The 71,285-nt window shown below is 43.8% G+C and overlaps 1 protein-coding gene, 1 long non-coding RNA gene and 1 other non-coding gene across 8 annotated transcripts in view; all 3 read left to right on the forward strand.

Moving 5' to 3' along the window:
• LOC116482278 (uncharacterized) overlaps positions 1–7,077 on the forward strand; it is a 7,544-nt gene extending 467 nt beyond the window's left edge. Inside the window, exons 2-6 of the long non-coding RNA XR_009209697.1 lie at positions 974–1,017; positions 4,397–4,447; positions 4,711–4,815; positions 6,587–6,645; positions 7,002–7,077. This is a non-coding gene — a long non-coding RNA (uncharacterized LOC116482278). The remainder of the gene's footprint in view (positions 1–973; positions 1,018–4,396; positions 4,448–4,710; positions 4,816–6,586; positions 6,646–7,001) is intronic.
• Positions 7,078–15,703: 8,626 nt separating this feature from the next.
• Positions 15,704–40,327, forward strand: LOC116482277 (uncharacterized). 5 transcript variants are annotated; one of them, XR_009209696.1, is made up of 6 exons: positions 15,704–15,814; positions 22,236–23,012; positions 25,293–25,372; positions 25,688–25,866; positions 29,331–29,592; positions 30,185–30,616. It is a non-coding gene; the product is annotated as an uncharacterized LOC116482277 (transcript). The 5 variants fall into 5 exon arrangements; XR_009209695.1 differs by lacking the exon at positions 15,704–15,814 and adding an exon at positions 28,987–29,185 and having other exon boundaries at positions 16,174–23,012; XR_009209693.1 differs by lacking the exons at positions 15,704–15,814; positions 30,185–30,616 and adding an exon at positions 39,689–40,327 and having other exon boundaries at positions 16,181–23,012.
• A 5,810-nt stretch (positions 40,328–46,137) lies between these two features.
• C2CD4B (C2 calcium dependent domain containing 4B) lies at positions 46,138–50,983 on the forward strand. 2 transcript variants are annotated; one of them, XM_058427790.1, is made up of 2 exons: positions 46,138–46,270; positions 49,487–50,894. In XM_058427790.1, exon 2 carries the CDS (start codon positions 49,527–49,529, stop codon positions 50,619–50,621), a length of 1,095 nt encoding a protein of 364 aa, XP_058283773.1. In that variant the 5' UTR covers positions 46,138–46,270; positions 49,487–49,526; the 3' UTR covers positions 50,622–50,894. The 2 variants fall into 2 exon arrangements, with proteins under 2 accessions (XP_058283773.1, XP_032030401.1); XM_032174510.2 differs by lacking the exon at positions 46,138–46,270 and adding an exon at positions 49,143–49,322 and having other exon boundaries at positions 49,487–50,983.
• The last annotated feature ends 20,302 nt before the right edge of the window (positions 50,984–71,285 follow it).

Here is a 71,285-nt window from a genome sequence, read left to right on the forward strand (position 1 = left end):
TAAGACTTAAAATTATCTTCAGCTCTGCCAGCCTCTACAGCACTTGCTCTAAGGAGGGAAGCAGATTTGGGTTTTCAGAGGCCAGGACCGAAGGTTCCAGTGAGCAGGCAGTCCTTTCCCTGGAGCGAGGTGTAGCCACTTCCTCCAAACCCAGCTTCCCTGTCCAGGTCCTGGCTCCCTGGTGTTTTTCTCTTGTCAAGCTTAGCTGGTCAGCGAGCTTTTTCCACTGTCTGCCCACCTGGCCTGTTGGATATTAGAAGATCTCTAGAGCCAGATGCTTGGGCCAAGAGTAAGGCCAGAGCCTGGAGACAGGCCGGGTGGGGCTCTGGTCAAGCAAGTAGGTCCAGTTCGGGGCAAGGGAGAGGCTCCAAATGACTCCAAGTCCCGAATCCTAGGATGGTCCCCAGCTGCTGTTCCCAGGAAAGAAGTCCCACAATTTCTAATTCGCCAAGAGCCATAGGGCAGATGTCTTATGTCTGTTTTTTTGGGTGGTTTCTTAGTTGGGTAGATGTTTCTGGATGTAAAAGGACAGGGTGGGGGTGGTGACCATGGTTTATTCTCTTTTTACCTCCAGAGAGTGGGGAGAGGCTTCTAGTTGGGCAACTTTTTTTCCCTGAAAAGGCCTGAATCAGAAACACAGTTAATAGGCCAGGTGCAGTGGCTTATACCTATAATCCCAACACTTTGGGAGGCCAAGGTGGGAGGATCACTTGAGCCCAGGAGTCTGAGACCAGCCTGGGCAACATGGTGAGAACTTAGAGAGACAGGGTCTTGCTGTCTCACAGATAGCTTGTTCTCTAGGACCAAGTGGCCTTCCTGGGAACTGGGCTGGGGGAAGGCTGAGACTGGCCCTTTCCTTGAGGTCTAGGGAGATGCAAGATTGTTGGAATGAGCTTGGGAGCTTGGCTCACCCCACCCTGGGTGATTGTTACCAGAAATTGAATGACCCTCTTGTATGTTTCTTCCCACACAGAAACATGATGCTGACAATGGCCCTAATCTTACAGGTGAAACCAAGTGAGTGTCTCCTATTGGGGCAGCAGTCTCTAGGCCAAGGGAGTCAGGAAGGCCACTGCCCATGACCTTCTTTCCCATCAAGCCACCTGCACCTGTGACCCATGTCTCCACCCCTAGGACTTTCTCATCGACCAAGAGCCTGCAGTAACTCTACCAACAGCTCAATGGTGTTGCCTCTGAGATATCTCAGAAACTGAAGCCCAGAGTGGGGTGCAGGGGCAAGGAAAGTATGATAGAAAGAAACCGAGGCAGGGTTTCACAAGAGAGGGCAGATCCTGGGAGCAGCTGATTTGCTGCTGGGCAATGTTGAGGAAGTCACCTTTTCCCTGACCCTTCTCCCTTGAAGCTGTTCACATGAAGGAGCTGGACCACATGACTGGTTGCATCACTTTTTGCTGCAGAAGCACCAGATGAGAGCTGCTCTGAAGGGAGGGATGGTGGGAAGATAAGAACTGTGAGGGAATTTGGTACAAAAGAGTTATGGAATGAAGGGTTCCAGATAGGCAGAAAAGAAAATATTGCCAGTTGCTGGGGAAGAAAGGAAGTCAAAGGGCTTAGACACTGAGGGGCAGAACATTTCCACGCGCACTCTCATCTCTTGTAGTCAGCAACAGGTATCCACTAGGAGGGCCCTGCATCATCTTGTTAAGAATAAAAAGTTCCTCTTCAAAGTTTCCCTTTTTAAAAACAGTAAGTGTTAAGAAGAAGAATAGTTCCTTTTAAAAACTTCTCTCAAGTTTTCTTTTCTTTTTATGCTACAAACTAATAAATCTTTTAGTTTACTAATGACTCTTTGTTATGCCCTGGGTAGCTGTTAAATATAGTAGAGAAATAAGTGTACTCTATGTTTCTATGTCCTTATATATTAAACAAAGCCTAAGTTGTTTATTCTAGTTTCTAGTCTGCCTAGATATGCTCGGACATGCCCAGGCATGTCCCAGCTTGTAGCCTATGCCTTTTCCTTATTTGGAAATGTTATTATTATCCTAGTTTCCTGTACGTAACCCCCTCCCTTTCTTTGTTCTCCATTGTGCCATTACCTATTTAGGAAAGTTTTAAGATTTTAGCCAGTCAGAATCAGTTTAGATTGTGAGTTCCAGCTCCAGCCAATGGAGATAGGACACAGCAGTGGGGTCCTGATGCGTCAGGGATAAAAACTCCTGCTTTCCTTTGTTTGGTGTGCTCTCATGGCAATCTGGCTTGCAAACAGGATCCTTCTGCAGAAGTAAAATTGCCTTGCTGAGAAATCTTTTGTTTGTGTGTTCATGTTCCTTGTGACTCTGAATTTTCATTTCTAACAATCTGCTACCCTGAAGAATCTGGAGGTAAGAGGGCCTGGGCCAAGGTGCAGTGACCCTCTGGGCTAGCCCTCAAACCTCCTCCCACAGTGGGGGTTGGATGACCCTCTGCCCGCTGAAACAGCCCAACAGCTCCCAGCCCTAATGATTGCCCTTTCTAACTCTGCCTGCAGTCCTCCTCCAGCTCCTCCTCTCTGCATGCATTTCAGAGCTGATACCAAGAGGTAACAGTACCCTGGACTCCCGCTATCTAACAAACAATCAACTCAACAGAATGATTGAGAAATAGTTAAGAGTCCAGTAGGGTCCCCTGGTTCCACTCTGCCAATCTGGGCTCCAGTTTCCTCTTGGGGCCCTGAAGAAAGGGGCTAGAAGCACCCAGTGCCAAGGGCAAATAGCGAGCTGGGGGGCCCAGGTCTCAGCTGGAGGGACCTCAGAGCATGGAGCATGCATCATGGCTCTTCTGTTGCTGCCCTCTTTGCCTACTGTCTCTTCTCCAGACACGCCTGCTCCAGTCTTTGCCAGACACGCCTTGGGATTGTTGCCTCTTGGGGAAGTGCTAGTCTGACTGGTTGTCAGGAACTCTGTATTTCTGCCCTGACTCAGTCATTAATTTGCTCTTTGATTCTGGACAAGTCACCTCTCCTCCTTGGGCTTGCGTTTCTCCAGGAGGTAGAGAGTACCAAAGTCTCTGCTAGCTCTGAGAGTCCAAGATTTAAAGGTCCACTAGAATGTAAACCTCAGGGCCAAGGGATCCTGTCTGTTCTTTTCCATCCTATATCCCTGCTATGAAGAATTGTACCTGGCCCATATATGTTTAGTCAATGTTGAATGAATGCACTTTCTAAATCACAAGATGGCAGAATGGTGGGTTTTTCTCAGACTCCATCTATAGATGTCACTGGTAGAAGGTCATGACTACAAGTTGTCCAGGTTCTTGGAATTTTGAACAAAGAATTGGACAAAACGCCTAGCAAAGCCAAGAAAGAATGAAGCAACAAAAGAACCAAAGCAGGGATTTATTGAAAACAAAAGTACACTCCGCAGTGTGGGAGTGGGCCTGAGCAGCAGCTCAGGGGCCTGGATACAGAATCTTCCTGGGTCCAAATACCCCCCAGAAGTTTCCCATTGGCCACTTCATGCTCACCTCATGTAACTGAAGTGGTAGCCGCAATCAGTCTGATTGGTTGCAGAAAGCAGCCAACCAGAGGCTGAAGTGAAGTTACAAAAGTCACACTCCTGTGCAAACAATCTGATGGGTTGCAAAAAGCAACCAATCAGAGGCTAGGATGAAGTTACAAAGTTATACTTCTTTGCAAATGAAGACTTGACCAGCAATCAGTCTTACTTGTTGCAGACAGCCAATTTCCCATCTGCCTCACAGAAAAGGTCAAAGGTAGTAGCCTCCGTTTCTTTTGTTACTTAGACATGGAAAGTTAGGGTTTTCTTTTCATTTTGGTTCTAGGAAGTCAGCGTGAAACAGCCTTAGGTTCCCTGCCTCCAGACCTTATTTTCCTGCCTCACAGAGGTTTATGTTATTGTCCTTTTGAGAGAATCCAGATTCAGACTTTCAGTTCTGTGGCTGTGGGCCAAAACCAACAATGACCCAAATCCTCTGTCCTTGGGAGCTTGAGGAGAGTTTACCACTTCATGGTCCTAGTGGGTCTGAGAACTTGGCCTTTAAAATCCACTCCTGGCCTCTGCCTACTGCTTCATGGCCTGGGGAATAGAGTGGAGGGGGCCACCCTTGGTCACCTTCCTTTGACTCTCACAAGGAAACAGCACATCCAAGAAATTGTGGATCAACTAGAATCACACTAGTAATGTAATTTCTTTGCTCACTGCATGACTGCTGGGTTTGGAGGGCACTCAGATGTAGAGGTGCCAGTCTCGTCTTGCCGACACCCAGCCTGGGGAAGAAGGCTCACCCCCCAGATTCCACCTCATCCCCACAGGGTCCCTGATAACCTGGTCCCATGGGTGGGCCTGTCCTGGGGCATTGGTGGCATTCTGGAGGCATGTCCTTTGCTGTGCCATCTCTGCCTCCCCCTAGTAAGAGCTCTGTCTTCCTCTTCCTATAGGAAAAGCAAGAAAGCCAGCAAAACCAGGGAACCCTAAAGAGGCAGTTAGAGGTGAGTGGAGGATGTGAAGTTCCCTCTTGTTGCTTTCCTTCTCTTTCAGCACTTGCTTGGCTTTTCTCCCAAATGTTCAAATTCAGAGAACCAACATACTGATGTCTGAGAAAAGAAAATTAAATACTGAACTGTATCATATGCAACGTGCTGCCAGGCAGTTTGAAGGTGGGAATCTGGGCACCCATCATCCTTCAACCTGGTGCTTTGATAGGCCTTTAGGGGGAGTCCTTTGGGCTCCATCTCAACCTCTTTCATTTCAGGAGAGTCCATGGATCTGGCCAGCGGCCTGCAGTATTCCCAGCAGTGTGTGGGAGAGTTGGATTGGACTCTTTGCTGTCTCCATGCAGCAGAAGAACACGGACAGTGTGAGTCCTACCACCTGCCCCATCCCTTGGCAGCCCAGCTTCCCAGATGGAGGAGTGAGGGACCTTTAGGTCCCTTCTGCAGGATGGAGTGTCCTGCCCAGAAAGCAGCATGGGCCATTTCTCATTGCTTTTGTGTGTGGTTGCTAGAGGCAGCCTGGGGCTGAGTTGGCTGCTGTGGATGAGTTGGGGGAGCAAGCAGAGCTTGGACGTGGAGCACTGGACGCAGAGCTTAGAGGCCAAGTGCCTACCCTGCCCTTACTTGGCTGTGGCCTTTGCCAAGTCCTAGGTGTGGGATATGGTACTTCCACTGTGAAAGTACAGAAGAGTATCTTTAGTATGTTACCATTTGTGTAGAGAGAAGGAGCACGTGTATGTGTGTGTGTGTTGTGTGTAAGTACTATGATAATATACATAAAATGTGCTTGAAAGTGGTCTCAGAGCCAGACTGGGTCTGGCTGCATTTTATTGAGGCTCAAAAATAAGAAGCAAACTAGGAAAGAAGGGAATATATTGCTGTAACCAGATATAGAGAGAAGGCTGGAGATAATTCCACCAGACCAACTCGAAGTGTTACGATATTCTTAGTGTTTACATAGGTTGGGGTTACGTGTCTACGTACAGTATAGCATTCGCCTAAGTCTATTGATAACTAATTTTGTTTCAACTAGAAGGTCAGAGGCAAAAAATGCTTTCTAAGTCTTATTAAGCTGTGAAGTCCCTGGTACCTTCAAGACCTGCCTACTGTGGTACTGGAATGATTATTTCTATCTTATCTCCCTTATAGCTTGGTCCGGAGACTGCCTTAGACTCTCCGATGAATCTATTCAAACAGCTGCCACTGTTCCTTGACTCGTCTCAGATTCTGTCGATCCGAGACTAGGAATATAAGACTGTCCCTATTATTTTGACTTGCTCCAGGTTAGGGAGAAGCCTATGCAAGGGTCCTACTGACCATATGTTTCATTTTTAGCTTTGATACCTGGGCACGGATTTCCCTAGGTTTAACTATTTGCTCAATGTTAAGGCAGCTCTGTGGAAATTTGTTTGTATAACTGGAGTGCTGTGCAGGGCTGTCTGTGTGACTGTCATGAAGGCCTGTCTGTGTGACTATCAGGGAGAATTGGCCACAAAAGGATTCATACAAAACTCAGGAGAGAGAAACAGGGTGGCTGGGAGATGTTTCCCTTCTGTACCTTCTGAGTTTTGGACTATGTGAATTTATCATCCTTTCAAAAAGTGAACAAAAAATTTCCTCCTTCCTTTCTGTGTCCCAACCCCCAGTGAAAAAAAGGGCTTAGAGAATCAGATATACCTGGGTGTTCAAATCCCAGCTCTGTCTGAGTGATCTTAGGCAAGCAATTAACCTCTAATACCCCATGTTTTTTTATCTACACAATAGAGGTAATAATAGTAACTGTCTCATATGGTGGTTGTGAGAATTAAATGGGATTGCTAGCATGCTGCCTGGTGAAGCACTCAAAGGTTCAAACAGTGGTAGTAATAATGGTAATAACAATAGCAATATTCTCTGATCTCTCTGGGCCTCTGGTAGCCAGCTACAAATTCGATCTCTTTCCCTGTCCCTTCCACCCTTATTGAGTTCTTTGAGAAACAAATGAGACTATAGGCTTGGAAATGCCATGAAAACATGTCAGCTGTGATTGAGAGTAAGGAAGTGTTAACTGGGGAATAGTTATTATAGCTACTGTTACTGGCCAGCCAGCTGCTCCTCTGCCTGTTATATCCTGACTTAACCTTTCTGTATTTGCAGTATAACAAGGAGGTAACCAAAGACAGCGATGCCCTCAGGCTGGAGTTATACAAGAACAGGTAGGATGGGGGAGGGTGGGATGGGAGATGTGGGGCCCTTAGCATTGGTGATGTGCTGGGAGGTGGGAGGGGTGCAGGTGAGCATGGTGAGGTTGTCATACAAGTTTGCATGTGTGCACAGGCTAAGCTCTAGTGCGGGCTGTGCCCCTGACTCATGGTTTGGCCTCGGGGAATTCATATCTTCTCTCTGGACTGCCACCTGTGACTTTTGATTCCTGAGGTCCCTTCCAATGCCGCGGTTCTGTGGTTGTGGGACGAGGTGAGGATAGAGGAGCAGTCCTTTCTGCTCTTCATTGATTTCACAGTAGTCCTTTCTGTTCTTCCTTCATTCCTTTCTCTACTGCCTCTGGCCATAGCCAAAACAATGAGGACCGGAAGCAGAAGAACTCAGAACTAGAAGAGAAGCTTCAAGTCCTAGTGACCGAAGATTTAGACTCAATCTGAAGCAACTGCAAAGGAAGCTGGAGAGGGCTAAGATCCTCTTTCAGGCAAGAGGCTGCAGCCCCAGGGGCGGTGGGAGCCCCATCCATCTGGGGACATGGTCTAGGGATCATGCAGGTTATGGGGAGGCTCCAGCCAAGAGCTGGAAAATTTGGGTCCTTGTTCTGGTCCTGCCATAGAATCCTCTAGAGACTGCTAAAAATCTACAAACTGGGGCCCTGCCATAGACCTGGGGAATCAGAATCTCAGGGTTAGGGCTTAAATTTGTTTTAAATGCATCATGGATGAAAACCATTATTATATAGATTACACTTATATGGCTAGCTCATGAGTCTGTTTCCTTCTGAGGTTCAAGCCAACACTTTGACTATTCCACGGTAATAATAGACAGTAGAGTTTTTTGTTTGTTTGTTTTTTATTTTGGGATGGGACCTCCCTCTATCACCAGGGCTGGAGTGCAGTGGCATGATCTCGGCTCACTGCAACCTCCACCTCCCAGGCTCAAGCGATCCTCCTGCCTCAGCCTCTCAAGTAGCTGGGACTACAGGTGCATGCCACCACGCCTGGGTAATTTTTGTATTTGTACAGATGGGGCTTTGCCATGTTGCCCAGGCTGGTCTTGAACTCCTGACTTCAAGTAATCCACCCACCTCAGCCTCCCAAAGTGTTATTATAGGCATGAGCTACCATCCTTGGCCTGAGATCTTTTTAAAAATTATTTAATACTTTATTTCTAAAGCAAAGCAACTTCACAATAGAGATATTTATTGACCAAGTTGTACATTGAGCCCAGCTCTAGACCTTTTAAAGGGCACTGTGTGGAATGGCCCAGGATCCCCAGATCTGAACTTCCCACTCTTTACCACTCAGTTTGATTCTAGGAAGTCAGCGCGAAACAGCCTTAGGTTCCCTGCCTCCAGACCTTATTTTCCTGCCTCACAGAGCTTTATGTTACTGTCCTTTTGAGAGAATCCAGACTCAGACTTTCAGTTCTGTGGCTGTGGGCCAAAACCAACAAAGACCCAAATCCTCTGTCCTTGGGAGCTTGAGGAGAGTTTACCAGTTCATGGTCCTAGTGGGTCTGAGAACTTGGCCTTTAAAATCCACTCCTGGCCCCTGCCTACCGCTTCATGGCCTGGGGAATAGAGTCAAGGGGGCCACCCTTGGTCACCTTCCTTTGACTTTCCCCAAGAAACAGCACAACCAAAAAATTGTGGATCAACTGGAAGTAGTAACGTGATTTCTTTGCTCACGGCATGACTGCTTGGTTTGGGGGCACTCAGATGTAGAGGTGCCAGTCTCATCTTGCCGATCCCCAGCCTGGGGAAAAAGGCTCACCCCCCAGATTCCACCTCATCCCCACAGGGTCCCTGATAACCTGGTCCCATGGGTGGGCCTGTCCTGGGGCATTGGTGGCATTCTGGGGGCATGTCCCTTGCTGTGCCATCTCTGCTTCCCCCTAGTAAGAGCTCTGTCTTCCTCTTCCTATAGGAAAAGCAAGAAAGCCAGCAAAACCAGGGAGAGCCCTAAAGAGGCAGTTAGAGGTGAGTGGAGGGTGTGAAGTTCCCTCCTGTCCTCTGGAGAATGTTGCTTTCCTTCTCTTTCAGCATTTGCTTGGCTTTTCTCCTAAAGGTTCAATTCAGATAATTAGAATCTTGATGTTTGAGAAAGCAGAATTGAAGACAGCACTGTATCACACTGAATATGCTGCCAGGCAATTTGAAGGTGGGAATCTGGGCACCCGTCATCCTTCAACCTGGTGCTTTGACAGGCTTTTGGGCTCCATCTCAACCTCTCTCATTTCAGGGGAGTCCAGAGATCTGGCCAGCTGCCTGCAGTATTCCCAGCAGTTTACGGGAGAATTGGAACGAACTCTCTTTGCTCTCTCCATGCAGCAGAAGAACATGGACAGGGTGAGTCCTACAGCCTGCCTCATCCCTTGGCAGCCCAGCTTCCCAGATGGAGGCGTTGAAGCTGGTTATGAAGCCCTTAATGCTAACCAGCAGTTACAGCAGGCCATGGAGTAGCGGGCACAGCTGGAAGCACACCTGGGGCAGGTGAGGCTTTGCAGAGGGAGGGATGTGTAAGGAAGATGACCCCAGGTGGCCAGGAGCGGGTGAGGACCAGTGACAGCCCTTCCTAACTTCTGTGCCCGTTCTTGCAGGTGATGGAGTCACTGAAACAACTACAGATGGAGAAAGATCAGCATGCTGAGAATCTGAAAGGAGAGAGCGCCATGTGGTGGCAGAGGATGCGGGAGATGTCAGAGCAGGTGAGACCTGACCCTTCAGTCCCCACCATAGATAGGTCACTTGATCGTTCCAGGCATCTGTGAAATGGGAGGAGCACAGCCAGAGGTGGTCATGGGTCTGGGCTTTGTGGAGATAGAGATAGAGGGAGATGGTAGCCTGTCCAGCCGCCAGCCCCTCTCTCCAGGGCCCTTTCCCCGTGTGCTCTGGGCAGATGCACACGTTGAGGGAGGAGACGGCGCATAGCATGAGTCGAGTACAGGAACTGGAGATGAGCTTGGCTGAACTAAAGAGCCAGATGGGTAAGCTGGGGCTGGGGTGACCTGGGAGCAGGACTGGCATCAGAGGGCTGTGGGGATGGCTTAGAATGTCAGGGAGGTGGGTGCATGGAAAGGCTTTGAGGCAGAGGGAAAGAGGTCTGTGCCAGGAGTCAGCAAGTCTTGTAATCGTCATGAGCCTCAGCTGTCCCCATCAGCAAAGAGGAAAAAGTGCCTGTTGTCAGCCACCCACAGTTGCCTCTATCTGATAGTGGCTTGGAAGATTGACTACCATCAGAGTTCGAGGAATCTTTAGCAGGGAGGCCAAGTTTTGGGAGCCCGAGGGGAGCAGTGAATCAAGAGGAGGGATTTTTTTTGAGAATGCAGAGGGTTTTTTTGAGAATCATTAGCAGGGAGGCCAAGTCTGGGGAGCCCAAGAGGAGCTGTGTATCCAGAGGAGGGTTTTTTTGAGAATACAGAGGCCCTTATTGTCTGCTTCCTTTCTCAGCTGAATCCCCACCCCTGGAGCCCCCAGCAGGGGGCACAGCCCTGATGTGTATCGGCACTTCTGAGGGGACCTGTGAGCCAGAGCCCTGCTTTGATGGCTGTGGATGAGAGGGGATGATTTTTCTAATCTGCCTCCATCCTTCCCAGTGCCATGGGAGGCAGACACTAAGTTCTGGGGTCTCCAGCTGCAGCAGCAGCTACAAGCAGAGGCTGAGCACCTGTGGAAGGAGCTGGAGAGTCTAGCAGGACAGCTCCAGTGGGCCCACATGCAAGACAATGAGGGCTTGAAACGTCTGAACTGGGAGCAGGAGGAGAGGCTGCTGGAGCTGGGGCGGGTGGCTGAGCTCTGAGGGGAGCAGGCAGAGATACGCAGGCAAACCCTGGGGACCATGCAAAATGACCTCACCACCATCAGCCCCACACTCTCCCAGAATCCTGAGCTCAAGGAGCAGCTGCAGAGAGCAGCTTTGTAAAACTGGTTCATCCCACCTGGGGAGACTGCCCTCCTCCCTCACCCTCTAGGCCTTTGTTTCCCCACCTGTTAAGTGGGGCAGTGTAGCCCTTATGTGAAGTGGCAATTCCAAAGGGACCTGTGAGCCAGAGCCCTGCTTTGATGGCTGTAGGGGAGAGGGGATCATTTTTCTAATCTGCCTCCATCCTTCCCAGCGCCATGGGAGGCAGACACCAAGTTCTGGGGTCTCCAGCTGCAGTGGGTGGCGTGATTGCTTCTCTGTCCAGAACAGTGAGAACATGGAGATCACCAGTGCACTTTAGTCTGAGCAGCATGTCGAGGAGGAGCTGCAGGAGAAGCTGGGCGAGCTGTAGGAGATGGTAGCCCCTGCTGATTATGCCACTGCAAGGGAGAAGGGAAGGGAGAAGAGAGAGGCAGACAGCTACATTGTACATTGCCCAGATTACTACTTCCTCATCACTGTCCTCTGCCCAGGAGGGGCCCAGTTAGGGTCACTCTGTGGCACAGACTGGCCTTCTGGAGGAACAGTGCCTTTCTCCTCCCTCACGTTGGTACACCTTCCTTTAGCCTGCTGTGGCTGCCACAGGTCAGAACCTGCTGCTGTCTTTTGCTGAGCTCCAGGGGGAGCGAGGTCCTCATGTGTTCATGAAGGAGGCCGTGCAGCCCCTGCTTTGAGCTTTGGCCATTCAAAATGCTGCCTAGCAGCCCAAGGCCTGGGCAAACCATATCCACACCCCCGAGTGGCTCCAAGCATGCGTGACTGTCACTGTCATTGTGCGAGCGTCTGTCATACCTGTTGCATACTCTTGTGTCCATGGCACTGAGGCACCTTCTCTCCTGCATGGCCCCCTAACGCCCTGCTTTGTTCTGTGACAGACGCCAAAGACGATGCTGCGTCTGTCTAGCCACCTGCCAATGACACCGTGTTACCTGGTGGTGTCCCTTGCCCTGGTGCCAGTCTTGCTAGCATAGCGGCACCTCAGGTTCATGCCTCCTCCTCCTCCTCTGCCCACTGCCCTTCTGTACCTACTATGGATTCTCTTCTCTTTTCACAAGTAGTTTGTTCCCTAGGGCCAAGTGCCCTTCCTGGGGACTGGGCTGGGGGAAGGCTGAGACTGGGCTTTTCCTTGAGGTTTGGGGAGATAGAATGTTGTTGGAATGAGCTTGGGAACTTGGCTCACCTGTCCTCAGTGATTCCTACAGAAATTGAATGACCATCACATATGTTTCTTCCCACACAGAATCATCATGCTAGCCCCAATCTCATGAATGAAAGCAAGTGAGTGTCTCTTATCAGGGCAGCAGTCTCTAGGCTGAGGGAGTCAGGGAGGCCACTGTCTAACACCTTCTTTCCCATTGAGCCACCTGCACCCCTGACGCCTGTGTCTCTGCCCTTAGGACCTTCTCATCAATTGAGAGCCTGCAACAACTCTCCCAACAGCTCAGTGGCGTTGTTTCTGAGGAACTTCAGAAATCAAGGGGAGTGTGGGGGAAAGGAAAGTATGATAGAAAGAAATTGAGGCAGGGATCACCAGAGAGAGGAAAGATCCTGGGACTGGCCGATTTACTGGACCATGTTGAGGAAGTTGCCTCTTCCCTGAGGCTTCTTCCTTGAAGCTATTCACATGAAGGAGTTGGACCCCGTGGCTGGTTACATCATTTTGTCCTACTGTAGAAACACCAGATGAGAGCTGCTTGGGAGGGAGGGATGGTGGGGAGATAAAAACCATGAGAGAAGTTGGCACAAAGAAGTTACGGGATGAAGGGTCCAAGTTAGGCAGAAAAGAAAATGTTGCCAGTTGCTGGGGAAGAAAGGAAGTCAGAGGGCTTAGACACTGAGGGGACAGAAGATCTCCATGCGCACTCTCATCTCTTGTAGTCAGCAACAGGTATCCATGTGGAGGGCTCTGCACCATCTGCTACCCTGAAGGATCTGGAGGTAAGAGGCCCTGGGCCATGACCCAGTGACCCTGCAGGCCAGCCCTCCAACCTCCTCCCACAGCAGGGGCTGGGTGCCCCTCTGCCAGCTGAGACAGCTCACATATCCCCCAAACCTGATGATTGCTCTCTCTACCTCTCCCCTTAGTCCTCCTCCGACTCCTCCTCTCTTCACGTGCCTCAGAGCAGATACCAAGAGGTAACAGTCACCCTGGACTCGAGTTACGTAACAATCAGTCAACTGAATAAAACCACTGAGTCATTGGTAAGAGCTCAATGTGGTCCCCTGATTCCACGCTGCAAGTCCTGGGCTCCAGTTTCCCCTTGGGGCCCTGAAGAAAGGGCTGGAGGTCCCCGATGCCAAGGGCAAATGGGGAGCAGGGGGGCCGAGGCCTCAGCTGGAGGGACCCCAGAGCACGGAGCATGCATCATGGCTCTTCTGTTGCTGCCCTCTTTGCCTACTGTCTCTTCTCCAGACACCCCTGCTCCAGCCCTTGCCACACATGCCCTGGGGTTGTGGCTTCTCAGGGAAGCACTGGCCTGATTGGTTGTCAGGAGCCCTGTATTTCCATTCTGACTCAGGCCCTAATTTGCTCTTTGATTCTGGACAAGCCATCTCTCCTCCTTGGGCTTGTGTTTCCTGAGGAGGTAGAGTTAGAGAGCATCAAAAGTCTCTGTTAGCTCTGAGAGTCCATGATCTAAAGGTCCAGTAGAATGTAAACCTCAGGGCCAAGGGATCCTGTCTGTCCTTTTCTGTCCTATATCTCTGCTATGAAGAACCATACTTGGCCTGTATGTGCTCAATCAATGTTTGTTGAGTGAATGCACCTTTCTAAATCACAAGCTGGTAGAAGGGTGAGCTTTTCTCAGACTCCATCTCTAAAGGTTTATGTTACTGTCCTTTCGGGAGAATCCAGATTCAGACTTTCAGTTCTGTGGCTGTGGGCCAAAACCAACAAAGACCCAAATCCTCTGTCCTTGGGAGCTTGAGGAGAGTTTACCAGATCATGGTCCTAGTGGGTCTGAGAACTTTGCCTTTAAAATCCGTTTCTGGCCCCTGTCTACCGCTTCCTGGTCTGGGGAATAGAGTTGAGGGGGCCACACTTGGTCACCTTCTTTTGACTCTCCCCACAGAAACAGCACAACCAAAAACTTGTCGAGTAACTAGAAGAAGTAATGTGATTTGCTTGCTCATGACATGACTGCTGGGTTTGGGGGGCACTCAGATGTAGAGGCCCCAGTCTCTCTTGCCGACACCCAGCCTGGGGAAGAAGATTCACCCCCCAGATTCCACCTCATCCCCACAGGGTCCTTGATAACCTGGTCCCATGGGTGGGCCTGTCCTGGGGCATTGGTGGCATTCTGGGGGCATGTCCCTTGCTGTGCCACCTCTGCCTCCCCCTAGTAAGAGCTCTGTCTTCCTCTTCCTATAGGAAAAGCAAGAAAGCCAGCAAAACTGGGGAGCCCTAAAGAGGCAATTACAGGTGAGTGGAGGGTGTGAAGTTCCCTCCTGTCCTCTGGAGAATGTTGCTTTCCTTCTCTTTCAGCATTTGCTTGGCTTTTCTCCTAAAGGTTCAATTCAGATAATTAGAATCTTGATGTTTGCGAAAGCAGAACTGAAGACAGCACTGTGTCACACTGAATGTGCTGCCAGGCAATTTGAAGGTGGGAATCTGAGCACCCATCATCCTTCAACCTGGTGCTTTGACAGGCCTTTAGGGGTAGTCCTTTGGGCCCCATCTCAACCTCTCTCATTCTAGAAGAGGCCAAGGATCTGGCCAGCCATCTGCTGTATTCCTGGCGGCATGTGGGAGAGTTGGAGCAGGAGCAGAGGAAGGCAGATAGGGTGAGTCCAACCACCTGCCCCATACCCTGGCAGCCCGGCTTTCCAGATGGAGGAGTGAGGGACCTATAGGTCCCTTCTGCAGGATGGAGTGTCCTGCCCAGAAAGCAGCATGGGCCATTTCTCACTGCTTTTGTGCGTGGTTGTTAGAGTCAGACTTAATTAGATTGTGTTTCCAAGATCTCTTCATGTCTCTGCCCATCTTAAAATGTAAAATACATTTAAAAATCTGGGCTTGGCGCAGTGGCTCACGCCTGTCATCCCAGCATTTTGGGAGGCCGAGGCTGGCGGATCACTTGAGGTCAGGGGTTCAAGACCAGTCTGGCTAACAGGGCAAAACCCCATCTCTACTAAAAATACGAAAATTAGCCAGGTGTGGTGGTGGGCGCCTGTAATCCTAGCTACTCGGGAGGCTGAGGCCGGAGAATTGCTTGAACCTGGGAGGCAGAGGTTGCAGTGAGCCGAGATCACACCACTGCACTCCAGCCTGGGCGACAGAGCAAGACTTAGTCTCAAAAAAAAAAAAAAAAAAAAAAAAAAACCTACCAAAAAAATAAAACCCTACTATGTGAAAAATACAAATAAAAGGACAATGCAAAACACTCATACCATCTATCACAAATAAATTGTCACCATTTGGTCATATCTCTCCCTCTGCCCTGCTAAAGGATAAGTGTAAGAAACAAAGTTTAATTGTTGCCTTTTTGGGCGAGTATAAAACCAGTGCGCTAGAAACAAGGGCAGCGACAGGTTACCAGATGCCCCAGGCGCTTCAGAACAAGCTGCCTCCTGGGGAGGAGGCAGGAGAGCCAAGTGGGCTCAGCCCCAGATGGCTGAGGTGACACTTAGAGGGTTCCAAGCAGGGGCAGGACTGGCCCGGTAGCAGGGCCTCTGAGTAAGGTCAGAGGGACGGGGAGATGGCTTCACTTCCGAGGAGCTCTGCGCAGGGAGAGACTGGCACCCTGGCCATGGTGACCCGGGAGAGTGACACTGTTCAAAGTCACCGGAAGACATGCGACTGGAAGGGGGACAGGGGAGGAGGGCCCCGCGAACAGCGTGCCTCGCTGGGCCCACGCTCGGGCGAATCTCGGGGAACCCATGCGCCCCGTGTTTATAACCTGTGGCCGTGTGTGGAGCTGGGGGCCACCGCCGAAGCCCACCAGGCAGGGCAGGGGACGGCAGGGCAGGGCGCCCGGGGCTGGGGCTCCTCCCTGCACCCCGCCACAGAGGAGGGGCTTAGGGCTCCCGGCTCCTCTGACCCACCGCCCAAGGCCCGTTAGGCCCAGAAGCCCCTGGCGGCGGGCACGGGAGACCCCCCCCGCCCCCCCTCCCCCTCCGGCAGCCGTTAAAGGGCGTTGATTTCCCGCCTCGCATCCTCCTTCCGTTAGGGCCAGATGGCTGGGGCTGGTGTTTATTTAGTAGGGGCCCCCATGCAGGAGGACGCCCACTGGAGCTCTGGAGGGTGGGACATCCCCAATCCTAAACTGTTAACTGAGACCTGGAACTGTAGCCGAGTCATATATTCTTCTTCTTTTTTTGAGACGGAGTTTGGTTCTTGTTACCCAGGCTGGAGTGCAGTGGCGCGATCTCGGTTCACTGCAACCTCCGCCTCCCCGGTTCAAGTGATTCACCTGCCTCAGCCTACCGAGTAGCTGGGGTTACAGGCATGCGCCACCACGCCTGGCTAATATTTTTGTATTTTTATTAGAGACAGGGTTTCACCATGTTGGCCAGGCGAGTCGTATATTCTTGTGGTGATAGTGGCCTTAGGAAAAAAAAAAACAAACAAAAACGCCTTCTTGGATGACTTAAGGTAGAAGCCGCAGAGGCCTTGTTAAACAGTGCATCTGGCCTGTGGGGCGGCTTTTCGATAAACCCCTAGAAAATGTGAAAACTCTGTCACGGGAAGAAGGGGCTGTATAGTGGATGTTAAGTTGAGTGAAGTTTACGGTTCCACCCATGAATACTGAGCTTTAGCTGCCAACCTCGCAGGCCACTTTTCTTCAGCTCAAAGCTGAGGATTTTTAAGCAGTTTTTCTGACAACGAGAGGGGAGCAGACATGCTTCCTGCTCTTTAAGCGATCTCCCTGGGATCCTAGTCATCCATCTAGTGAAGTCAAGAACCCATTAGGGTTCCACCGACTCAGACTTTTTGTGCCCAAGTAGCAGATTCTGCCAAGTCAGACAAGCCTAGGGGCTTCTACCACACACGACATAACTATTTTCTTTCTGTTCCTTTCTTTTCCCTGTCAAAGTCCTCTCAGGCTCTCATAATGATACCATCCTCCATGAGACAGGAAAGACAATTTTTGAAATGACTTTTAAGTCACTTTGATGTCATTAGAGAAGTCATTTAACAAGCGTGTTGTTAAGTTTAAAAAATTAAAAGACTATGGCCTTTGGTGACTTCCCTCCCTGGTGGGGCACTATACTTTGCTCTCTAGCTGTTGCAGCCTTTTTCTGGCTTGCAGGTTAAGTTGGGTGTGTGAGCTGTGTAAAAGCTCTATGGTTTGTTAATGAAAGCAAACGCTGTGGGCCTGACTTGGAACTGCATCTGGATGTGGACTCACCCAAGTTGCTGGGCATTGTGGGACGGGAGGAGAGTGTTTTTCTTGAGACCAGAACTAGGAAAGTGAGAAAGGTTCCTGGTAACAGGGAACCTGAACGAAGGACTACCTTTAAAATTTTGGGGAAGGGCGAGGGTTTGTTCTTAAAACCCATTTTTAGAATAGGTTAAACCTATATACAAATAGTAGCATTCATGGTGGCAGTAATTAGACAAGATTCATCACAGTGGTTGGGAACCTAAAGGAAACTAGAGTGGGGATGGGCAAGCCTGGGATTAGAAAAAATATGACCTCTTCCTTTCTCCTGAATTAGTGCCTCATCTCTGTAAGCAGTCCTGGAATTCAGGAAAAATATTACAGAGATAATTAAACAGTAGTTCAGGTACAATTTTCAAGGCAGTTAAGAATTTGGGATTCAGTCTTGCTGATATTGAATCCCAAATTCAGTACCCTTCGGGGATGTGGGTCTGGTGAGTGGTGTCGGAGTAGCAGGTATCTTGGGACTGAGGGGAATAGGTGATATTCATTGTTAGGCAGCTACTCGCTACAAATGGCCTCTTCAAGGTTAGACCCTTTTCCAAATGTCAGGACGCTAGACATGTAATGTCGATTATACAGGAAAGTCGTGTTTGGTGATTGGCTTCTTCGATCTCTCAGCTCTCCCCTCCATTTTAACATCACCAAAATGCCTGAATTTAGGATGTGCTATTTGTCCCCACACCCTGAAATCCTGTGCTCTGTGCTGCTGGACTAAGTGGTAAACAGTGTTGGATTCTAGTGGGAACCTGAGGTTGAATTCTCAAGTATCCTATGTGTTGTCCTTTCCTCCAATTGAGAGAGAATCTGAGGAGACCAGCAAACTTTTGACCTCAGATCAGAGGTGGAAAGAGGGAGCTTGCAGAGGTATCAGTTCTGTGGGAGGTTGGATTATGACCAGAAAATGGGATAGTGACATGAGGAGTGTGGCAGTGGTGTTAAGAACTTTTCTCCTTGGGGTGCTAGTTGAGAGCCTTTGCTGTCACTCAATATAGGGCCCAGAGTTGCCCTTTTGGAGTGACATGCTGAAAGATGGAGCCCCACTTGGCCCTGTCCTGGGTGAGGATATACACCCGTGAAAATGTCGGTTCCTAGGTTGATGGTAATTGGAAGAGCTTTTTGAGTGACTCTGAAGAAGGCTGTTGGGCTAAGGGTAAAAGACCAGCTGTCAAGTACGGGCTGAGGGATTCAGGACTCTCTTGAGACTTGTCTTTGGGTGGTAACTGGGATGGTGTTACAGGTGTTGGACAGAAGTCTGAAGTGAGTCAGGGATGGGAGGCTTCCTTTGTGCTCTGCGCCACAATCACAGGCACAGTGGGGTGGATAATGTTACCACCCCTCTTCTCACTGAAGTGCCTTGTGTACAGCTGTGGGCTGTCCAACTGCAACTCACCTGGGGCTTTCTCGGCCCTCATGCTATGTAGAAAAGGGAGAAAATGTCGTTGTGAGAGATTTGGAAAATACATAACACAAAAAAGAAACACTCTTATCCCCAAATAATGAAAAGAAACTGAAGGAAAAAAATTGTCTAATTTATGAGTTGCTTTAGTCCAGGAAGCCTGAGGCCCGCAGAATAAATAGCTGTGTAGAGAAGATATCCGTGTTTAGGTGTAGGTCAAGGCTCTTTGTTGAGGCTGGGGATGGGACAGAACACAAAGCTTCTAGGTTTTTACCCCTTGACAAGAGAGCCTTTCTGGGGGAAGTGCTATTGTGCAGGTTTTAAAAAAACTTTTGTGCAAAGTACGAAAGAGTTATCAGAATGTGGGCTTCTGAGGGAGTCAGGTTTGTTATATATATATAGATTTGGGGTTGTAAAGCAGGCATTGAAAAATAGCTGTGAGTTTCCAGAGTTTAAGGGGAACAAGGTTGGTAGTTGAGTATTGGGTCTCGGAACCCTTTCATGCATGGTTGAAGGAATTTGCTCTTGTTGATGCTAACTGGAAGAGGGGAGCTTAGGGTTGCCTGACCAGAGCCCAAAAGAAACTGGAACTAAAGTACTGGCTGGATAGGCCAGCCATAGACACATTTGTGTTTATCCCATAGATGCAAAGCCAGGTGAAGGATACTGGTTCTATTACTCTCATTTCCCCAGACATTTTGAGGAATGTTTGGTGTATGTGGTCTTGTAATGAGGGACAATGCTTTAAGTTGGATAGCTGTCTTTACAAAACAACAGCATTGCCGTATTTTTCTCACTTCCTATTGGCCAATGAAACCTTTCACTTAATTGCCACAGTCCTGGAACAGCATTTAATTTCTACTGATCTAGTCCAGCTCTATGGCCCCAAAAACCATGGCATAATGTCATGGAGCTTCCCCATCTTTCTCTGAGCAGATGGCCAAAGGAAGGGTTTTAGGGTGCCAAGATTATGGCCTGAAACTTTGTGGAGATTCTGAAATCTCTACTTCATGGATTGATTAGGGTTTCTCACCCTGCTTTTCCCTTCTGGAGGTATTTTTTCTGTGGCCATTTTGCAAATTTCCCAGCATCTTACTCTTTTAAAAACCTTGGAAGTTTTCTGGCTCTGATATTTTCCCTTTGGTCTATGTTCTGCTTTTCTTAGGTGTTTTTGGCTTTCTTCCCAACCATTAGGTTGGTGCAAAAGTAATTGTGGGTTCAGACCATGAATTTTAAATCATAACTAGGCTCAAACACATCTTTACTAATCAAAATTGGAACCATTACCATCAACACATTTTTGCCAACAAGACCAAGTTTATTCCTGTAGTGTAAAAATTTGCGGTTACAGATTTGAGGAACTCTCAGAAAGCATTTTCTGCATACTGCTGGTTGTGGAAGTGTTTTCCCTGCAAAATTTGTCGATGCTTGAAGAAGTGGTAGTCAGGTGGGGGGAGGTCAGGTTAATATGGCAGATGAAGCAATGCTTTGTAGCCCAATTCATTCAAACTTTGAAGCATTGGTTGTGTGACATGTGGTCAGGAGTTGTTGTGGAGAAGAATTGGGCCCTTTCTGTTGACGAATGCTGACGGCAGGCGTTGCAGTTTCCTTTGCATCTCATTGATTTGCTGAGCATACTTCTCATATCTAGTGGTTTCACCAGGATTCAGAAGGCTGTAGTGGATCAGACCAGCAGCAGACTGCCAGTGACCGTGACCATGACCTTTTTTTTTTTTTTGGTGCAAGTTTGGCTTTGGGAAGTGCTTTGGAGCTTCTCAGTCCAGCCACTGAGCTGGCTTTACCGGCTGTTGTATAAAATCCACTTTTCATTGCACATCACAATCTGATCAAGAAATGGTCCATTGTTGTTGGGTAGAATAAGAGATGACACTTCAAAATGATGATTTTTTTTTTTTTTATTTTCAGTCAGCTCATGAGGCACCCACTTTTATTGAGCTTTCTCACCTTTCCAATTTGCTTCAAATGCTGAACGACCATAGAATGGCCGACATTGAGTTCTTCGGCAACTTCTCGTTTAGTTGTAAGAGAATCAGCCTCGATGATTGCTCTCAACTGGTCATTGTCAACTTCCGATGGCCAGCCGTTATGCTCCTCATTTTCAAGGCTGTTGTCTCATTTGCAAAACTTCTTGAACCACCACTGGACTGTACGTTTGTTAGCAGCTCCTGGGCCAAATGCGTTGTTGATGTTGGGAGTTGTCTCTGCTGCTTTATGACCCACTTTGAACTCGAATAAGGAAATTGCTTGAATTTGCTTTTTGTCTAGCATAATTTTTGTAGTCTAAAATAGACATAAAATAAACAACAAGTAATAAGTCATTAGCAAGAAAAAATAGCGAGAAATACCCGTTAAAATGATGTATAACATAACCACATTTATTTAAGAATGTATTCCAGTATCAAACAGCAAATTCCAACAATGCAAAAACCGCAATTACTTTTGCACTCACTTTAATAACTTTCAGCTGTTCTTTGGGAAAAGGCCAAACAATTTCACAACTACAGTAAAAACAAAAAAGCAAAAACAAAAGACAAACCTGTGTGTCTTGCCGCTGATAACATCTGGTTTGGTTTTGTTTTCCTTTAAATGGTATTTAGTTTCTGGACCCAAAAGCCTGCAGTAGTAATGACATACTTCCTGGTATTCTTGCTTGGGAATAATTCTTGGAGTGTGCAGCCATAAATAGCATGCACGATATGCTTCAACCCATAGTCTGTCAGAGTCCCCTTGCCACCATTCAGTTGCAAGACAACTACTTGTTGACAGGGCTTGACAATGAGTTTCCTGTAGGTAGCTGCCGTGACTCCAGAACTTTTTGAATATAATTTAGATCTGAAGGCATTTTGAAGGAGAAACGGAGAGCCTATGTTCTAGTCCTGGCACTGCCTTTATTGGCTGTGTGAATTTTGGCAAATCTCCAGATTTCTTTGGGTTGCGGTTTCCTTATGGGTAAAATTGGGATATTAATACCTTACCTTCCTCACAGTGTTGTTTGGGAGGATTATATGTGCTGTATAGTCTGTCATATCACATAAATGCTTTTAATTTTTGTTATGACTTAAAAGCCAGTTTTAAATATGCCCTGGCCAAGAAGTTGGGGCACACAGAAAAAAAAATCAACAAAAGTTTGTCTGAGATCAACCCCTAGGGAGCTCAGAACCCAGGAGGAAAAGCAAAAAAAAGGGTTAATGGGAGTGCTTTTCTGCTCCCCTCACCCCTCTGACAATCTATTGACTGTTAAACTGTTGGGGAACCCTCTGCCCCCGAGACATAGGGCAACACCATCGGTGGCTATTAGAGATTTTCCTGGAAATTGGGAACCAGGTGACCAGCTTGCACAGCTGTGCTGCACCCCTGCCAACCACCCAGGCTGGGAGGGCGGTGTCATACCAGTTGTACATCCCCAGCACCAGTGCCCTGCCGGGAGATCTCCACCCTTGAGCCATTGCACCACCAGACCACCCGAAAACAACCTCACAATAATGCTGAGTTTGGCAAGCACAGACCAGAGGGTACCTGGGGAGTTGTGGGTCCCCTGGAGATCCAACCCTCAGCTTCGACTGTACCTTGTGGGGGTGGAGCATGGCCTGCCAAAGCCCACTTGGGACAAAGGAAACGTGGCATGGTGTTGCCAGCAGTTGAAGAGGGCTACCGAAACCCAAGAACAGATGTGGAGAAGCGGGATCATCTCTCGCCCCTGCCCCACTTCGCAGTCCACCGTTCTGGGGGCTCAGCAGCTCTTTTCCTGAGGCCTGATAAGCACATGCTGAAAGAGGGGGCCTTTTCCGCTTCTCCAGCTGGTGCACCCCTGCTGAGGGCTAGTGAGCCCTAAGAGCCTACCTGCCTGCTATTTCTCTCAGGTGTCATCTATCGGACTGCACCCTGAATTACCATCAACAATATATGGCCACAACAGACAGCACCTGAAAAAGACACCGCAACCAAGGAGCCTGTACGAAGCCTTGGCCCTCTGAAAGCACCCGTAAATGAAGGCAATTGATCATACACAACATACACTACAGTCAAAACCCCAAGGGAAAAAATGAAAAAAAAAAATCAAAATGCCCCATCTGAATGATAGCAAATTAAAAAAAAAAAAAAAAAGAATCTCCAGCTATTAGCCGGGTACGGTGGTACATGCCTGCAGTACAAGCTACTCAGGAGGCTGAGACAGGAAGATCGCTTGAGCTCAGGAGGTGGAGGCTGCAGTGAGCCATGATTGCACCGTGGCGCTCCAGCCTGGGGGACAGAGCAAGATCCCAGCTCTCCAGGCTTACTCTGGGGGTTCCTTGGCAGAGAGGGGGCCTATTCAGTTTGTTGGAGGCTTCAAATTTTATTTTTATTTCTCTTTGCTGTTTTTTGGGCCAAGATTTGCTAGAAGCAGCATAGATGGCCACACTTTTATTTTGTCCCTCATTGTTGCCAAGGTGCTGTGACTTCCTACCCTGGATCCGTCCTGTCCCTCAGTGGGGTCCCTATGGCCAAGTGACTTAAGAGTCAAAAGACTTAGAGCCTGTTGAATATTCCAGGCCAGCGGGGAATGTGGTGGGCAGGCACTCATCAACTCTTCAAACCTTTTAAGCAATATATGAGCCAGAAATCAAAGCCAAAAAGAAGGTTACAAAATTGGCTTATCTGTAAGTTCTATGCATTGAACTACTGTAATGTTGGTTTTTAGTTAGAATTGCAGCAATTAGCTATATAAAACATAGCGTTTCTAAAACTGTTTAAGCTAAGGAACTTTAGAGACTTTTGTTGTATCACAATGCTTTTTATGGGTCTCTTTAGTAATTTATCCTAAGGTGGCCAATACATTTTTTGTCATATTTTTAGCAGTGGTGAATCTTTATGGTTTGTAGCAACTTGATTCTTGTCCCCTTGAAGGAAAGAATTTGCCTGAGGGGCATGAGGCATAGTGAGAGAATGAGGCAAGTTTTTGAGCAGAAGTGAGAGTTTATTAAAAAGTTTTAGAAAAAAAAGTTTTAGAGCAGGAATAAAAGGAAATAAAGTACACTTGGAAGAGGGCCAAGTGGGCTACTTGAGATATCCAGTGCCCTCTTTGACTTTTGGGGTTTTATAAGTTGGCATGCTTCTGGGGTTTTCTTTCTCCCCTCTCTTGATTTTTCCTTGGGGTGGGCTGTCCACATGGGCAGTGGCTTGTCAGCACCTTGGAAGGGCCACATGCGCAGTGTGTTTACTGAAATTGTGCACATGCTCACTCGAGGCATTTTTCCTTTACCAGTTGAGTGTTCCTAGAGGAAGGTCATATACCAGTTAAACTCTGTCATTTTTCCTCTTAGTGAGCATGCTTGAGCCGACTTGCCCAACTTCTGCAATCATATCAGGAAGCTGCGGATCACCAGCTTCAGGTATCTTCTGTCTGTCGGGAGACTGCTTCTCCCTGGCACTGGCTGTGACTAATTATTACTTTAGAGAGACATTGGTCTCTAATAATTTTAGACAATGGTACCCTGACATTCCTGGGTGTGGGGGGCCTTTCCTGCCCTACTCATGTTTGCCTAGCTACCCACTCTAACAATATCTCTATTTGCATAAGCCCCATAACTGGGAACAACTATACCCAGAAGTCTCTTTCACCAGGTATCTTGATATCTCCTCAGTAATTCTCTTTTCATTCTGGTGGAGGCAGGAACTTTTCCATGATGGGGATAGATGGAAAAAGAGACAGATAATGGCCCGGGAGGCAAAGTACTTCAATTTTCTAGCTGTTTAGGCACCTGTGTGACCATCCTTGAGTTGGTTGCTCTGAAATAATTCTATGCCTTGAAAATGACCCTTGTGACCAGGCATGGTGGCTCGTGCCCTGTAATCCCGGCACTTTGGGAGGCTGAGGAGGAGGATCACTTAAACCTAGGAGTTAGAGACCAGCCTGGAAAACATAGCATAGTGAGACTCTGTCTCTACAAAAAAATATATTTTTTTAAATTAGCTAGGCAAGGTGGCACATGCCTGCAGCCCTAGCTACTCAGAAGGCTGAGGCTCCTAGGAGTATCACTTGAGCCCAGGAGGTTGAGACTGCAGTGAGCCATGATCGTGCCACTGCACTCCAGCCTGAGTGACAGAGTCCAGCCTGAGTGACAGAGTCCAGCCTGGATGACAGAGACCCTGTCTCATAATAAAAAAAAGTTAAAAAAAGGCCAAGTGGGATGCCAAATGATCCAAAATGAGGGTGATTTGCAGGCTCTGTCAAATCATCTCTAGTCTTCAGAATATCATGATTCTGGCTGTCTTGGAAAGAAGTAAAACAATGAGAGATAACATTAGTGATTTGACAATCAAAAGAGAATTTTTGTGTCAGAATGAAAAAAAACGAATTTCACTAAGGAACCAACTAAAACATCACGAAGAAAATTACAACCCAGTTCTTCTTTAGAGACATATTGTAGCCAAGAAATAATTCAGGAGTTAGCCCAAATTCTAGTCAAATAATAAAGCTTAAAAACAAAAGTCAGGGCTGGAATTTAGTATAAACAGGTGTGGTACAGTTTTCCTTTGAAACATAACTTTTATATCTCTCTAGTCCCCCTTTTCTACTCAAAAGAAAGTATAGTAAGATTGATCTGTGTGCAGAATTAGTTTTAGCCTTATTGTACTTCACCTGATTATTTGCACAAAGTGCAGCAAGAATTGTTTGGCCATATAGGCTTTGCTGGAACTTTACCTGAAAATTTGTTAGTCTAATCAAAGCCTTGGTAAAATAACCAATGTCTCCAATTGTGCCCTGTTTAAAAAAAAAACCCAGATTCTTATTCATCATATGCAAATATAACTATACTGCCATAAAATAAGAATACTCATGAATAGTTTGTAAATTTTAGAGAACTCAGGTAGAGAGAAAGGTATATTTGGGTCACAAAAGTATACTTTAGAATCACAGTTGCTGCCTTCCAAACAAGGATGTTTGTTCACTGTTGGGAGAAAAGCTGAGTGTTCGGAGAGAAGCTGAGGCACTGCTTGGGATATGTCCAGGGTCCAGGTAAAACCCCTCGTGGCCTTTGAAATGTGTCCAGACTTGCTGGCTCCTTGCTTCTAGCACTCCCATTATCTCAAGTAGACATATGTTTCAAAGAAAATGCTAAATTGTCACAGCTGTAGCTCATTCACTTGATACACGGCTTCCTTTCAACCCCCACATCCTCGCCACCTGTTTCTTTGTTTGATCACCAATAAATAGCATGGGCTTCCAGAGCTTGGGGTCTTTACAGCCTCCATACTAGCTTTGGCCCGCTGGTCCCCGTTTTCTCTGTTAATTTGTCTTTTCTCATTTCTTTGACTTCGCCGGACTTCATAGCCCCCGTGGCCTTGTGTTGGGTCTGATCACCCCAACATTAGTGGTGCCCAATGTGGGGCAAAGAAGACCCCAGTGAAGGAACACTACAGCGTGTGAAAGTGGAGGACGTATCATCAGAGGACACCCAAGGACGACTGAAAGAAGCTCTGTGGGAAAGCTGTGCGCTCGGAAGAACCAGGGTAACAATGGGACAAAGTGAAAGCAAACATTCTGCTTATTTGAATTTATTTATTTATTTATTTATTTATTTATTTATTTATTTATTTTGGAGACAGAGTCTTGCTCTGTTGCTCAGGCTGAAGTGCAGTGGTGTGATCTCGGCTCACTGCAAGCTCTGCCTCCTGGGTTCACACCATTCTCCTGCCTCAGCCTCCCGAGTAGCTGGGACTACAGGTGCCCGCCAGCACGCCTAGCTAATTCTTTTGTATTTTTAGTAGCGATGGGGTTTCACCATGTTAGCCAGGATGGTCTCGATCTCCTGACCTCATGATCCACCTGCCTCAGCCTCCCAAAGTGCTGGGATTACAGGCGTGAGCCACTGCGACCAGCCAGCTTATTCTTAAGGCATTTATCACAAAGAGGGAGAGTGAAAGTTAGTACTCAGAATTTATTACTCTTTAGTACAGTAATGCAGTTTTGCCCTTGGTTTCCGGAACAGGGGACTGTGGAGTTGGATGAATGGGAGAGAATGGGAAGAGATTTTAAAAAGGCATATAAAGCTGGAGTAAAAATTCCAGTTTGTTTGGTCAATGTGGGCACTAATAAAGGCAGCTCTTGAGCCATTCAAACAGATAATGAGGCAGATTCAGATAAGGACGAGTGTAAAAAACTAATTTCAGATTCTGAATGTGAGGAACAGCTACTGGAGGAGATTAAAGAAAAGAAAGGAAAGCTAAAGTATGTTTTACTAGCCCATCGGCTCCACTGGCTGAATTAAGTGAATGGCCACCTCCTCTCTCTCCCATTAATGGGTGAGAAAATGAATTAGCTGAAAAACTTACTGCTCCTGTAGTTGCAACATTAAAACCTGGAGCAATTGGTGGTGCTATACAAAATTCTATTCAAAAAGCTAGATAGAGCCAAGGGAGACCTTGAAGCATGGCAATTTCCAGTTACTATAACCCAGCAAGAAGGACAGAATATAGCTAATTGGGCCACCTTTCAACTTACCAAAGGAATTCAAGCAAGCTATTAGTCAATATGGCCCGAACTCTCCTTTTGTGCAAACTTTGTTAAAAAATGTGGCTCTTGGTAATAGGTTAATACCATATGATTGGGATACTTTTAACAAAATCTGTTCTCACTCTCTCTCAGTATTTACAATTTAAAACTTGGTGGGCTGATGAAGCTCAAACTCAGGCAAGGGAAAATACACAAGCACAGCTACCTCTGCCTGTTTCCTTTGAACAGTTAATGGGAGTTGGCCCTAACTGGGGTCGATTAGAGAATCAGGCAGTAATGGAGGATGTTGCCATTTTTCAGCTGCACTCTGTGTGCTTACAGGCATGGGAAAGGATAAATGTTACAGGTGAAAATATACTTCTTTCAGTTCTGTCTGACAAGGACCTAAAGAACCATATATTGATTTTATTGCTTGGCTCCAAGAGGCTGTGTATAAAGCCATAACTGATAAAACAGCTCAGGATGTTGTAATACAGCTTCTTGCACACTTGCTAATGCAGAGTGTCAAACTGCTATTAGACCCCTGAGAGGGAAGGCTCATTTAGCTGAATATATTAAGGCTTGCAATGGCATTGGAGGTAACTTACATAAGGCTACTCTTTTAGCTCAGGCTATGGCTGGATTTAAAGTAGGAAAGAATATGCCCCATTTCTCAGGCTGTTGCTTTAATTGTGGGCAATTTGGATACACAAAAAAGGAATATAGAAAAGGAAATGCTATCTAGTAATGGAAAAGCCTCATTTGCTGTACCTCAACAGCAAGTTTTTCAAACTGACTTTGCTTCTGCTCAAAGGGCTGAAGTTATGGCTGTGATAACAGTGTTAAAAACCTTTAAACAACCAGTAAACATTGTTTCTGATTCAGCCTATGTAGTGCAAGCCACACAAAGTATTGAATGTGCCTTAATTCGAAATGTGACTGATGAACGACTTAATCTTTCATTGCATTCTTTACAGCAAGCAGTACAACAAAGGCATTCTTCTTTATCACTCATCTGAGAGCACATACTAACCTCCCTGGCCCTTTAACTAAACTTAATGAAAGGGCGGATGCGTTGGTGTCTGCGGTCTTTGCTGATGCAAAAATATTCCATTCTTTAACCCATCTTAATCCCGCAGGCCTTAGAAAAACATGTGGTCTGTCATGGAAACAAGCTAAAGAAATTGTACAGCAGGGCGCAGTGGCTCACACCTGTAATCCCAGCACTTTGGGAGGCCGAGGCTGGCGGATCACGAGGTCATCCTGGCTAACACGGTGAAACCCCGTCTCTACTAAAAAAATACAAAAAATTAGCCAGGCGTAGTGGCAGGTGCCTGTAGTCAGTCCCAGCTACTCTGGAGGCTGAGGCAGGAGAATGGTATGAACCTGGGAGGCGGAGCTTGCAGTGAGCCGAGATCACGCCACTGCACTCCAGCCTGGGCAGGAGAGCAAGACTCCATCTCAAAAGAAAAAACAAATGAAATTGTACAACACTGTTCTGCCTGCCAAGTTCTGCATCTGCCACCTCAAGGAACAGGAGTTAACCCTAGAGGTTTATCTCCAAATCCCATCTGGCAGATGCATGTAACACATATTCCTGCTTTTGGAAAATTGTCCTTTTTTCATGTTTCAGTAGATAACCTATTCACATTTTATCTGGGCCACATGTCAAACAGGGGAAGCTACAGCTCATGTTAAAATACATCTTTTATCTTGCTTTTCAGTTATAGGAATCCCAGAAAAAATCAAAACTGATAACGGCCCAGGATACTATAGTAAAGCCATGGCTACATATTTTCAACAGTGAAATATTACCCATACTACAGGTATTCCATATAACTCGCAAGGACAGGCAATAGTGGAAAGAGCTAATCGTACTTTAAAAACTCAAATACAAAAGCAAAAAGGAGGGGACTGGAATATAACACACTGCATATGCAATTGCATTTAGCTTTATTAACATTAAATTTTTTTAATTTACAAAAAGATCAACCCTTGGCTGCAGCTGAACAATAGATGATGGACAAAAGGAAAATAAAAAGGCTGGACAAGATATATGGTGGAGGAATGCACATACAAAGAGTTGGGAAAAGGAAAGATAATTATATGAGGAAGAGGATTTGCTTGTGTCTCTCCAGGTGACAGTCAGGTATCTGTGTGGGTGCCCACCAAACATCTGAAGATCTATCATGAACCACAGTGTCTAGTGGACCCACCTGTAAATTGAAGGTTTAAGAATTGCTTTTTTGCTATACTGTTGCACAAAAAGGATGAGCCTTGATTTGCTTTCTCTATGCCTTCTGTTAATCAGAAAAAGCCTGCTTCTCATTATCAATGGTAAGTTTTACCCTGTGGTAATTAACCAAAGAGGTAGAAGCTGAGTTGCAAATGCTTCAGCAATAATAATAATTTAAAAAAGGCCTTTGCTTCTGTTTTGCTAGATTTACTAATGTGCAGTGAGGGTATGCTTGTGTTTTTGCAGGACAAGAACACCATGTAGGTGCCCTCAAGATGTGTACAACCATGGAACAGGAGACTGGGGGGATCCATGGATCCCAACCATGGACGGGGTTCCCCCAGTATGAGCCATGAGCCAGTTGAATCTGAATGTGAAAATGGAACGAGGACTGACTGGAGTCACGCTGACATCAACCCCCATAACACGGGGACAGATCAAGAAAACCACACAGGAAGCTGAGAAACTGCTGAAGCACCAGGGTTTTACCTTTTGCTGGGATTCAGAGGTACAACAGATGCTTAACAGACCAATGCTTTCTGACTGAACTCCTCTCTACCCTTAATACAAGAGACCCTAATAGTTAGGCAGGAATATCATTGCCCCTATTCACCATGAAGAGGTTACAGAAGATGGACCTTCATCCTTCTGCAACCCTTAGAATTAAGGGTCCTCTTGTAAAAGGGAAGGGGGAAATATGTAAGACGCATTCAAACCGGAGTGACTCCATTTTGAATAAGGGCTAAGAAAAATGAAGCTGGATCACCAGCTGGCAATTAAGGGCTGCACAGCCTGCAATTGCCTTGCTCAATTAATTTAAAAATAAAAAGAGGACCTTTTGGATTCGAAGTTGTGTTATGTTACTCTTAAATGCCATCTGGAGGGCAGAGATGAAAATCTCATCCTCGAGACTGTAAAACTAAAAGAGCAGGTTTTTGAAGCCTCTCAGGCTCACTTAGCCCTGCTCCCTAGAACTGATACTTTTGAACAAGACAGCCGATGGGTTGTCTACAATCAATCCTCTTAAATGGATTAAGGCCATTGGAAGCTCTACACTTGCAGATTTTGCTCTAATAATTATGTGCTTGTGCTGTCTTTAGTCTACAGATGCAGAAACCACTGCTGGAGAGAAAGCCGCCATTGAGAACAAGCAATGATAGCTGTGGCGGTTTTACAAAAAAGAAAAGGGGACATGTTGGGAGAAACACTGAGTGTTGGGAGAGAAGCTGAGGCAGGGCTTGGAACATGTCCAGGGTCCAGGGTAAAACCCCTCCTGGCCTTTGGAATGTGTCCAGACTTGCTGGCTTCTTGTTTCTAGCACTCCCATTATCTCAAGCAGCCATGTTTCAAAGAAAAATGCTAAACTGTCACAGCTGTAGCTCATTCACTTGATACACCGCTTCCTTTCAACTCCTACATCCTCACCACCTGTTTCTTTGTTTGATCACCAATAAATAGTGTGGGCTCCCAGAGCTTGGGGCCTTTGCAGCCTCCATGCTAGCGTTGGCCCCTGGTCCCACTTCCTCTGTTAACTTGTCTTTTCTCATTCCTTTGACCCCACCGGACTTCGTAGCCCCCACGGCCTGTTGTTGGGTCTGATCACCCCAACAGTTCACCTTGGTACTGCCATCCACAAATCCAGCAGCTCTTTGTCAGTCAAGTAAGAGCAATTTATTGGGCATTGTAGAATCTGGCAGCCCCTTACACTATTCCAGATTCACTGTTCCTAGGGAAAAAGAGCCTTCCTGTTCCTCCTCACACCCCCAGGTAGCATGATCATTTATAAACCATCTTCATTTTATTATGCAAGTCTGGGCATTGCTGTCCCTTTAGAGTGTTTCTCTTGCATCACTCCAGACAACATGGGTATTTCAAGTGTCAAGATAATTTTATACACTTTGGGTATAGGGGTAGCTTCATTTAACATCCCATAACCAGCCAGTAAATGCACCTCAAGCGGAAATTCTGTAGTCCAAGGTCCCAGTAGTTATCACTGGGAGGTACCCATAGGCCTTTGCCGTAAGTCCCAATAAACACTCAACAAAAAGCTATCAAGTAGAGAATTTGTCCCTACTAGCACTTGAGTTCCTACTCTACGCTGTGGGTTTGGGCAGTCTTACCGAATATGTCCAGTTCATATTGCTGGAAGGGCAGATTTAGATGCCTTCTGTTTTATAGTATTAGTGTAGCAAGACCGGTCGCAAGCAAAACCTCTCGGACACTGGTTTTAGGAAGGAAGAGGCTTTAATCAGCTGGGAGCATAGGTAGTCTCACGTCTCAAGATCCGAGCTTCCCAAAGTAAAGATTCATGTCCCTTTTATAAGGGTTTACAACTCTAAGGGGTCCATGTGAAAGGGTCGTGATACATTGCGCAAGAGGGGGCTACGTGATTGAGGGCTACATGCATCAGTGATGGGGGCTAGCAGAACAAAACAAAGTTTCACAAGTCTTCCTCAAATAATGTCTGGAATCTATACATAACAGAAGCAGTTAGGTCAGGAGTTGATCTTTAACTACCAGGCCTGGTTCTTGGTGCTAATCCGTCTGGCTATTGATCTCACTTCTGTTTGTTTTTAACTTGTTGCTGCCTTTTTGAAACAGGAGACAATGGGAGAGGTGGTCTCCTTCCTTACTAGTTAGGGAAAATATTCCTCAGTCAGATACAATACCGATTTTCATAAGACATTTAGGTAAAAGAGACACAAGTACTTTACATAAAGCCTATTTAAACGTTCCAGCTTTCATAATCATATCAGCCCTTACATTTTTATGTTCTGGTCCCAGGAAACTTTTTCTTTTCCACTCCCAGACCATTTCACCCTCTCTGGTAAAAAAGGATTTGGGTTCTCAGCAGGGACTTGAGCCTAGGGACCCAGGCTCTTTTGTCAATCTTGACTAATTTGCCTCAACATTTTCCCAGGCAATTGTTAATCAGGTTTCTCATTGTAACCTTTGCCTTCTGACTGAATAAATTTCTCCAATCTGGGGCAAATACAGAAAACTAGTTTGGGGATTTTTAATTTTGAAGGACCAGCAGGTTATCCCTTTGGTCTACCCAACCTTCAATAGTGTTGTATTAAAACCTTTGTGGTATATATATATATTTCAATAGCTTTTAGGGTACAAGTGGTTTTTGGTCTCTAGGAAGCTCCAAACTTTCCCTCATTTTCCTTTCTTCTTCTAAGCCATCCAAAGTCTTTCAACCTGCCATCCAATTCCAAAGTTTCATATTTTCAGGTATTTTTATAGCAATGTCCCACTCCTTGGTGCCAATTTTCTGTCATAGGCTGTTCTTACATTTCTATAAATACCAAAGGCTGGGTAATTTATAAAGAAAAGGTGTTTAATTGGCTCATGGTTCTGTAGGCTTTATAGGAAGCATGGTGCTGGCATCTGTTGAGCTTCTAGGGAGGCCTCAGGAAGCTTGCAATCATGGCAGAAGCTGAAGGGGGAGCAAATGTCATGCACAGTGATAGTAGGAGCCATAGAGAGAGGGGGAGGAGGTGCCACACCCTTTTTAAGACAGAGTCTTAATGTGTTGATCAGGCTGGCCTCAAACTCTTGACCTTAAGCTTTCCTCCTGCCTCAGCCTCCCAAAGTGTTGCAATTACAGGTGCAAGCCACCACACCCAGCCTTTTGCCCATTTAAAAATTAGATTTTTTTTTTGGCTATTGAGTTGAGTTTCCTATATATTCTTATTATTAATTTCTTTTCAGATGGAGAGTTTGCAAATATTTTCCCCATTCTTTAGGTTGTCTCTTTGTTGATTGTTTCCTTTATTATGCAGAAGCTTATTAGCTTTATGTAATCCCATTTGTCTATTTTTGCTTTTGTTTCCTGTGCTTTTGAGGTTTTACCCAAAAAGTCTTTACCCAGACCAATTTCCTACAGCGTTTTCCCAATGTTTTCTTTTGATGGTTTCATAACTTACATTTAAGCCTTTGATCCATTTCAGTTTTTTCTTTTCTTTTTTATTATTATCATTTTTTAATGTTTTGTAGAGATGAGGCCTCCCACAGACGCCAAGGCAGGCAGATCCCTTGAGGCCAGGAGTTTGAGACCAGCCTGGGCAACACAGGAGACCTCATCTCTACAAAAGAGGTGCGACCTCATCTCTACAGGTGTGAGCCACCATGCCTTGCCCCTTTTTATTATATTTCAGTTGGCGTAAAATAATTGCACATATTTATGGGGTATCTAGTGATGTTTCTATGCATATAATGTACAGTGAACAGATCAGGGTAATTAGCATGTCTATCATCTCAAACATTTATAATTTCTTTGTGTTGGAAACACTTAACTTCCTTCCTCTAGCTATTAGAAACTATATGTTATTGTTCACTATAGTCATTCTACAGTGATATAAAACACTAGAAGTTATTCCTCCTATCTAGCTATCTTTGTATCCTTTAACAAATATTTCCCTATCCCTTTCTTCCTCCTATCCTACTCAGCTTCTAGTATTTTCTGTTCTACTTTTTATATCTGTGTGAGGAACTTTTTTTAGCTTCCATATATGAATGAGAACAGGTTGTGTTTAACTTTCTTTTCTGGTTTATTTCTTAATATAATGTCTTTCAGTTCCATCCATGTTGCTGTGAATGACAGGATTTCATTCTTTTTTATGACTGGATAGTATGCCATTGTGCATATATACCACATTTTCTTCATTCATTTTTTGTTAGATACCTAGATTGATTCCAAATATTGACTTCCAAATCAGTGCTGCAATGAGCATGGGGATTTGATCTATTTTTAGATTTGTATATGGTGAAAGATGGGGGTCTAGTTTCATTCTTCTGCATATATATCCAGTTTTCGTGGCACTAGTTATTAAAGAGACTGTCCTTTTCCCAGTGTATGTTCTTGGTGCCCTTGTTGGAAATGAATTGGCTGTAAGTGTGTAGATTTATTTCTGGGTTCTTTATTGGTCTATGAGCCTATTTTTATGTCAGTACCATGCTGTTTTGATTACTGTAGCCTTGTTGTATAATTTGAGATCAGGTAATGTGATGCTTCCAGTTCTTTTGGCTCAGGATTGCTTTAGCTATCTGGTGATTTTTGTGATTCCATTTTAGGATTGGAACAGTTTTAAGATTATTTTTTCTAAAATAGAATTACTTTTATAGAAAAGTTATTTTTTTTTCCATTTTGCTATGGATCAATTGCCTCAATTTTCTGGATCCACTAACCTAGCTCAGCCCAGCTACTGAGGCCAACTACAACTGTTGACTTCCTTAGCAGATAACTAAGGAGAAGTTTCCGTAGTCATCGGAAATGTAGTCTTAGGTATGGGGGTAGAGACAAGGATTGCAGATTTCCCTTGTTTGGGGTAAGGAGTAACCAGTATTATCTTTACATTTCTAGAATCTCTGGCTGATCTATATAGTCTGAGTTCTCAACCTGCCTCCTTTGAGACATTCCTCCCTCTGTTAGGGTGGCTGCCTTAGGGCCTGTCAGAAATCTTCCTGAGGATTGCATTCCACTTATTGATGAAATAGGGACATTTACTTTTTCATTTTTATGCCTTTCCTTACAGTGTTGACCTCTACATTCTTGTATTTAGCTCTCCTTTGGGAAGGCCGTTAGTTCCTAGCCCAAAAGAAAGAAATTCCAATTGTGGACTTTCTGGCATTATTTCTTGAGGGTAAATCTTGGGACAGTGTGACATTAAAAGGGTAGTTCGTAGGTGTCAAGCTTACAGGAAGGATGATGAAGGAGTGTGATAGAGTGAGGAGGAAGGACAGTGCATCCGAGGAGTTGGCACTAGGGGCTCCGCTGGACCAGAGACGCAACCTCTACCCATACATGAAGTGACTTGCCAGGACTGGCTGCCTCTCATGGGCCAAAGATGTTAGTGGTCTTGCCTACACTCAGAGTTCTGGACCTTCCAGTCGTCTCAGGAGCGGGAATGCTTTGTATCTTCCTAACCCTGTGGCTTGGCCGCTTCAAGAATATACTGTCTTTAAAACACCTCAATATACAAGTAAGTCTAAAGGGACTGTCAGCACAGCAGAGAAAAAGTATGGAGAGAGCTTTCATACCTGTGTTTTTGGGATGGTATTGGCTACTGGAGCATCATCCCTATCTCACACCTGAAGCAACCCAAAACAGATACTCTGTTACATCTAATTTTCATGTACATTGAGCCAGTTCATATTTCTTAGCAGAAAATGACTTATCAACTCTGTTGATTTATTCTTGTATGATGTTATTTATTGCTTTATGCTCTATTTTTAGAGGCCTTTGGAGATAGCACTTAATTAGTATCAATTTTCACTTTTTTGGGATGAAAGCAAGGCAAACAAAAAGGGAATGGGGCAGATAAATTCTGTTAGAAGAAAGGCAGCAATAAATTTGGAATAGTGAACGGTGCTCTGTCTACGGTAGACCATCCCAGCAGGGGTCTTCACAATGCTGCTAAAAAGGAGGGTGATCATGGGCTTGGAGAGGAGCCTTGACAAGCAGAGAATGGCAAACTTCTTCTTCAGAATCCTGCTGTGTTCCTTGCACACACAGAAGGTATGAAGCGGCTTTTTATTCTCTGTTGCAGACCACAGACTTAAGAAATAATAATACAAAATTTACATGAATTTGTCCTTTTGAAAGATTCTGGCAATACAGAGTAAAAGGTTATCCCATTACTACTGGCACACTCGTAGCTGTATCTTCAGAAAGGTGAACTCTTCTCAGGCCTTCTATTCATTGAGAAAAAACATAAATGGGATTTTGCTACACAGAAAAAAAAAAAAATATATATATATATATATATATACACACACACACATATATAAAGAGAGCTTGTCTTAGTTTTCTGTTGCTTACAACAAAATCCCCGAAACTGGGCAATTTATAAAGAAAAGAATAGATTTCTTACAGTTAAGGAGCCTGAGCGAGGTCCAGGGTCGAGGGTCTGCATCTAGTGAGGGCCTTCTTGCTGGTGGGGATTCTCTATAGAGATCCAAGGTGGCACAGGGTATCACATGGCAAGCTTTCTAAATGTGCTAGCTCAGATCTCTCTTCCTCTCTTTCCACTCCGGTGATAGCCCATTAATCCATGAATGGATCAATCTATTCATGTCAGAACCCTCACAATCCAATCACCTCTTAAAGGCCTAACCTCTCAATACTGCCACACTGGGGATGAAATTTCAACATGAGTTTTGGAAGTGACAAAGAATCAAACCATACCAGAGCTAGAGCAGAAAATATGCATCTTTTCCCTCTTAACATGTATTGGAATTGGCTTTTTAAAATTAGTATATGTGACTTCAAATTTTTAAGCAGCTGCAGATTATACTAGACCATGCATGAACTCTGGTTGTTTGACTATTCTGATAGGGATAGACCCTGAGCTTGTTTTCAACCTTGTATTATTTTAAAAAATACTAAGACATATAGCTTTGTTTAAAATAGATCATTGTATCTCTTTAGTATTCTAGTTAAAGAAAAAAAAACAAGAGCTGGGCAAAATTTTTTTTTAATTTTTTTTATTATACTTTAAGTTCTAGGGGACACATGCACAACATGCAGGTTTGTTACATATATATACATGTGCCATGTTGGTTTGCTGGACCCATCAACTCATCATTTACATTAGGTTTTCCTCCTAATGCTGTCCCTCCCCCATCCCCCCCCCCCCCGCAACAGGCCCCAGTTAACTTAGTATATAATTAGCACAGTTCAGTGTTCCATTTGAATTGAGAACAAGAAAGGAAACACTTTATAATACACATACAAAAGCATTTAAAAAAATAGATATAAGTACTTTAGTATACAGAAGTAAGACTCACCAGGAAGGAGGAAATAGGGAAGAGTGAGAGAGAGAGGAAGAGAAAGACAAATCTTTGTTTCTAAAGCTCTAGGGGCAAAGATATAATAATGTCTCTATTAATACTTATTTCTAAGACAAAAATAGTATTTTAGATTTTTATCTTTGTAAAAATGGGTAGACTGCCAAAATCATTTTGAAATTATTTCCTAAAGTGTGAAAGCACGTATATCTCAGGAATCATTGGTTTCTTAAATTTGTGACCAAATAGCTCTGTGGACTGGGAAAAATGGCTTTGTAAGTTATAAAGACAAAAGCCTGGTTTTCATAGAAAAATATCCATATTTTGCAACTGTTCTGGAGCATTTTTATATGGGCCAGATCATATTAAGACAAAGTGTAGATCATAATATAGCAGTAATTTCTACTTTCCTCATCTACAGTATTCCACCCTAAACTTGGAACTTTCTTTAATAATGTGATTATTAAAGTGGTATCCAGTGATCAAGATGCAGCTGAGGAATTGAATTTAAATCTTAATTTGATTATAACTATGCTTTATTTGAGGAATTGAATTTAAATCTTAATTTGATAATAACTATACTTTATTTCTGAGAGTCCAAAAGATTCAAAAGGCTCATTTTGGTGTGGCGTGAACACTTGGTTCTTTGGAAATTCACATAGTGTAGTTTGGGGGCTGGTGTTGCTTCTTTTGGTCCTGCATTTTATATACTTACTTGCTTAACGCCCTTATATAACACTTATTACATCCCAGACACAGTCTTTATGGTTTTGTGCTCTGTGTTTTCTTGTTGTTAAAATGGAGATAATAATAATATCATAAGGTTTTAATAATAATAATAATATGAAATTACGTAACCTTCCTAAAGTTGTAAGAGCTAGAAAGTGGTGAAGCCAGAATTTCACTCTTAGCCACTGACCTAGGCTGCCTCTCCAGCACACCTGGTTCTACCACCTCAGATTCCTTCCTTAAACTGTGAACTTACCCGGTGATGCCAGGATACCAGAAGGACTGATGGAGCTGAGATGTGGCCTAAACATCCTGTTCAAACCCTTTTTACGAGACAACAGATTATATAGTACTTATTTTCAATGAGTTACCCAGCTGGATTTTGTAAATCTGGAAAACAGTTTAATAAATATTTATTTAAATCTTAATTTAAGTTCTCTTTATGAATAAAATATCTTAATGAGTTAGGGAGTTGAGAATGTTTTAGAGTGGAAAAGAGAGATGAGAAGGAAGTAAGAAATGAAGGAAATTTTAAAAAATCATTATGAGCAATCTGAAAGCTTTCCCTTTTCCTCTTGATCTGACAGCAGAATCTAAGATTTAAAGAAAAAGAGTATACCCAGGTTTAGAGTGATTTGTATGAATTTTAAACCAGCTTGTGTTTTTCCAAATAAACATCCTAGGTTGGGGTAACCAGTGATTGCATCTTAATTTTGGACACTGATTTTTACAGTGTCCAAGTATTTAATTGTAAATACTAAATATTTACAATCAAGAAACAAACCAAAGACAAAACAATATATGCCATTATTGTAAATCATTGGAGCACATCAGTCCTTCTTATCAATACCTTCCCAAATCACTGGTTTTCTCTCCTGGGAATGGGTCAGAATCCTTCTGTCAACTGCCCCGTTTAACTCAAATCAACATCTAATGTGTAGATGCCATGGGGCACTTTCTGTCCAACACCCTAAGACAGCACCCTCTGGGGGTCTTACCAGAAGAAGATGTCAATGGCCTTCTATAACAACACGGTGTTTCTTTAACTTACCCCCAAGTCGACAGATTTCAATTACGTGGACTGATATCTACACCTATTAGGTAGTGTGGGTTTCATTTTGCCTTCCAGTGGTTGGAGTTCATTTGACATGCTCATTTGACAATAAACTGCCCTGTCCAGTGGTTGTCCTACTAAAGTACCAAGTAAAACAGAAAGGTTGGCAGGTTTCCTGTGAGGCAAATGTTTTTTCATATTGTTTTCCCTTTGGGGGGTATTTCAGAGAACTTACATTTCCTGACAAGTATCTAAATCAGCACAGTACAAAACAAAGATGTGAATCATTTTTAATATTATATTTTATTTACCCAGTATATACAAAATATTATTTCAAGAGGTAATATTAAAAATTATTGAGGATTTTAAAATATTTTTAACACTAAATCTTTGAAATCTTATGTGTTTTTTTTTACACTTAAAGCACATCTCAATTTGAACTAGCCATATTTCAAGTGCTCAGTGGTCACATGTGGCTAGTGGCCTCTATCTTGAACAGCATAGGTCTAAACCTTCTCCTTTTATCCAGACTTGTCCTTTCCTAAATCTTCCAGACTCTGAAGCCGCCACTGTTAACACACGAGCTCCACTTAAAGTCTCATTCCTGATTTCTCCAACTAGTGGTCAAGCAATCGTTAATTGACTAATGTAGCCACAAACATACTCCTCATAAGACATCTATAATTTTTAGAGGAAAAATAATATTTTCAGTATTTCAAAAGTAACATTTTTTTTGGCTGATCTAGAAAACATATTTAAAGAAAAGGAGAGAGAGTAGAATAACCTATAATCCTACCACGCCAGAAATAACTACTGGATTTTAGTGTACATTCTTACAGATTTTTCTTGTATGTATGTTTTTTCCCCAGAAGTGGAATTATATGGTATACATTGTTTTATTATCTTCTTCCCCTTAACATCCCAGAAGCTTTTTCTCTTATAATGATTATCTTCTACAACTTCAATTTTAATGATCTATCATATGAGTGTGTCTCAATTCATTTAACCAATCTCCCATTGCCCACAGGCTAGTAGACCTTGAGAACCTGCACCTAGAAGAGGAATATCACCTGAACATACCTGAAGAACAGCCCACAACGTGATATTCAGTTGTCTCCCGCTGGGAAGGGCGTGAATGTATTTGTGATTAAATGAGGGAGAGGTGGATTACATTAAATGGGGACACCTTCAGAATTAGCAATTTTTGCTAATGGAGGAGGGGGTACCAGCATGTGCTAAGCGACCACGGTGTGGGCTGGACGCATTAAGCCCCTCCTGAAGTGTCTGCCCATCTCTTGATGTGTGAACTCCAGAGTGAGAGCATCGTTGTGATGAAACTGCCTTAGCTTAAAGGACCCACCATGAACAAAGTCATGCCTCCTTCCCCAGGGAAGCTCTCATCCAATGATTATCAATAGGGTATTATAATTACTTGCCCCTCTTCTTCCAGTTTGGGACAGTTCTTCAGAGCGATCCCAGTTCTAGAGCTCTTTGGGCACTGGATTGCAGCTCCTCTTTTCCCTCTGCTTCATCTTGCTTTCTTCTCTTCACTACCCTACATATGTATTCCCAAGAGCATGCTCCTGCAATAACATTCTGACGCGCACATCTCCAACTCATCATCTGCTTCCCAGGGAATCCAATCTGTGACAGACACTAAAATAAACTTTACTGGTCTGACAAGAATTTAAGTGCATGATATGTCTTACAGAGACCGTGCAAGTTAAATAATACTTAGTTCTAAGTTCAGTAGTTTTACAGATTTCTCCATAATACTGGTGTTGCTACTAATGTAACATTTTCTAATTTAAATCAAATCTGGCCTGAAGCTCTCACCTGAAGAAGCCAAGAAGAAGTGCTCTGTATTTGTTGTTCTCCATGCTCTTTCCCCACCATTTGGACTGTACCAAGATCCCAGGCCTGTGATCTGAGAAAAAGTGGGTGGGGAGGTGGATAGGCGCTGCCCGGCCTCAGCGGTCTCATAGGTGGGCATTTCTGGTGGTACTCTTCATGCTGTGCCAGCCTGGGACCCTCACTACCACTCTCAGTACTGACATACTTGGTCCACAGCCTCTCCATGAAGTCACACGTGTCCTCTTATGGAGCAGGAAAATGAGTACAACCTATTTCCTCTCTTGAAATTCCAGCCTTATTCAGTAATTTCCTTATTTATGATGAGGGAATTTTATTTCTTAAGCAGCAGCTGTTGGCTGTCAGCCAGTATGGAGCAACCTCAGGAAGGTGACAGCACTAGCTGAGCTGGCTACTCTTCTATTTCCTCAGGGGAGGAAACAATGATAATATTCTTTATTTCAAAAGCAGAGGTAGAGAAGTGCCCTCTGGTTCCTGTGCTGGGGATAGATGGTTCCATTTTTATGAGGGCTCCTATCTTTTTCCCTAGTTTAGGTCCTGAAGTTGTCCCTGTCCACCCTATATTAAGTTGGGTGGGGAAGCCATTGCTGAAAGATGGAGCAGAGAAGATGTGATTGAGCCATTGTTATGAGTTGCATTGTGTCTCCCCAAATGACGTGTTGAAGACATAATCCTCAGTGCCAGAAGATGTGATGTTATTTGGAAACAGGGTCTTTGCAGAGGTTATTAGTTAAGACGAGGTCATACTGAAGTAGGGTGGGCCTTTAATCCAATATAACTCATGTCCTTAAAAAAGAGATCCAGAGATACAGATACAGGAGGGGAGAACATCATGCGACGATGGAGGCAGAGTTTGAAATCCTGCAGCTGTGAGCCAGGAAACGCCAAGGATTGCTAACAAACCACCAGAAGCTAGAAAGAGGCGAGAAAGGATGCTCCCCTACAGGTTTCAAGGTGGGCATGGCCCTGCCGACACCTTCGTTTTGGACTCCTGGCTCCACAGTGGTGAGAACATAAAGATCTGTTATTGGAAGCTGCTTGGTTTGTGGTATTCTGCTGCGGCAGCCCTAGGAAATGAATACAGCCATTATCACAAACGTTTAACTAGTGAAACCAGAAATAGACTTGGTGTTCTGTCTTCTAGTTCAGAAATTGACCCAGGCGCTATTCCCAAGGTAGCCAACTTCTAACTGCGTAGGCAGACTGTTTATTTAGATCTTCTTGGTGACAAGCATTATTGTAGCTCTAACAGTTGAGTACTACGAACAAGATTTAGTTGCTGAGAAGTCTGTTTCTAGCTCAGGGAAATTAGTGAAGCTGAAAGAAAAGCTCACGGGGTCCAGGGACCTGGGAAATCTTCATAGGCATGGGTCCAGGAGGGATTTCATTAAGGACCTCTGTGCAGAGAAAGAAGCTCTAGAAAGAAATTTGAAGATCACCAGGTACCATTCAGTGTCTTGTTTCATGTGGAGGAAACCAAGATCTGGGAAGGTTAAGTGGCTTACCAGGCCCAGCTGGTAAATGGTAGGGCCAGGATGGGGGCCCGAAGCATCCTAAGATGCAGGACAATGGGCTTTTCCCAGCTCTGAACTCCCTTGTTGGCCTGGCAAAGAGTTGCGCAAAGTCAGGAAGCCGCTCTGAGGAAGTTCTATACTGACTTCTCAAAAATAATGAGGTAAGCAGAATGAGCTTTGAGGAATGGGCCTGGCAACTTGTTTGAACTGCAGTAACATCTGAAAAGCAGTGTTAAGATCATGAACAGTTTAGACTTTTGTGTAAGATAATGGCGTTATATCCCAGCTCTGTGGTTATAGGCCAAATAACTTTAGTAAAACTTAACTTTAGTAAAACTTACTTGTTTGTAAAAGGCTTTGCTTAGAATAGGTGCCCATTAAGGTTAGTTGTCTTTCTTTCCTTAGTTCTTTTTCAAATTCTCATCTGTGTCCTAAAAATTTAATCTGATATAATAATGAGTACAGTTATGACACACTATTTCCTTTGTTACTACTACTAAAAAATTGATAAGGTTTACTAAGCAAATCCTAGACACTATATCACAATGGCTTTAAATGGGTTACTAATGACCATAAGCCTAGGATATAGTTATAATTATTAACCTCATTCTATAGATGAAAAACCTAGGGTTAAAAAACTAAGGAACTGGCTGGACATGGTGGCTCATACCTGTAATCTCAGCACTTTGGGAGGCCGAGATGGGCAGATCACTGGAGGTCAGGAGTTCAAGACCAGTTTGGACAACATGGTGAAACCCTGTCTCTACTAAAAATACAAAAAACATTAGCCGGGAGTGGTGGTGGGCGCCTGTAATCCCGGCTACTCAGGAGGCTGAGGCAGGCAGAAGAATTGCTTGAGCCTGGGAGGTGGAGGTTGCAGTGAGCTGAGATCATGCAGCTGCACTCCAGCCTGGGTGACAAAAGGGAGACTCTATCTCAAAACCAACAACAACAACAACAACAACAAAAACGAACAAAAAAACCCCCAAAAAACAAAAAACCCAAAAACTAAGGAACTTGATGAGGCTCACATAGCTACATAGGTGTGGAGCTGGAACAGGAACCTAGGCAGCCTGTGTTTTCTGTGACAAATATGAAAAATAAAGAAGAGCAACATTTAGTCCCTAGGCTCCACCATGAAATGAGAACAGTCATGTTGCAAGGCAGGAAGCTACAGTTTGTTTAATTCTTCGCAATTACCAAAGGTGGCAGTTTGTCAATTTACAACATCATTGGTATGTACATAAACTTAAATGACTTAGAGTTAGTTCTGCCTTTTAAATATGAATCAGCAAGCCAAGTGTAGCCAAGATAGGAAAATTAAGTATTCTGATTAATATTTGAAATATTGGACTATTTTCTAGCAACACCATCTATTGTACTCAAATCCATGACCAAATAGACTAGAGTCTATATATCCATATGGTTTTTGAATTTTTTTATAACATCCCTACCTCATGATTGTCCAGACTACTTGAACACTTCCCAAAATGAGCATACCACCTCTTACAGAAGCTCTTTTCATCTTTAGAGAACACTGAAAATTCTCTCCAGTAGTGGTTTAAAGATCTAAATGTAAAAAAAGCAAAACTTTCAAAATATCAGAACACCAGTGCTCCTCAATTTATGATAGGGTTACATCCCAATAAACCCATCCTAAGTTGAAAATATTGTTAAGTCCAAAATGCATTTAGTAACCTAACCTACCAAACATCATAGCCCAGCCTAGCCTACCTTAAACATGCTCAGGACATTTACATTAGCCTGCAGTTGGGCAAAGTCATCTAACACAAAGCCTATTTTGTAACAATGTGTTGAATATTTCATGTAATTTATTGAATGTTATACTGAAAGTGAAAAACAGAATGGTCATATGGGTACTTGAATTATGGTTTCCATTGGATGCATATTACTTTTGTACCATCATAAAATCAAAAGATCGTTGAGCAGAACCATCATAAATCAGGAACTTTCTGTATAGAAAAAATACCTTTATTACTTCACAGAAAAAAATCTTTATTATTTTGGGGGAGAAGATTATTTTTTAAGCAAAATTACAAAGGAAAAGATTGAGACATCTGATTACATTAAAATTAAAAACTTTTATTTCTCCAAAGACTTCATGAAAATACAAAAAGCAAGACACAGACAGTTATATGGCCCACCCTAATGATTTCATTTAACCTTAATTACTTCTTTAAAGACCTGATCTCCAAATATGGTCACATCCTGAGGTACTTCAGTTCAGGACTTCAACATATGAATAGGTGGGGGCACAGTTCAACACATAACACTCACCATAGTAGCGATATTTAATAAACATCTGGGCTGGGTGCAGTGGCTCACACCTCTAATCCTAGTACTTTGGGAGGCTGAGGTGGGTGGATTGCTTGAGCTCAGGAGTACGAGACCAGCCTGGGCAACATGGTGAAACCCTGACTCTACAAAAAATACAAAAATTAGCCAGGCCTGGTGGCACGTATCTGTGGTCCTAGCTACTCAGATGGATGGTTTAAACAACAAACATCTATTTCTCACAGTTACGGGGATAGAAAGTACAAGATCAAGGCATTGGCAGATTCAGTGTCTGGTGAGGGCTCCCCTCTAGCTGTGTCCTCACATGGTGGAAAGGTGTGAGGGCTCTCTGAGGACTCTTTTATAAAGGCTCTAATCCCATTCATCAGGGCTCATAACCTAATCACCTCACCCATTTCTTAATACTATCACATTGGGGGTTAGGATTTCAACATAGGAATTTGGTGGGGGAGACATACACATTCAGCCCATAACTCTCTGATAATAATAGTATAGTTGAGGATGTGAAGCCATAGGATATCTTATATATTGATGACAAGGAAACTGATTTTGCATTAAAATGGAAGATGCAAATATCCTATTACCAGCTATTATATTCCTAGAGATGTACTCTAGAGAACTTTTGCATAGATGATTAAGAAGACAGATACACAAATGATCATACCAGCACTGGAAGAATCAGAAACAATCAAAATATCCATCAGCAAGAAAACAGTACATTAAATGATGGAATACTGTAAGTCAGTGAAAGCAAATGAACTAGTGCTATACATGTAACATAAGTGAATCTCATGTACAGAATGCAGACTGTTGCTACAGTCTTCTAGATAATGATTTCCCATGACTGTATTTTGTTCTGCAAAGGGACACGGCCATTCCCACACTGCTAAACATTCAGACTGGTTCTTCCATGGCCTTCCAAGGCTAGTGGACCATGAGGCCCCTTTAGGACTTCTCACCATCCCAAGCCTTCCCACTAGAGACTCTTTAACTGCCTTTACACCCTACCCTTCCCACCCTCGGGGTACAGGTGTTGACATATGTCAGTTTGTGACCTCATTCAAGGTTCATCATTCAGTTAATTGCATGTCTTTTCCATTTTCATCATATCAGTTTCCAGCAGCTTATAAATTCCCTGGGTCCTTGTTAGGTAAACAACCCCAATCCTTTTTTTGGAAGTATGTATAACATAAATAAAGAGAACGACTATACTTCCTGGGGGGACAAGGATTCTGTCTACAAATGGCACAGCACTACTGTGCATAACGCATGCTTTCCTGCTTATGACAATGTCATGCTTTTAATATATGAGGTACTGGTATAATCAATAAGGTGTGTAAGTTTCAACTCAAGGCCTTGGAACAAGGGTCTCTTTCTCTATTATCTAGCTACCTGGAGAGGAGCTGGGCTCAGGAGAAATGGCTTTGAGAGAGGCACTGTAGGGAAGGGGTTATAAGCATACAGGACCATGAGCCAGACCAACTCGATTTGAGTTCCAGCCCTGCTTTTACTGTATGTGAGATTTATGACAAGTTTTATTATTGTTTTTTTTCCCTTTGTGAGCCTGTTTCTGCATCTCTACCTTCTTTATAGAGTTGATTAGATAAAGTATATGAAGCATTCAACATGACTTCCACCTACTACATAGTCAGTAAACATTAATGTTATTAAAGAGATCATTTCTTTAAAATAACAATTTCAAGGTTTGAATACAAGATGATAGTGGCCTTTACGTGGTTATGAGGCACTAAACAGTGAAACAACTGGAGCGATCGAAGTTTCCACTGAGGAGCTGTTTTTATTTTCTCCCAGTGTGATTTAAGAACATGGAAGGAAGCCAAGCCTCCAACTGTGGTTCCAGCCTGTAGCTGTGGTTGAATAAGTGACTATCTGAAGAGTATCCCTGGGTAAGAAATTTAATTTCTCTGTATCTTACTTTCTCTTCTTTTTTTTTTTTTTTTTTTGAGACAGAGTCTCGCTCTGTCGCCCAGGCTGGAGTGCAGTGGCGCAATCTCGGCTCACTGCAAGCTCCGCCTCCCGGGTTCACGCCATTCTCCTGCCTCAGCCTCCCGAGTAGCTGGGACTACGGGCGCCCACCACCACGCCCGGCTAATTTTTTGTATTTTTAGTAGAGACAGGGTTTCACCATGGTCTCGATCTCCTGACCTCGTGATCCGCCCGCCTCGGCCTCCCAAAGTGCTGGGATTACAAGCGTGAGCCACCGCGCCCGGCCACTGTCTCTTCTATAGAATATTGATTCATGGGAAGATAACAGTTTTGGAAAACCCTCTAGATAGGGATTGTGTTAATAACCATGTTTGCGTTGCTCTGTAAACACGGACGTGCTGGGAGTGCAATCACTCAAATCCCATGTCCTGCTTTCAGCGTCTTTCACCCACCGACATGATCTCTGAGTGTTCACTGTCACCAAGGCCATTTTCACTGAGGTTTCATTTGAAACGAGCTGCATCTACTGCAGGACATAATGCAGGTGTGCTCCGCTTTAGAGAGGACCCTTTGCCCAAGAATCTGCACATTGGCCTGATGAATCACAGGGAAATGATCCTGTCAGACACCCCTCGGGATGTTTGTGCCTGAAAATCTGGCTTTAGCAGGAATGGCTACTGCTCCCTGGCCCCAGCGGCTGCATATTGATCGATACTTGCCCCATTAAAAAAGCATACAGGCGTCCCTCAGTGTCTGAGGGGGATTGGTTCCAAGGTCCCTCAAGATACCAACATCCTCAGGTCTTCAAGTTCCTTATATAAAAAGGCATAGTATTTGCATATAACCTATGAATATCCTCTCATATACTTTAAGTCATCTCTAGATTACTTGTAACACCTACTACAATGTAAATGCTATGTGGTTATTTTATTGCTTCATTTCTTTTGTATTATTATTTTTTCCAAATATTTCCCATCCGTGGTTGGTTGAATTGGGGGATGCAGAACCTGTAGGTCAATTAAGCAGTAAAGAATTATTAGCCCAGAGAAACACTTACTCTTCTTACCTTTAAGGATTTAAAAATAATGGGGCTTATTCCAAAGCAAGTATAGTGGAAAATACTACTTAACAGTAGACTGAGATGCTGTAAGAATTAACATTCTGGGTATAAAGGGTGATACAAATCACACAGTAGACTCAGTGCATTATACTGAACTGAGTGAATAGATGGAGGAAGGATGGAAGAAAAGAAGAAAGGAAGAAAGGAAAGAAGGAATGAATTAGAAGAAATTAGCCAAAAAGCTAGGACTTAGGCTATGTAGGCTATGAGCATAGCTTGAATGACCCTAGACAAGTCTCTCAGTTTCTCATCTGGGAAACAGAAACAATGTCTTCCTTATTGGTTTTCTGTGAGAAAGAAATCAAATTACGTAGAGAGATATGTGGTTGAAAGCACCTGACAGTCATAAGACCTGCAGATCAGTATCAATTCAATACAATTCATTAAATATTTACAAAGCCCTTACTACTTGCCTGGCATTGTATCCTGGGTGCTAGAATTACGAAGAGACGAATAAACAGCCAGGCTTGTACCCTGGATAAGGCAACTGGGATGGAGGCAGTCCCAGTTCTTGATCTTAGGACTTTTATTTTATTTTTCATATATTCATAATAGACTCCTGAAATCCCCCTCTGGTTGAGCTGCCCCAGTCCTTGCCCACTGAAAACCCATAAGTCTATTAGGGGAGACAAAACTGTAAACCGAAAATTCCAAAGCAGCATGCGAACTGCAACAATCGTGGCCCCTAGATGTAGGAAGGAAATGAGGAGGGACTGAGGAACTGGAGCAGGGGAGTTGGGTGAAGGCACCTGAAAGGGACGATGCGTGGGCTGAATTACAGAAAATAAACAGGAGTTCCTATATAAAGAAAAAGCAGAGAAAAGGCATTTCAGATCACAGGAAGCATCACATGCAAAGCCAAAGAAACAGGAAATTGCTAGTTCCAGCTTCTGCCATTAACTGGCTCTTTTTAACCTTTCTGGAATTTCCTCAGGTCCCTCTGGGATTTCAGTCTTCTCATCTCAGAAAATGAAGGTCGGGGGTGGAAAGAAGGAATCTAGATTTCGGGAAGATGCTTTCTAACTGGATACCTCCGTGCTAGAGCAAAAAGAAAAGGGGTAGCTTTAAAAACGTCAAGTGTTATTTTAGGGCACGAGCCAGAAGCCCTATGTTTTGTGACTATCAAGATGACAGGCAGAGCCTGCAGCCATTCAGAAGCTTTCTCCACTTGATCTTAGCCAAAAGGCCATGAAGCGATCAGAAATTTTCTCAACGATTAATTTACCCACTTCACCAGTACTTAGGGCATGGACTGAGCCAGGGCCTATGCTATTGAAAAGACCACAGTCTAGCAGAGGGAGACAGACAGTAAATAAGTAAATGAACACTTGGAAACCATATTGGTCTGCACACTGAAAGTGCGTGGGGACAGGAAAACAGAAGCTCCCAGGACGCGCAGGTCACGTCCAGGTCACATGCAGGGCGAGTGACGGTTTATCTCCTAGCCAAATTAACTTCCTGTTTCCTCATCCAGCCTCACCTTCTCCAAGAAGCCGAAAACATTTTCAGCCGCCAATTTTTCCTTGGCAGGACGACAGGGTGCCCTCTCTTCACCTGCAACCTTTCCCAGGCCTTCCCTGGGGCTCCACGTACTCACTGCAAATGCAGGTCCCAGAGCTGACCACAAGGTGCCTGCTCCCGCGACAGCTTCGCGCAGACCTGAGCGCCCAGTGCATGCAGAGCTCCCGGCGTCGTGGGAGAGGGTGGCGGGAAGGCGGGCTGTGCAGCACCTCCGCGTTGGGCCGCGGAGGCTGGGCGGGACTCAGCCTACCGTATAAGAGGGGAGCGCCACTGTCCCGGTCGCAGTACTGAAGGTGGCGCCCAGCAGCGGCCTAGAAGCTACCGGCACTGAGCTTGCAACCAGATTCAGAGACACTGAAGAAGAGAGAAAGGTCTGAAGCGGGGCTGATTTGTGGGTGCAGGAGAGCAAGGCTGGAACTGGTCTGGGGTCTTAAACACGTCGAGACGTTTACAGGGTCTGGGGGAGGGATCCAGCCGCGTCGAGGGGCTGCAGCAGCTCCAGGCGCCCAAACTCAGCAGCTTCTCTCCCCGGCAGGCGCACCTCTTCCCGCCACTCCTAGCCCCAGCCTCCAAGGATGCGGCTCCTCGAGAAACTCTGCTCCTCGGCCGCAGGCAGCTCCGCGCCGAAGCCCGCCTTCGCCAAAGTGCTCACGCCGAATCGCATCCCCGAATTCTGCATCCCGCCGCGGCTGCCGGCGACTTGCGCGCACGAGTCTCCAATCCAGGCCGCCGCCGTGCCCCGGCGCTGCGCCGCTGAAAGCGACCTGTGGCCCCCCGCGGCAGACGAGGACGCCGGCCTCACGGACTGGGACCCGCGTTCGCAGGCAGCGCTGTCACTGCCGCACCTGCCCCGTGTGCGCACCGCCTATGGCTTTTGCGCGCTGCTCGAGAGCCCGCACACGCGCCGCAAAGAGTCGCTCCTGCTCGGGGGCACGCCCGCGTCCCGGCTCCGGGCCCACACCTACGGCGGCGGCGGCGGCCCGGACGCCCCCCTGGGGACCCTGTGCGGCCCGCGAGGTCCAGGCCCAGCCACCCCCGCGGCCCCCGGGGGTCCCCGCCTGCCCCAGGACGCGCTCGCTCCGCGGCGCCGCCGCTGCCGCCTCCTGCGCGTCCCCGACGGGCTGCTGAGCCGCGCGCTGCGGGCCGGGAAGAGTCGCCGCCTGGCCCGCGTCCGCTCCGTCTCCAGCGGGAACGAGGACGAGGAGCGCCGCGCGGGCTCCCTGTCCCCGGCCCGGAGCCCCTCCTCCAGCCCGCCGTCATCCAGGACCCCGCTTCCTGAGCGCCTGGAGGCCGAGGGCACTGTGGCTCTGGGCAGCGCTGGCGACGCCCTGCGCCTGGCCGCTGAGTACTGTCCGGGAACCGGGCGCCTCCGCCTCCGGCTGCTTCGCGCCGAGAGCCTGGCCGGAAGTGCCTCCGGGCCCCGCGCCGTCCGCTGCCGCCTCAGCCTCGTCCTGCGGCCGCCGGGCACCGCGCGTCGGCAATGCAGCGCTGTGGTGGGGCGCAGCCGCAAGGCCTCCTTTGACCAGGACTTTTGCTTCGACGGCCTCTCGGAGGACGAGGTGCGCCGCCTGGCCGTTCGCGTCAAGGCCCGGGATGAGGGTCGCGGCCGGGATCGGGGCCGCCTGCTGGGCCAGGGTGAGCTGTCCCTGGGCGCCCTCCTGCTGCTCTGAGGGCCCAGCCCTCCTCCGGGGCGCTCTGCCCTGGAGACTCCGGACACTGACAGCCGCCGTTGTACAAAATAAACGTTATTTATTTTTTTATTTATGATATTGCTTTATTGACGTTTTACTTCTTCACCGTCCACATTTGTCATCGTTTATTGGTAGAGAAGAAAAAGATAATGACTCCCTGTTCTGTTCACAGGACCTCCCTGCCTATTTCCAGACCATTTTTGCATTCCAAGGAAAAATGGGTTGGCTTGGGACTGGGAGAGAAAGGAAGTACACCCATCTGCATTGTTTTTCATTCCTTCCGGTTTTCTATCAATGTTAAACAGTTTTTTAAAAAAAATAAAGCAAGTTATTCATTCAGAGTCATGCCCAATGTTACGATTCATATACACAGCTTTACATATTGATGCGGTATAGGTAACATCCTATTCTGTGTGTGGGAAGAAAATTCTTTTGTAGAAAGAACAAGTTTCTTTTGGAAGTGAATTTTTCAAAAATTGCTGAGGAAAACAAGGGAAGTGGAGGACCTTCCAATAGATGGTTATGTAGGGAATAGCTATTCCTGGGATCTCTCTCTTCCTTACCTAGGAAATCTTAGAAAAGAAATCTTTCTTGCCTCTGTAAACAAGGTGATACTTTTTGTGGCATTTTCTCACCTAGCTATGTATCTAATTACACAGTAATTAGCTTTGCGGTAGGATTTCCTAGATGAGTTAAAAAGTAAGTTGTCAGTTTCTTGAACACTGGGTTCTAGAGAGTGTTTTTAAAAATCCAATTGATTTTCATTTGTTAATTCAACAAATAAACCTAAGTCCACTGGAAACTGATTATACCCAAGAGAACTTACCCTGGGCTACAGGAATCCACCATGTAGTGGAAAGCACAATGCAGTGGGAGGCAGATACAGAGTTCAATTTTTTTTTGCCACTTTTCCGGACTAGGGCAAATCAGTTATTCTCCCTGAGCCTCATTTTCTCCATCAGTGAAAAGGGAGTAATATCTACCTCACAGGGTTTTGTGAAGATATGCCTTAATATCCAAATAACCCTTGAATACATGTGAAATATGAGCAAACCTGAAATGCTTGCATTGTACTGTTGAATAGTGCTCAATAATGTTGCAGAGAATGAACTCCTTCAGGTCTTCTTTCTTTCCAGTTGTTTCTCCCTGCTCCTGCAGTGGAGCTTGGCAAAGGTAGGGCTACCTGAGACTGAGGACTTAGAAGAGCCAGGAGTGGGAATGTAGAACGCTTCAGTATCCCCATGGTAAATTTCCCCATAAGCAACAGTTTGCACTCATTCTACATCAGAAATTCCTTCTGCATTGTTGTTGCAATAATGAAGTCTGGGTACAAATTTGATCAGACTAAATAAAAATCCTGGATTTTAAATATTATTTCAAAGTGAACGAATTAGACTTTAAAAATAATCTCATCAAACTACTTCTGAAATTGAGAAAACATCACAGAGATGACTTGCCCAAAGCTATACAGCTAATGTGCATAGCTGAATTCAAACAAGAACCAAGTGTTCTGACTTCTCCAGAAGACTGACCCACCCTTGTGGGTCAGAGGAGGTGAGGCCAGTGTGTTGGAGGGAAGTATTCCAAGAAGAGGCTGTTCAACCTATGTATTCATTTATTTATTTAGTAGAAATGGAATTAGCTTCGTTCTGTAGACTTCAGAGAACATAATGAAGATGACATATACATAAAGACTTGTCATGCCTTTTCAGAGTGCTCAATTTAACAAAAATGAAACTTCATGTAAAACATTGACTTCTTAAAATAGGTAAAGAATCTGGAATGAACTCGGGAGGCTGAGGCAGGAGAATGGCGTGAACCCCAGGGGCTGGAGCCTGCAGTGAGCCGAGATCGCGCCACTGCACTCCAGCCTGGGCGACAGCGAGACTCTGTCTCAAAAAAAAAAAAAAAAAAAAAAAGAATCTGGAATGAGCACTTGATGAAATACAACATTTGCTTGTGACTGATTATATATTTATATAAGTTTATATATTTATATAAATATAAAAATATATATATAATGTCAGGATCACCGAAATCTAAAAGTGACATCAGCAAGATGGCTGACTAGAAGTGGCATACAGTATTTCTCCTGTACTGGGCTTATTTCATTTAACATCGTTTTCACTAGGTTTATCCACCTTGTTGCAAATGATAGGATTTCATTTTTTATGGCGGAATAGTAATCCATTGTGTATAAATACTAAATTATTTGATCTATTCATTCCTTGGTAGACACTTAAGTTGATTCCGTATCTTAGCTAGTATGAATAGTGCACCAATTAAGATGAGAGTGAAGATATCTTTTCAACATGCTGATTTCCTTTCCTTTGAATATATACCCACTAGTGAAATTGCTGGAGCCTATGGTAGTTCTATTTGCAAATTTTTGAAGAATGTTTGTCATCTTCATAATGGGTATATTAATTTACATTCCCACCAACAGTGTTTAAGAGTTCTGCCTTCTCTACATTGTTGCTAGCATTTGTTTTTTGTTTTTGTCTTTTTGATAATAGCCACATTAGCTGAGGTGAGGTGGTACTTTATTGTGATTTCAATTTTCACTTTCCTGATTAGTAATGCTGAGCACTTTTTTATCTACCTGTTGGCTGTTTGTATGTCTTCTTTTGCCCATTTTAAAATCAGATTATTTGGATTTTTAAATTTATTTGTTTGCTATTGAGTTGTCTGAATTTATTATGTATTCTGGATATTAACACTTTGCCTGATGCATAACTTTCAAAATTTTCTCCCACTCTGTAGGTTGTCTCTTCATTCTGTTGATTGTTTCCTTTGCTGTGCAGAAGCTTTTTAGTGTGATGTAATTTCATTTGTCTATTTTTTCTTTTGTTGCCTATGTTTTTGAGGTCCTATCTAAATAATTCTTGCCCAGACCAATGTCATGAAGTTTTTCCCTTATGTTTTCTTCTTGTAGTTTCACAGTTTGTGATCTTACGTTTAAGTTTGTAATCCATTTTGAGTTTAATTTTTGTATGTGGTGAAAGATAGGGGTCTAGTTTCATTCTTCTGCATGTTCATATCCAGTTTTCCTATCACCACTTATTAAAGAGACTGTCCTTTCCCAGTGTGTCTTTTTGGCACCTTCATTGAAAATCAGTCGTAAATGTTTGGACCTATTTCTCGATTGCCTATTCTGCTCCATTGGTCTATGTGTCTATTTTTATGCCAATACTATGATGTTTCGGTTATGACAACTTTGTAGTATATTTTGAAGTCATGTAGTGTGATGCCTTCAGCTTTATCCTTTTGCCTCAAAATTTCTCTGGCTATTCAGGGTCTTCTGTGGTTCTACACAAATATAAGGATTTTTTTTCCATTTCTGTGGAGAATGTCATTGGTATCTTGACAGGGATTGCATTCAATCTGTAGATTGCTTTGGACAGTGTGGGCATTTTAACAATATTAATTATTCCAATCCATGAACACAGGATATGTTTTCATTTCTTTGTGTCCTTTTCAATTTCTTTCATCAATGTTTTATAGTTTTCATTGTGGAGATCTTTTACCTCCTTGGTTGAATTTATTCTGAGGTTTTCAAGCATCATATAAGTTCTCACTCTTAAGTGGGAGCTAAGCTATGAGGACGCAAAGGCATAAGAATGATACAATGGACTGTGGGGGACTCGGAGCTGGGTGAGGGATAAAAGACTACACATTGGGTACAGTGTATACTGCTCGGGTGATGGGTGCACCAAAATCTTAGAAATCACCACTAAATAACTTATTCATGTAAGGAAACACCACCTGTTCCCCAGAAACCTATTGAAATAAAAAAAATTATTCAAGAGTTTTTCAATTTTATATTTTGTAGCTATCATAAAAGGGATTGTTTACTTGTTGTTTATTGATGTGTATATGTTGAACTATCCTTGCGTCTCTGGGATGAATTCCATTTTATCATGAGAAAGGATCTTTTCACTATGCTGTTGAATTCAGTTTACTAGTAATTTGTTGAAGACTTTTGTATTTGTGTTCTTCAGGGATATTGGCCTATAGTTTTCTTTTTTGTTGTATTTTTTTCTAACTTTGATGTCAGGGTAATTCTGGCCTCAAAGAATGAGTTTGGAAGAATTCCCTCCCCTTTCATTTTTTGAGAATAGCTTGAGAAGAAATGGTTAGTTCTTCTTTAAATGTTTGGTAAAATTCAGCAGTGAATCCATTAGGTCCTTAGCTTTTTTTTTGATGGGAGACATTTTATTACTGATTCAATCTTATTACTCATCATTTGTCTGATTAGGTTTTCTATTTCTTCATGATTCAGTCTTAGTAGGTTGCATGTGTCCAGGAGTTAATTCATTTCTTCTAGGTTTTCCAATTCATTAACATATAGTCATTTGTAATAGTCTCTTATGATCCTTTGTGTTTCTGTGGTATGAGTTGTAATGTCTTCTCTTTTATCTCTGATTTTATTTATTTGAGTCATGTATCTTTTTTTTTTTTCATAGTGTCTTAGTCCATTTTTTGTTGCTGTAACAGAAAACCACATGCTGGGTAATTTATTTACAAAAGAAATTTATTTCTGACATTTCTGGAGGCCGAGAAGTTCAAGATCAAGTAGCTCTATCTGACTAGGGTTTTCTTGTTGCATCATAACATGGTGGAGGGTATCACATGGCAAGAGGGCAAGAACATGCTAGCTTATGTTTCTCTTTCTCTTCTTATAGAGCCACTAATCTTAGTATGGGGCCCCACCCTGATGACCTCGTCTAATCTTAATTACCTCCCAAATAGCCCATCAAGTATGAATTTAGGGGTTAATTTTCAAACACATGAAATTTGGGGGACACATTCAAACCATAGTAGTTAGTCTAGTTACATGTTCATCAATTTTTATCTTTTCAAAAAACCAACTCTTTGTTTTATTGATCTTTTGTGTTGATTTTTTGTCTCTATTTCACTTATTTCTGCCTGATTTTTATTATTTCCGTTATTCTACTAATTTGGGGTTTCGTTTGTTCTCATTTTTCTAGTTCCTTGAGGTGCAATGTTAGAGTAGTTTTTTTTGTTTTGAGATCTTTTCACCTTTTAGACGTAGGTATTTATTGCTATAAACTTGCCTCTTAGAACTGCTTTTGTTGTATGTATAGGTTTTGAAAAGTTGTGTTTTCATTTCCATTTATCAGAATAATTTTAAAAATTTTCTTTTTAATTTGTTCATTGATCCATTAGTCATTCAGGAGCATGTTGTTTAATTTTCATGTATTTGTACAGTTTTCAAAGTTCCTTCTGTTGATTCCAAGTTTTATTCCATTGTGGTCAGAAAAGATACTTAATGTAATTTTAATTTTTAAAAAATTGCCAGCCGGGCGCGGTGGCTCACGCTTGTAATCCCAGCACTTTGGGAGGCCGAGGCGGGCGGATCACGAGGTCAGGAGATCGAGACCACGGTGAAAACCCGTCTCTACTAAAAATACAAAAAAATTAGCCGGGTGTGGTGGCGGGCGCCTGTAGTCCCAGCTACTCGGAGAGGCTGAGGCAGGAGAATGGCGTGAACCTGGGAGGCGGAGCTTGCAGTGAGCCGAGATTGCGCCACTGCACTCCAGCCTGGGCAACAGAGCGAGACTCCGTCTCAAAAAAAAAAAAAAAAAATTGCCAAGACTTTTTTTGTGGTTTCATATATGATCTATCTTAGATGTTCCATGCGCTGTTGAGAAGAATATGTATCCTGCAGCTGTTGGATGGAATGTTCTGTAACTGCCTGTTAGGTCCATTTGCTCTACAGTGTCGTTTAACTGTGATGTTTCTTTGTTGATTTTTTGTCTCAATGGTCTATCAAATGCTACAAATGTGATGTTGAAGTCCCCTATTATTGTGTTTCAGCCTATCTCTCCTTTTAGTTCTATTAATTTTTGCTTTATATATTTAGGTGCTCCATTGTTGGATGCATATATATATTTATATTTATAAATTTATTTATTTATAATTGTCATATCCTCTTACAATATTGACTTCTTTATCATTGCATAATGGGCTTCTTTGTCTTTTTTTTATACTTTTTGGCTTTCTTTTATTTGGTATAACTGTAGCTACTCCTGCTGTTTTTTATTTTCCATTTGCATAGAATATCTTTATGTCTTTCACTTTCGGTCTGTTCTTACAGGTGAAGTGAGTCTCTTATAAGCAGCATATAGTTGGGTCTTGTTTTAAATCCTTTTAGCCATTCTATGCCTTTTATTTGATAATTTAATTCATTTACATTCAAGGTTACCATTGATAGGTAAGGACTTACTAATGCCATTTTGTTACTTGTTTTCTAGTTGTTTTGTAGATCCCTTCTTTCTTTTTTTCTCTCTTACGGTCTTCCTTTGTGGTGAAATGATTTTTCTCTAGTAGTATGTTTCCTGCTTTTCATTTTTAGTATATGTATTATAAGGTTTTGCTTTGTGGCTACCATGAGGTTTACAAAAAACATCCTGTAGTTAAAACAAATTATTTTAAACTGGTAACAACTTAACTTTCATTGCAAAGAAAAGAAACAAATAAAACCGTACACTTTAACTCCTTTCCCTGCCCACATTTAAAATTTTTGATGCCACAATTTAAATTTTTATATTCTCTATCTCTGAATAAATTACTGTAGTTATAATTATCTTTAATGGTTTTTGTCTTTTAATCTTCATACTAAAGATATACGTGGTTTATATACTATGATTACGGTATGAGAGTATTCTGAATTTGTCTGTGTGCTTACTTTTGTCAGTGAGTTTTGTGGCTTCAGATGTTCTCTTGTTACATGTTAGCATCCTTTTCCTTCAGTGTGATGAACTCCCTTCTGCATTCCTTGTGAGACAGGATCATTCTATCCTGAGGCAGGCCACACTTAGAGTCCTAGGATGTTGGCCAGTGACCACCAGGAACTACTCCATAATTTCTCATTGAGGTCCAGGCTGATGAGAAGGCCTTGCTTTTAAAAGCATACCCATAAGACTAAGGAAGAATGTCTGTATGTATTTTAATGGCCAGCTTGGGTTGCAATCCCAATCCTGAATCAATTCCTGCAAGAGGAAGGATTTTAGCTTTAGAATTATCGAGCCTATCTGAGTAGCTGAGTGTGAGGTCAGCTCCTGATAAGGCAAATGCTTCTTCCTTTTAGGAAGTAAGAAAGAAGAGTTGAGGTTGCTTATTAGGTAAATGTTTGAGATGATGGCTATGCTAATTAACCTGATATAATCACTATACATTTTATGTATCAAAACATCACCAGGTACCCCATAAATATGTGCAATTATGTGTCATTTTAAAGATAAAATAAAATAAACAAAAAGATACATTGATTGTAATTTATAGACCTTACTTGAACCCCAAATCAAGCAAACTATAAATAAATAAATAAATAAATAAATAATATACAGTTATATTTATCAGACAATTGGAAAATTGAATGCTGAATACAGATTGGATATTAATGAATTATTGATAACTAAATTAGGGTATGGTAATGGCATTAGAAATATGTTTTTAAAAAATGCCTTTGTCCTTTAGATATACATATGGAAATATTTATGGGAAAAAATATTTTAAGTCTGTAGTGGGTACTATGGTATGCCTCCCACATCTACTCACTCCCCTCCGAGGACTGAAGTACTCAATCCTGTAGCTACTGAGAAGTTTGGCTATTGACAGCTCATAGCTCAGATGCTCAGATCCCCTCTGGAAATTGTTCTCTGAGCAATCCTGCTTCTTTCACTTCCCCACAGGTATTGATCCCAAGAGCAACACCCAATAAACGTCCTGCATACAAAAAAGGAAAGAGAGAGAGAGAGAAAAGGAAAAGAAAAGAAAAGAAAAGAAAGGAAAAGAAAGGAAAGGCCAGAAAGAAAAATCTATACTCTGCATGGCCTTTGAAATGCTTAATTTCTTTGAACTAAGGTTTTGTCTTTTCTAAAATATTGAGTATGAAGATGAGAAGGGTTAAATGAGATTGTTGCATTTATTCATAGCAAATTCATAGTAATAGGTAAACAGCTTTTCATTTTCAAATGTAATTTGAACACCTCCTCTTTAGCTCATGTAAATGATTGTAATTTTGCAGCATGGCTTTATGCACATCTCTAGTTCCGGTCTTCAGTCTGTACAAGGGGTAGTCTACTGGGAACATGTCTGGGTGAGTGCACTAAATGACAAAAACACAAAAAGTTACATCTTTCCATGCCACTGGTTGTACACTTCAGACTCCATCTGCCATGTTCCAGAGAGAGAAACAACAGTTCAGCTGATGTGTGCTCCTAAAATCCAGCCATCAGTAGGAGGTTTCATCATTTCAGAATATCAAGGCTTTGTCAAAATATCCTTATGTAACCAGACACTAGTATTTACCTTAATAGGGAAAAATCCATATTTTATTTTATCTGGCAACAGAACAGGATGTATTTTGCAGAATGGTGACCAGTTTCTGATTTACAAAAGAATGGATATCCCCTGTCTCTGTCTGTCTGTCAGGAGATGGTGCCTCATCTGTCAGAACTGTTCATACAGTGCTCCACACCTCCTTCTAGCTACCTGGGTCAGAGCCACCACATCTTCCTCCTTTACTTGTTCTGCTCTGGGCTTCCCTCTTCACCATTAGTATGTTGTTGTTTTTTTAAGTTACTATTTTTAAGTAATTCAGGTTTACAGAACAGTTGCTAAAACTGTTACTAGAACTCCCATATACCCTTCGGCCATTTCCAAATATTAACATTTTACCATAATATTTTTCTCATTATCCTTTTCTATCTATAATCTATCCCTTGAAAAATGAATTTAAACTGTACTATCATCAGATTTAATTTCCTAACACTCTGCTTTTATCACAAACAAAATCCTTCTATATCTAACATTGCCCAGAATTCTTAGCGTTAAAATTTAAGATCCATTCTAGTCTCTCTTCAGCCCAACTCCTCCAACCTTATCCTCTGGGATCTCCTGTCTCCAGTATTCCTCTGCTGCAAGGAGAAGGTCCACTTGCTGTGCCGTGAATATATCTCTTTACTGTATCCTGAACAAATTTGTGCTGTTTGAATTTTTTATCATGAGCATAAGATGAAACATTATTGAAAATATATTTACACACAAGCCATTAAACTTATAGAACTGCTAAAAGACACAGCTAATCAACAAACGTATTTGATGCAAAAATGTTATACACAGAGCAGATAGCTAAGAGTAGAGGTGCTCATGTAAGAAGTCTTCTCCTAATTGGAAAAGGCTCATCTAAAGGAAAACACACTAGAAAAGCTTGGAGTTGGTGAAGCTTCTTCTGGGAGTGTCAGTCCACTATTAATTCAAAACTCTTGCTCATTCTGCAGGTTCCAGCTCAAACAGCAACCTCCCTGGAAAGGTCCCTCCCACCCAAAGTCTCCGAGGCAGGGACTCTTCCCCTTTGGGCCCATCAGACTGTATGCAACCCTGTTGTACAACTGTCCTGTTGTAATTGTCAGTTTGCCTTACTAAACTGTAAGTTCCTTGAGGGCAGGGATCACGCCTTTTGTCTTCTTATTCCCAGCACAGTGCATGATGCATAGAAGTCACTCAATAAATATTTGGCGAAGTTAGTAACTTTCTGCTGCTCAGACCAGGCTGCCATTCTTCCTGCCTGGTGCATCAATTTTGACACAGGTCGTTTGGTTGGCCTGCAAACTGTGTCAAAATGTCAACCACTTTTTCAGGTAAAACCGTGTACCTGACGGCAGCTAACCTGAATTGCACGCATCACATCTTGCAGGAAATGTGTCTCTGAAAGGATCATCTTAGAAGATCCAAACTTGTAAAATGATGACAGCCTGAGAGGTGCTGTTTTGACTTGTATATACACCTTCTGTACATATTAATAATAATTTTCTGAATATCACTTCCTATGTGTAAAGTGCTTCCACAAAATGTACCCCTTTTGATCCTAGCAGCAACCCTTTGTCAGGTATAGACACTATTATTATTGTTTGCTCTATTTTACAGAAAATGAATTTTAATGAACTGCTCATGCTAACCCAGGTAGGAAGTGAAGGAGCTGGGAATCAATCCCAGGTTTTCTGGTCCCAGTTGAACTGTAAGCTCCTTGAATCAGGGTGCATTTCTTACACCTCTTTATGTATTCCTGCTAATACCCTCTAACCAAGCTGTATGTATAGGAGGTAGGCCTGCCATGAATATAGATGAAATGCATCAGTGTTGGGCAATTGGTCATCAGATCAAAAATGGACAAAATGGAGAAAGATCGCCTGGAGCTAGCTTCAGGTAGTCGGCGAGAAGTGAGAGGACACTCAGGCCAACCTAGAGTTTTATCATCTCTAACTCCCTTCCCCATTTTTCTTCCACCTTAACCCGTATTCCACAAGAAGATGTTCAAAGGATGTCAGTCCCTACACTGACAGTAGATGGTCACAAATTTCTACCACTCTATGTAAAATTTATTGTAGGAGATCCTTATTTCCAAAACTCTACTAACTAAAAAAAAAAAAAAAAGACAAATTTGAAAAAACAGACAATGTGGTCAATCATATGGGGGAAAAAGAAAAGGACAGGATTGAAGTCCGTATTTCACCTTTGGTTTTGGCTTACTGAATAATTAATAAATATATGACTAGATTATATGTCTACATAATTTTAACAGCTCATAGGAGATAATTTGATATAGTGTAATTTAGGAGGAAATAATGGCACAAAGAGACTCTGATTGCTTCTAAAGGGATGATTGTTTCCTCTTACTATCTATTCTAGTTTAGTTATATTTTTCTGCTCAGGTTAAATTAGAGTCATTCGGGATCTCTCTCGTCATCACTCTAGAATCTCTCGGTGGGATTTTGGGGCCAGCCCTCACTCGAGTGAGCTGTGCTGTCAGCTGTCTCCTGCAGGCAGTGAATCTGCAGAAGAGAAGTCAGCCTCTTCAGAGGTGGGGAAAAGCCTGGTGAGTAATACAGAAACGTGAGTCTGACTACTGTGGTAGGATGGTGGGACCCACGGCAAAGCTTTTCTTTATTCATAATATTTTTTTCAAAGCTGAGTTTCCAATTGAAAAAACAATTAAAACACCGTATTTGATTTTATAGAGATTGTTTTAGAATCAGAAAGAATTATCCTTGGGCGAGGCGCTTAATCTTGCTAAATCTTAGCTCTATTTACATCATAGCATTATTTTACAGATCAAAAGAGGACTGTCTTTAATAAAGACTGGAAACTGTGGTGGAGGCAGCCTGGGAGTAACTGGGAGCTGTCAGAGGTCTATGCTAGTGGAGGGAAACAGGCAAAGGAAAGGGTGAGGCAGGCGAACTCTGACAAGAATCCATCTGTGGGTATTTGGCACAAGTAATAGTAATGACATGATGTTGTTGGGGTTGATAACATTTATTGCATGTTTACTATTAAGGTATCATGGTGAGGATTTTATATGCACCAATTTATTTATTTATTTCTCACAATCTTCTACCTGGGAGGGAAGTACAAAGAGAAAACCAAAACTCAGAAATAAGCCTAGATTTTCAAGCTAAGCAATTGCAGAGCTGCTTTTTCAACCCAGGTTGTGCAAGGTAGTGGTTGAGAGCATGGATTTTGGAATCCAGCTGTTTTTTCTTTACTTATGAGCCATGTGACCTTCAGGGGTTTACTTTTTTTCTCTGTGCCTCTGTTTCCTCATTTTGGAATAGAGATGTAATATCATCTATTTTGGGGAGTTTTTCTAAGAATTATACAAATTATTATGTAAAATACTGGCCTCTTCCAAGCCTTTCAACATATATCAAGCACCCGGTCAAGTTGTTCCATGATACCTGAGGGGACATCTGAAGAATTCAGAATCTGAGTGGGGCCTCATTCTTAGCCAGATGTCTAGAAACCAGGGTCTTCTGGCTGACTTTGCCTGAGGGGGACTATGTCCTGGCTCCTGGACCCCATCCCAGTGTTGACCCCATTCTCTGGCTCAGATAATTCTGAGTTCACCTTGCCTGATCTTGACCTGCTACGAGGTCCTGAGGCTAATTCTGCACATTCTCTCAATGCCCTGGCCTTGGAGTGATGGCCTGTGCCAGGGACTGCAAGTCTCATTTTTGTGAATGTTCCTGCCACTGGGAGAACAGAATGTGAGGAGAGGGCCTCTGTGTGAGGCCCAGGACCTTTGCATCAGTACGTTGGGCTGCTGGGTGCAGGGAGAAGGTTGTGGAGCAATGCACGGAAAGGAGAGGTTGTTGCTGGAGGGACCCTAGGAGCCAAGGGGCAGATTAACAGATAAGGAACCTTCAGGCCTTTGAGATGTCCTGGGCTGTGCCCCTCCTCAAAGCAAGGGGAGAAGAATTTGTAATGGAGGAACTCATACACTGGTATGAGCTAGTTTCTCCCCAGAATCTCAGCAAGGAGGCTTTGGACTCTGTCCCGTGTGACAAAGGCCGAAGATTTGTCTCTGGAATTGAGATCCTCTGAAAGAGAGAAAAAGGACAGTGCTGGGGTGTCTCTTGGCTCCACAGCAGAACCACTCTTGGCTTTGCAGGATCAGGCTTACAACTTATGTTACTCCCTCTGCCAGGTGGGAAGCCTATACTGAGGCCCATCAAAACCACTTGGGGCTGAAGGCCTTCTGCGGTAGGCACCTTTTGCAGGCTTCCCAGTAAGCAGGGCAGGGGAGGCCAAGTTGCAGCTGGTGGGTGCAGCCCATATCCACAGCTGCATTGGAGCAAAGACAGGCAAGAGGGCAAGGGAGTCAAGGTCATTGGCAAAGGAGTGGTTGGTGCAGGTGGACAGGCAAGTGAAAAGAGGAGGGGCTGGCTGTCAGAAGAGGTCTACGCCACAGTGTGTCGGTGCAACTGTCAAACAGTATCATAGGAATCAGGGATGAGAACAGGAAGGATAAGAGTGTAACATTATTAATCAGTGCATTCTAAGTGCAAGGCATTGTTCTAAGTGCTTTACATCTGTTAAGACATTTGATCCTCGTGGTAGCCTATTACTATTCCTACTTTGCAGATGAATAAAGTAAGCGACAGAAAGGTCTAGTGTTGCCGAGACCATTCAACAATTAGTGAGAGGTTAGAACTTGGATTTGAACCCGGGCAGGCTGGCCACAGAGATCAAGCTCTTAACACTTTTTCTCCCCTATAGAAGACTCCGGGCATGAGAGCTGAGGTACCCGCTGCAGGCAGAGATGGGTGGAGGTGGGGGTTTGAGGAACAGTGGGATGGTAGAGTAGGAAGGATATTAAGAACAAACTTCACTCATCTCACAATTTTTTTCCAGGAATTAGCCTGAAAATGTAAATTCTGCATGAATCAAGCCTTAGATAAAATGTCCTAATGCAGTTTACCATGAGGTATTAATGCTATAACTATACCAGGAATCAAATATATCTGCCCATGTTCCAGAAATTTTTTCCAAAGATGGATATTATAAATATTGTTAAAATATTGTTAAAAAATAATAAGTACATTTTCCCTTAGACAGGGAATAAATAAAAATAATTTGTAAGACAACTAACTTGAGATAAAAGCAGAGGAAAATTTAAGAGCTGTGAATGGAACATCTGATGTGGCTTTGTTTCCATATAGATCATGTGACAGGAAACTCCAAACAGCCTAATCAGTTCTGTTCTTTGTGTTTCCATTCACCATAATGTGGTCATGGTCATGATATCACTTTTGTTCCAATGAACAGAAATCCAGAAATGGAAAGGTTCAGGTGAGGCTGGTTGGAGGAGAGGAGGGAGGTTTACTGATATTCTGCAGCTGTTTGTCCAGACTGCGTTTTCATTGTACAATAGGCCACTCTGGGGTGCCTCCTCTTCTCAAGAGGAGAGAATATTAATGGAGTATTAAAGAAGGTTTAGGGAGCACTTACTGTGTAAGGAAGAACTTCAAGGAACTTATAATCTTATGAAAGAGAAAGACATGTCTACAAAGCAGGACAAAGTGAAAGATACCAAACAGAGGCAGATGCAAAGATGAAGCTCTGATTAGATCTAGCTTTCAAGGGCCCCCTTATGGGCGGGGCAGACCCTCCTGTTCTTACCATCTGCTTTCTCTCTCCTGGTTCCCTGGGACCCTCCCCGATGAAGTCTGGCTCGCAGGCAGCTTTCCTCTTGCACACTTCGAGGGCTCCATGAGGGAAGATGGCTCAGGTGGATAATATGATTTTCACTGAGATAAACCCAGAGGTGTGGGCCTAATGCGTACGTGGTGAAACCTGGACAGATGGAATGGTCCGGGGGTAACGTGCATGTCCCTAGGAGACTGGGTCCGGGACCAAGATTTAGGATCCAAGAAAAGAGGTTGCAGTCCTGTAGGAAGGCTGGCTAAATGGGGACTGTGGAAGACACATGCAGTGTTAGGCCATGGGGAACAAGGGAAGAAGGCACACAGTGAGGAGAAGGGATGGGGTAAGGATGGTGTTGGATGAGTGTTCACAGCACAGTCGCCCTGGGCCTGCCTTCCTATCTCCTCCCTGCCTCCTCAAGATCTGTTCTCAGAAGCTTAGCTGGAACCAAACATTTGCAAAATGAATTCTGTTTTTACGTCTTCCTAACATTATGCTTTCTGACATGCTTTTTCATTTTCATTGATCCTCAATTGTGAATGTTTTCACAAACTTTAGTGTTCACTAACTTTGTCTATTTCATCCTCTCCTCCCCAAGCCTCATTCCTCCAGCTCACACATATTCACTCTTAAATATAAAGGGCAAAGTTTTTGTTTAAAGGAACACTCCAAAAATTTCTACTTAAATTTTTTAATGGATTTGCCTACTATTGTGGGAAGGCAGAGTGAAATCAGGCCATCTGTGTTCCATTAAGGCTCATCCACTTCATACCAGGGTGACTTCAAGCAACTTACTTAAATTCATCAGCCTCAGTTTTCCCATTTGCAAAGTAGGGCTGATAATAATGAAACTCACCTTACTTAGAGTTGCACTAGGAATTAGAGATAATATATGCAAAGACCCTGGCCTGGTGCCTGGTAATGGCTCTTGGTCCAGGCACCTCTTCATTGGCAAGAGAAGTGAAAGTACATAGAGGTGGAAATTCTTGAATTGAGTTTAAATTCTGAATTCACTATGTTTCAATATGGAATTACCAAGTTACCTTAGACCCAAAACACATATACACACACAGGAATCCCACCAGACAGAAAGCTTTTATGATACCTAAAATCAAATAATGGATAACTATTCATATTGTGTTAAAAGAGGTCATTTCTGCACTTTTCAAAACTCTGAAAGCAACCCACAGCACAGTCCTGGGAATGTGTAACTCTTATATCATGAGAATTGGCTTAGAACTTACACAGTTTGCAAGCCTTTCCTGTTTTGGGGAAAATTTAATATTTCTTGGGTTGTTGGAGTGAGAATCAAAATAAGCTTAGTTTTCATTGTGAAATGAGATCCTGTTTTTTGTATGTCTTAATGCATTGGAATCTAATTCTCGTGAGCTCAGGATTCTTGTCTTGTGTTGCTTTTTACTGTATCCCCAGTCTCTGGAACAGTACTTGGCACATAGTAGGACTCAATAAATATTTCCAGAGTAAAACATGTATAATCATATTACTTCCAGTAAATTGTTTAAGGAGGCAAGTAGACCTATGTGTATATCTATGTTATCTGTATATCCTTTCTTTCTGGATTTCTGACTACATCGGTAATTAAACAAAGTATGAATAGATGAATGTCCCCTCTTGGGGCCTGCATGGAAAGATCACAATGGCTGACGGAGGAGTGCCAGCCTGTGGACTTGGGGGAGGCACACTATGCGTAACATGCTCCAAGAAGCATGAGAAATTGCCTGAGAACTCCTCCATGGAACCCTGAGGGTGGCTCAGAGGGGACTGAGAATGAGCTGGCCCATCCAGAAAAGCTTGGCATCAGAACCAGGAAGAAACAGATGGGGGCCCAGTGACCAGAGGCCATGGCAGGATATGAGCATCAACAGTGAGGCCAGTTCACAGGCACAGGGACCAGATGAAGGCCACTAAGCCACTGCTCAGCAGAGCCAGTCACCCCAGGCAATGGCTCTTGGTCCAGCACCTCCTCATTGGAAAGAAGAGTGAAAGTAGATAGAGGTGGAAACTCTTGAATTCACTGAGTTTAAATTCTGAATTCACTATATTTAAATATGGTATTACTGAGTTTATCTTAGACCACCCTCCCCACACACATGCACACACACACTCATATACTTTACCAGGAAGCTCACCAGACAGAAAGGTTTTATGATATCTAAAATCAAGTGCTTAAAATCATGTGATTTCGAAAATAACATGAGTAACAAAACAAAATCTTAAAACATCTGCTCTCTAAAAATCTTTGTAAATTGGTTTTCTCTGGCAGCTATCAAGATCACAGTTAATTTAATAACTAATTGTTTATCAGAAATGTAGCTGCTTGTCAGAATCATGACCAGGTTGAACTTTGGTCTGAGTTGGCAGTTTCTAGAGAAGCAGGTGGCTGAGGTGAAAACCTAGCCAGCGTCTGGCTTTGTTCTCAGCGGGGTGTTACAACTTTGAGGGCAGTGACTTGCAGCTGCTGCAGGTGATACTTCAGGCAGGTTCATGATGCTCACTTGGGTGACACTAGGAGACCCTTGGCTCTCAATGGATGTTGTACCTTATCGTTTTGATTGTCCTTGGTTTTCTACAAGCACCATAAGATGGATCGTGCTGGTGTAGGCAGAGATTGTCAACTTGGGATCTGGGTTGAGGGACACTCAGAAGTTCAGGAGGACATGTACGTGGTATGAATAAACGACTGGGGGTGGGGAAAACTTCTAGACCTCAGAGTGGGATGGACAATATGCAAGGAACAAGACCTGCGCCATCAGTAGAGACCTAGTTATCAGACCTTGGACTAACCTCACTGCTAAGCAGACTAGATGCTGAGCCTCACCATGTATGGCTGATTTGTTAAATACTTTTGCATCAGATCAAGATGGGTCCTGAGAACTGGGAGCAAGGGCAGCACTGCTGGGGCAGATTCTGGATGCCTTGACCAGAAGCAGCCTGGGTTGGCAGGTCCATACAAGTGTCTGCTGCCTTGAATCGCAATGTAACAATGTGATAAGGGTCCTACATGCCTCTGTATCCTATCACTACAACTAGACTGAAAGGCAGGCCAATGTTGCACGCTTCTTCCCATGAAGCATACCACCTGATCTTTTGTTGATGCTCAATAAATATATGCTATGGATTGATGGGTCTTGGTTCCATCAGTTTTCCAAAAAAGATAAAAAATCACTTTTTAGGTAGCTTGCTATGTGAAAAAAGTTATTGTCCTGGTTCCCTGCATGTGAGAATCAAAATAAGTTCAGGTTTTGTTGTGAAACATGATCCTGTTTTTGTATGTCATGATGCATTAGAACTTAAATGCATTTCCCATGCGTTTTCCAGCAAGGAAAATGACAAGAGAAGAATCATGGAGCTGGAAGCACGATCTAGGGGGTCTCACTAGGGAGGGAAGGTGTATGGGATCAGGGGTCATGGTCCAGTCAGGAAGCATGAGGAGGAATGTAGAGATGCTCTTGCTCTTCCCTGCCACAGACTCCCATGGGTTTGGATTTCTCTGGAAGATGGATCTAAAGGTAGAGCTGGACTCTGGGCTTTGCACCACTTCTCAGGCCACCAACATTTATTGTCATGCATATGCACACTTTAGGTTTTGCTCACCAAATATTCCATGTCCTCCGTTCCCAGAAACCTTATGGTCAAGGAACCCCTGTCTTCACCTGAATCGGCCTCTTGAACTCCTGAGTCCCACCAGGACTCATGATGCATAGGACAAGGCCCGGATCTTCTTCTTGGTTGTCCATGGTTGTCACTGTTGGGGAGGGCTGGACTTTGGCTTGACATGATTCAGAGATAATGGGAGAGAAGTAGAGACTCTTCATTTGTGCCTAGGAAGGCCAAAGGACGTGGTGCTGGCCTCCACTCTGAAGCTCTGTGGAGGTCACAGGCAGGAGGTCCTGAGCAGCAGGACGATGTCAAGAAGAGCTGATGGGCATCCAAGTGCTAGAGGCAGAGGGAATCGGAGAAGGGATGTAGATCCTAAGGGGAGCCTGAGGCCAGAACAAAATCAGGGTGAGGGTAGGAAATGAGGGTGGAATTGGCCAGGCGGGTTGGCTCAATTCAAAGGCATAAAGTCCAGAGAGACATCAAAGCTCTGACAAGATCACCGTTCACTTTTGAAGTAGTTATGTCCTTGGAAGGTAGAAAGAGTCTATATGAAAGTTCCAGTGGAGAATCTGAAGAAACAGCTGAGATTCACACCTGCATAGCTCTTTACTCTTTGTAGCCTCCATGTTATTATAGTGACGACACCTGTCTATGCCTAGCGTGGCAACATAGAAAGGCTCCTAGCTAGGATTTGAGGGGCCCCTGGGCTCTACACTGGAAAGACACTTAACTCTCTGAGCCTCAGTATACTTATCTGTAAAGCAGGACAATAACAATGCCCTAAATGTGCTTGTGAGATTGGATGAAATAATGTATTTAAAGATATATTTTTTACAAGCTTAAGAGCCAAAACCACTTGAGAGAATGAGTCATAATTCTTTATTTCTTTAGCTGCAGGAGGGGTTGTTATGCACTGAGAATGTGCAAAAAACACTGATGTCTTAAATTTTTTTTTTTTTTTTTTTTTGAGACGGAGTCTTGCTCTGTCACCCAGGCTGGAGTGCAGTGGCGCGATCTCGGCTCATTGCAAGCTCCGCCTCCCGGGTTCACGCCATTCTCCTGCCTCAGCCTCTCCGAGTAGCTGGGACTACAGGCGCCCGCCACCACGCCCGGCTAATTTTTTGTATTTTTGGTAGAGACGGGGTTTCACTGTGGTCTCGATCTCCTGACCTCGTGATCCGCCCGCCTCGGCCTCCCAAAGTGCTGGGATTACAAGCGTGAGCCACCGCGCCCGGCCGTCTTAAATTTATTTCACATTTTTTTTCGCTTTTGCTTCAAATAACAGGGGACTCTGAAGCCAAGGTGAGAAAGCTAAAGGAAGACATCAATAAAATGTCTGCCAGGCCAGGTATGGTGACTCACACCTGTAATCCCAGCACTTTGGGAGGCCGAGGTGGGTGGATCACCTGAGATCAGGGGTACAAGACAAGCCTGGGCAACATGGTGAAATCCCGTCTCTCCTAAAAATACAAAAATTACCTTGGCATGGTGGCAGAAGCTTGTAATCCCAGCTACTTGGAAAGCTGAGGCAAGGGAATTGCTTGAACTAGGGAGGCGGGGATTGCAGTGAGCCAAGATTGCACCAGTGCACTTCAGCCTGGGCTACAGAGTGAGATTTCCAGCTCAAAAAAATAAATAAATAAAACGTCTGCTAGACTGTGAGCAGAACCTAGTCTCCCGATAAGATATTTACATTTCCACTTACTGTTGATACTAAGAGTAAACACTGATGTAAGACTGGATATTAAATAGACAGAAAAGGCTTACCAGGTCTTGATAACAGGCTACTTGAACTACATTTCTTAACCAACTGTATTTCTGCTTACCCAGAAAAACAAGATTGCTGTTGCTATTGGTTTTTGCTAAATGCCCTTGATAATCCTATCACAATTCCACTTCTTTTAGTGTTTTGTAAATATAATAATATCTTCATGGGATATTTTGAACTACAAATGTTTAAAAGAATTCTGATGACAGACTTGTACAGCCGTATTAACAGGGTGGCCTTGTTTCCAAGTGGGGTTTTGTGACTGAATAGGGGTTCCAGGGCTTCCTCATAAACTATGAAAATGCTAAAAACAGTGAAAGGAGATGTCTACTAATTAAAATAAAAATAGCTCCTAAAGAGCTGGGTTCACCAGAATGACAAAAGTTTTTAAAGGTGAGACCAGGGGGAGATCTGATAAAAGCAACAGGAGTTCTAGTACTATTTTAAAGAATTAAGATAGCAATCGTGGATATGGTATCTAGTAGAAAAGCTTCAGAATTGGAATTGGAAGTTTCAGGGTCTCCAGATGTAAACAATATGCCTATATTTGTACCATTTTATCAGAAAAACTTACTGAAATTATTTTAGTATGAAGACTGTGCTAACTTTTTAGAGAGTTAGAAACCCAAAAGGAGAAGCCACAATCCTACCACCTGTTCACAACTGTTAAAATCTTTTCACATATTCTGCCACTTTTGTCTATGCAGGAGACCAGAATAGGCTGCCCCCAAATACGAAGGATTGTTGCGCTGAAGACAATTAAGAAGCAGGTGCAGGAAAGCTCTCTTCTCTCTCTCTATTTGCCTAAGAGCAGGACATAGATTTCCAAAGAATGTGTCCCGTCCCATCTTCTACCAAGGAGAACGAAGGTTAACCACTGCAGACAGCTTTAGATGCATCTTTCTTCTCTGCCTGGAGATGGTACCAGAGGAAGCTACATGAACAAGTTTTGCTAAGTACCCTTTATCTGTGTTAAATTAAGTTTAGCCTAATGCTGCCTCCTTACGTATTTTAAGTTCAGCCTACAGGCTGAACTCCAAACTTAGTGAGCCATAACTTAACTGGAAGTGTGAACCTAACTGGATGTAATCTACTCAGGCCAATCACTGAGTTGCAGCCAATGAAAGGCAGCCAACTGTTCAAACCGTATTAAAAAAAAAGCAAACACCAAGCAGTAACCAATTCAGCTGTTTCTGTACCTCATTTCTGTTTTCTGTACATCATTTTCCTTTTTCTGTCGATAA

This window comes from Hylobates moloch, unplaced genomic scaffold, assembly GCF_009828535.3.
Source record: "Hylobates moloch isolate HMO894 unplaced genomic scaffold, HMol_V3 SCAFFOLD_14, whole genome shotgun sequence".
Classification (NCBI taxonomy): domain Eukaryota; kingdom Metazoa; phylum Chordata; class Mammalia; order Primates; family Hylobatidae; genus Hylobates; species Hylobates moloch.

Coding starts and splice junctions, on each gene's coding strand:
- C2CD4B (XM_058427790.1), top strand. CDS start 49,527: ATGCGGCTCCTCGAGAAACTCTGCTCCTCGGCCGCAGGCAGCTCCGCG.